Raw genomic sequence first — 69926 nt, 5'->3', positions numbered from 1 at the left:
ACAGCACAGACTGGTTACTACATTTACAGGTGGTGGGGCTTTGGATCACTGTACAGGTTAAGATCAGACAACAAATCAGGCAGACTGTCCACATTTCATCCCACAACAACCACTACATCTTCATGCCCATTCAATATGCACAAGACCTGACACAACCGGATGGCCAAAACAAAGCAGGTACATCACATCTACGGAGGACGGAGCTGCCTAAATGTTTGTGTTGCCATCCTATCCTGTCAGACCCACAGGTGTAATGGATGCAGGTGAAACGCTCCTATTTGTTCTTGCTGCTTTGATGTGGAATGAATGAGATGGTTCGGATGTAGACACTTATTTTGTAGACAGGATAAGAGCCACAATAAGACCATAAAGGCCCAAGACTTCAGCAAAGATTAAGATGAGAATCATGCCAACAAAAAGTCGAGGCTGCTGAGCAGTGCCCCTGACACCAGCGTCACCCACAATGCCGATGGCAAACCCAGCAGCCAGACCACTCAGGCCTACGCTCAGACCGGCCCCCAGGTGCAGGAAGCTCCTGTTTAGAAACACACAAGCACAAGTTAGAGAGCTCAGCCAGTGCAGACACATGACATGTTTGAGCAAAGAAAATCTTACTTGTAGAGGCTGACCCTCTCATTTATGTTGTTTGCTATCAGCACTGCCACCACCAATCCATAGATGGCAATAATACCAGCCATGACCACGGGGATGATGGACTTCATGATGAGCTCTGGCCTCATCACTGACATGGCAGCGATGCCTGTGCCACTCTTTGCTGTGCCATATGCAGCTCCAAGAGCTAGAAGACAAAATGTGTGTTACAAAGTGTGTCTGAGATTACATATCTACTGCATCAATAATGAAAAACAAAAACATTACACAAATATCTGAAGAATACTTTCCCCCCAGTAATATACAATTCAAGAGGAAGTCACTGAGGGCCATATATAATTTAGTTGCGGCAACACTGGGTGTGTTCTACCAGTGATTATTAAGAAAACTTGCAGAAGCAAACACTTAAGACAGTGTTGTGTGATTAATGTGTGTCTAACAATTTGAAGCCAAATGTGAATTGATTTGCACAAAGCCATAAAATTTTACTCACAAAGCAAGACACAAAAACACTAATGGGTTTTGTAAATGACAATATCCAAAAGACAGTTAAATGGCTTTTTCATGATTAGCAGTGTGAGAATATAAAGCAAATAACAAAAAAAAAAAAAATTGTAATCGAACAAATGCCAAGAATTCAATTACATTAGTGTAGCCTTTTTGTAGTCGTCTATTCAATACTGATAAATACTCCAACACCAACAATCATAAATCATGACCAACAATGGTGATAGTCATGATTTAGGATTGGCGTGAGATCATAAATCCACATTATATGATATTTTCTCATCCCGACAGGTTGTCAGTGGCACAAACAGCAGGAGGAGGATGGTCAACATGAGACTTATGTAGTGAGTAGTGACAGTCACTTCTTCCAGAGGCCTGACTTCTCATGGAGCTGTCCAGAGCCACAGCCTAAAGGCCCAGAAGGGACATTTATCACAATCAGCATTATACGTAGCCCTGGATTAGTCGTGATATGACCATCGTTTGCGTGCAATAAGACACATAAACCAGTGATCATCGTCATCATCATCATCATCATCATCATCATTAGCAGCAGCAGCAGCAGCAGGAGCAGGAGCAGGAGGAGCAGATCCCCTCCTCTGCCTCGCATCCTCGCAGGTGTGAAGAGAACCGTGACCACCACGAACACACGCATCCATTCCTCTGCCCAATCCTTACGCAATTAACTTCAAACGTCTACATCTACACTTCCCCGATCACGTTGTATTAGTCGCGGTGCCGGATGCAGAAATAAAAGGTTTAGTTACCACTGAACACCATGGCCGCGGAGGCTCCCATCACAGCGAAGAAAGGCGAGTACTCAGGCACCTCCTCACTCATTTTGGATCTATTTTTGTGTGGAACCTACGCGCCTACTAAAATTGATAATATTCTATTTTTTTAAGGATGCTTCTCGAACCCGGGGTCTGCAGGTGGACGGGTGAAAGCACGGACTAGTGGGGGATAACGTAGCTACCAGTGCGAGCGCCGGTGTAGAAGGGGAAAATGGCGTAACGGAAAAAGTCACGTGAGCGTCCACCCCGGACCGTGCCACTGTCGCGCTCCGCGGGGAGGATCTACATCCGCGGGGAGGATGCTCACGTGGAACCATCCGCTCTACGCAGTCGGTGGAATTGTGACAGTCACGTTTGGAAACAATATTCGTTTTTGTTCATCTTTCTTTTCACTTTTGGCTGTGGTTTAAGCTGAGTGCAATTTGGTCCTTGGTTTATGCAGTTTTGGTACCTTCTGCTGCAAGTGTAGTGACTGCGGTTGAAACGCTAGTGGGCGGTATTGAGGTGACTGTGAAATGTACTCTTCAATTATCAATATCGAATCTAAAGATGAATTGTGAAAACAGTGAATCATAAAAATATAAATTAAAAGATAAAACGCTAAAATGAGTTTACGCTTTTTGGGCTTTCTTTGCAAACAGACCGACACTGTCCTTTATTAAAGGTGCACTATGTAACTTCATTTTTTCTACTTGTCTCTATGGACATGTTCTTCCTTTGCCGGGAATGTTCCAGAGTATGGCATTAAACGTACCGTATCTCCATGGAGTTAGACACCACCAGGTCAAATCTGTGGACAGGTGACTCTACTTACAGGGTTATGTAGGTTTTTCAATGCATTTTCTTTACATTAAAAACTGAAACATGTACTAATTTAATGTATATTAAATGTATATTTAATGTATATTAAATTAGTCTATTGTGGAATATTTCAGGCAAAGCAATGATATCCCCATGGAGACAACCAGAAAATAAATGTTACAGTACCTTTAATAGAGGACCGTTAAGTTTGTGTTAGTCTAACCTTAAGACTGTCAAATGCACACCATTATTTCTGATGATTTCTGTGTCTAAAATGTACGACAATTCAGTTTAAAATTTAAGTGGTCTTATTTTACAACATCTACTTCACTGTGAATATAGGCTCAGGCTGTAACACACATGACGGTCAGCAGCCCATCCACCACATCCTTTAAGAGTGCTGTGCTCTGATCATGTGACCAGTCTTGCTAAAATTAGAGAAAAACAGATTGCAAAATCACACGTGTTAAAACAATACACTTTAATGTAAGAAGCAGACATTAAAATCACCATAAATATGCTACATAATATTAAGCCCGATCTGCTCTAACAAGGATACATCTGAAAGGACAGCACAGTGGTACACAAATATAGAGAATAGATCTTTTCAGCATTTAATGACCCACCTATTCAGAAGAAATGATAGATGTGAATCCAGACTCCTCTAAACATTCACACACCTCACTTCAAAACCAAAAACAGACTCACTCGTACATAAAAAGCTCCACTTTAGACTGTTGGGTTTAGTGTTCAACCCAGATCACCTTTGACAATTAATAATTTGCCCAAAATGATCATTATATTTGGTGAATTTCCTTCAGACATCATTTACATCAAAGGCAATATAAGAATGTATACACAAGCCTACATTACCCAATATGGACCTGCCAAGTTTACTCTGAGTAAATGTTCAGAAACCACAACCAAGAAGTACAGATATTGCAGTTGTAAGCATTGTCCCTTGTAACCTCATCAACTGTTGAGGCTTCTGATAAAGAGTTTTGTGGTTAAAACCAAACATGCACACATGCCAGTGTGATTACATGTCCTATTTACTCATCAGACACAAACCCTACACACATTCACTCCATGACCCAGGCCTCACAAGCAACTGGGATATCAACAAAGCGAGTGCCGCCGCAGTTGAAGAAACGTGAAGAACAGAAAAAGATAAGGCATCACATGCTATTCTTGGCGAAACTGCACAAAGTGAAAGTGTGGCACAGCAATGGCTCATATGTGAGATGAGGAGGAAACATTGGAACCCTTATAGTTGAAGGGACACAACTTCTACCAGTCATAGGGTCCTACTCAATCCCAGCCATTGTCTTTGATCATGTGGGACAGCTCAATGATGTACTTCCCTTCCTTGTATTTCTGACTTAATTCAAAAGCTTGTTCCTGCAGAAACGGGACAAATAAAGGACAGTCATTATAATCACTGCACTTTTGTCGTAAATATAATATCCATCAGTAGTACAATGCTTACATATTTCCAGCCGAGAGTGGTGTGGCAGTTTTCACAGTAGATGTCAGCTACAGCGTGAAGTCCTGTGAGCAGCAGCCTCTCTTCTGCAGGACCACAGCCAACATTTACTCTGGAAGTCAAAACACAGCTTTAGAACAGGTTATAAACACTCAAACATGGGAATGTTGTTTAAGCTCCAGGCACTTTCCAGTTGGAAAAAAAAGGTATAACAGCCCACGGTCAGATATAGACACACACTACTGACCTCGCATAGAAAACCATGACTAATGTGAACTATCTAAACGTCAAGAACTAGAACTGGAACAAATCAACAGTTTGTGTGACGTGTGAACCCATCTGGGAACTTGTCTTCAGCCAACTGTAACTATATTTAGGATAATGTAACACATTTTCTGTTATATAAATGTGAGAAAAAGCACTATGTAACAGTCGTCTAAGCTCAGTCGTCATTTATTTCACAAATACAAAACAAAATAGACCATCATCTTCACATGATTAGGGACAGTCCATTATGGATTTTTGAGACAATGAATTCTGATATTTTCCAGTGATAAGATTTTTAAATTTATAATAAGGATCACAAATTTAGGTTATACCGGCATTCACAAATTCACTTTTGTAAAAATTATAACAATGTATTGATCGGGCATATAAAACTATTTACTGCATAAAGACATATTTTTAGTCCAATTAATCTTCTATTTTATTTTTTACTTATTAGAAGACAAACTTGACATCTGGGGTATTACACAAAAATGTCAATATTAAACCAATAATGACATCTGGGGAAACCCTTCCAATATGACAGATGTGGAACAGTTATATCACTACACATAGACAAAATACAACACTTACACAGAGTTGAAGAGGTAGGCCCGGCCTTGACTGCCTTGAAAAGACTGTTGTAAGAAAAAACAGTAAGTCTGGGTTTTTAATTTTTTTAATTATTATGATTATTGAGTGCCAACCTTAGAAATAAGATCGTCATGGTTGGCCAGATGGGCGCGGCAGTGCACACAGCTGTAGCGGCGGTGGCATGAGTCCAGGTAGGCCTGGAAAGTCTTGGCCTTTGTTAGTTTCACCATATCTGAAAGGAAAACAGGAAGTGAAATAGAATACAAGCTTCCAGAGCATTTCTCACAGTTTATTTGCCAAAACTTATTTTATTATCAATTCTTAATGTCAACAAATTAAATGTAGTGTCATAGAGAGAAAGTACGTAAATTCTGATTTTATCTTCACATTTGATATATATTTTTATGTGGCAAATGTGATAATGGTCAACATCAGCTTATATATAGTATAGATGTAATATAGTGTTACAACTGAAAACATTTATATTGTTGGTTAATATTAATTATTATAATCCCATTTCAATAGAGAACCAACGACAATTCAAAATGGACTTTGCATACACCTTTGCAAGATCAAACCCGTCATCTCATAATAGGATTATTGAGTCTTAAAGTGGTAAATAATTCAGTCTAATTAAGCCAAAGATGTACGGCGGAAAGAAGAAGAAGAGTCAGCTCTGGAATATAGTCTAAAGAATAAACTCTGGCGGTAATGTAACACTTGGATACCAACAGCCATAAAACACCAAAGAAGAAAAAGAAGAAGAAGAAAAAGAAGAAGTCTAAAGTGGTGGTGGTGTGATCTAGGTCAGTATGATGAACATGTGAGGACATGCAAAAGTCTGGGGCAAACACGTGCAGTGTGACCTGCGGGGTTCACAACAATAACACAACTCTAAAAGGAAGAACAACAACATGACATACACACATGACATACACACATGACATACACACATGACATACACACATGACATACACACATGACATACACACATGACATACACACATGACATACACACATGACATACACATACTCTGTCTCGTGTGCACAGTCCTCGTTACAGGTCCTGTGCTGGCTTTGTCCTAGCTCTAGTGTTAGCCATGTGCTAGTCCAACAACACAAAGCTGCTCACAGCCGTCGCACGGTGCGCACTACAGGAAACAGCACGGTATCCGTGGCCTCACCTTTTCAAAGCGAAGAATCAGCCTCGTTAAAGCTTTTGGAATCACACAAGAGGCTCAAAGCACAAAGCACGGCCTCTTTTCGTGTCAAAGTGCGTCCAGAACAGAGGCGATGCACCACGAGTCAGCGACACAAAGACAACAGAAGCCTCTTGTTGTCCTGGAGCCCGCGCTTCCTTTTGAGACTTGACCTGTATTTGATGATTCTCTGCAATCTTCGGTAAAACATGCACTAAGCTGGAATATAAGGGCCGTGAGTGTCTGCGGCCTCGGGACTAGACTAATGTGGTTTGTTTATGAAAACACAGAGGAGGAAGTGTGAGGCGCACTGAAGAGCGCAAAACAAATGTGCGGGAGCCAATCAGCACATGGCAGTGACGTCAGAAATGTGGGTCACCCAATCAGAGCGCTCGGCACATCAGCCTTTTATGGTTAGTTTGAGTGGAGTTGATAGACTTTACAGACTTTAGTTATAACAACACGACTTTAAGATGAAATGTCGCGTGCTGTGAGACAGTGACATTGAGCACGAGGCCAACTTCAGCCTGAACGTGTCTCATGCAAACAGAGAGAGGCTTTGCCCGAAAACAAAGGATCTCAGCTCATTTCCCTGAAAAGTGGAAAGCTATTTTTAGACCTGGAGTCTGCACTCTGACTTTGCTGCTAGTGACTTCAACCCATGCAAAAGTTACAACTCAAAATTACTTTTCTATTGCTAACCCATCTTTTCTAGTCTACAGTTCTTGATTAAAGCTGTTGCACTGTCCTCTGGGGTCAGATAAAGCAGCATTTGTTGCCACAGTAGACCAGTTGATTATTATCAAACAGCATATGGACTTTGACCTTGACCTGGAAAACAAGGCTACAGATGATGGCCACTTCACTCCACATGATATTTATTTTGATTAGGCTTACATGTGTATCCATTAAAAGAATGTAATACATTTAAATTACATAATAGGCTGTAATACTGTAACATGCAGCTTTTCCCAGATGTCCTGTGTAAACGTGTTCCAACTAAAGTCGAATTTGAAACCACTATTAAACGTTTCAAAATCAATTTAAGCAATCAAGATTAATAATAACATGTTTCAATAATCAAACATGCCATTATAAAGGGGCAAAAATAGTAACACAGTCAAAACAAGTCACAATCACTCGCTCTTATCAAGAGAATTTACAGTCACGAGGCACGGCTGGTTCAACAGTCACACAGGAACAGGGAGATTTGTTGCTGGGGAAAATGCCTTAAAAGAATGTAGGTGGAGTTCACAGTAATAATACACATCATACGTCAGATAATCGCTCAGTGAATACAATCGGTTAATTACCCAGACAATGAAGTGGTTTTAATGCTGCCAGACAGGTCAGCATCGAGGCCTATCCATGTTAATGTCAATAAAGCTTTTTCGAGTGGAAATGTTTGTGAACAGTAGATCACTTCAGGTTGTTGTTTTTGAAGAGGTGGCTTGTCAGGAGGGACGGGTAGTCACTCATCACTCCAGTGGCCCCCAGCTCAAGAGCAGCTTTAATGTCCTCATCTCTATTGCAGACAAATAAATGCACCTAAAACAAAAGGTGAATATATTTGAGTAATAAGCTCTTATTTTGACACGCTTTCAAACCACATTTTCTATAAAGACAGATTTTTTTTTGTTCCAAAATGTGGCAGTTGACATTTGTCAATATTTGTAAGATTTTGGCGCCATATTGAAATTTAACATCTCTTTAAAGTTAAATCAATATCACAATTTCAATGGTTGTATTAATGCCAGCAACGCAGATGTGATTCAACGTCAAAATGTCAATGATTGAATTTACATTGGTTCAATGTCATGTCATGAGTAGTTGAATTTGTGTCTGTAAAACAATCATTGAAATATTATTTGTAAATAGACATCAAATCAGTGATTTATCAACCTCAATCAACCAATCCCAAATCCCATTGAACTCTAATTCAACAATATGTCGGTGTAATCCCTCATTCGTCCAGGCGTGTTCCATAGTAGAAAAAGCTTCAGTTGTAGTCATCTGGACTCAGTTTGAAAAAATAGACGTTTCGACTCTCATCCAAGAGTCATTGTCAATAAAGTCAATAACTGAGTCCAGATGACTACAACTGAAGCTTTTTCTACTCTAATTCAACACTGAATTAATGCCCTTTTTCTACCTGGGTTACTATGTACCCATATGAAAAATACACCGCTAAATAATAAATGAAATACTATTTAATACCGACCAACTGACGCCCTGAGTTGTATAACTGTTAAGAAAATAAAGATCAGTATGGAGCACTTTCGTTGGATGTTGCATCTGTCGCCCTCTGCTGGCAACAGTGAAGAAGCATTTTACACTGTAGACTCAGAAGTTGATTAGATTAGTTTACGACTTAAAACAATGCATCTTTTCCTGATATTGTTGTGTGACTGACTCAGAACAGCAGTCAGCACCACACAGCACATTGTCACTCACTGTTTTAATTCTATTTAAACTATTTGGTGGAACTCTCAAGGCTTGGAATCTGGTGAGCTCATCCAACATATCTTAAATAACAGCATGGACAAGGCAGCATTTGTGTTGGATATCAAATTGTATTGTTGATTTATTCATAATTACAAACACATTTTGCATTAAAGTGGTTTGTTTTGTTTTGGATCCTCTGTTATTCAATCAGAAAGCAGAATGAGCTCCAAACTTTGAGTTGCCAGATCTTACAAATAATTTTGAATTAAATCCAAAAAGCCTCTCAGACTTAAAGGACAATATATTAATGGCTAACTAATTGTAAAATGCATTCCAATTGCTTAATTTGATGTTTGTTCATGTTTTTCAGTAACACCATTAATAAGCATTAGCTATGGATGCAATTGTACATAGATTATTAATAAGTGCTTTATGAATACTAACTAAAAGCATATAACTACTTACTTGCATACCAATATTAACTTAGTTAGATATCAATATGTGGTATCCCTTGTAACTGAGCTCAGTAAATGACATGGCATCTCATGTTCACTTGTGATTGTATCGTTTTTAAACCTGGAGAAGTGCCCACTAAAGCTATAACCTTTAACTTCAGGCTGATAGTTGTACTCATACCAGCCTTAATGTTACTAGAAGAAGCACCGTAGACCATAAACAAAACAAAAAAAGCTACAAGTGTGCATGCCGACCTGAATTCCTCGAGCTGCGAGATGTTTAAACAGACTTTTCCTCATCGTCACCCTGGAAAGGCAGAGTTACTGTATTTACTTTTTGATTACACTTCCTTGATCACAGTTGTTTTATTACGTTTCCAAAAATAGCCTACTTTTCTAATATATGGACAACCAGTTTGTTCCTCAAGATGCGCTGTTCAGGAATGAATGTCCTAAAATATAAAACACAAACATAGCAAAGTTAAAAGAGTCACTGCGTATTGTTTCTGAGAGTCCACCACCTGCTTGTCTCCAGGGAGTTGTTATTGCGTTGCCTACAATGTTCCACAGTGTGGCATTAAACTTATCTGTCCCCACACAAGGAGGGCCAGCTGGGAGACAAGCTGCCAGAGATAAGAAGAGTGCAACACACCGCTTCTGTGAGACAAAGTGACCAAAGAAACTGATAATGTTGGAGAAGGACACATTCTGTAACATGACGCTGCTGGTCATAGATAGAGCTAACCACAAAGTAATGTCAACAGTGGTCACGGTTACATTGAGTTATAAGATCATTGAAAATTAAATGTGAGCAGCAAAAACCTCTTCTTTCTGATCATAATCCCTCTGATTGTTCACTACAGATTACATGTCATTTATCAGATTTCGATGTGCATTTGAATATAGTAATAAAGCTGTTTGTTTGTTTTATTTCAGCATTAAAAATACCTGCAAATGAAAAAAACTTCTCCATGGAGACAAGAAGAAAATAATGAACCTTTAGATAATGTTATGCATATGTACAGTAGTTTGTATTTGCGCAATATCAAGAATTATGTGGTAGGATTTGCCGTTAAACTGTCAGATTGCTGATTTGTTGACCTGGTTTATTGGTATTAATAGATTCAAGTGGTGCCATTATTCAACACCAAAGATGGGATTTTTGTCAGTTGAAGGGACTTTAAACCAAAAGATTATAATGACAAATTTGTACTTATTTTATTAGTAAATTCTTAAATCGTACATGCCTTATTTGACTTTATAAACGTTGCTATTGTTATTATTTTATTGTTTTATGTTGCACCTTAACGCCGAAAGTTCCTATGTTAGCGAAATGTGTTCAATGACAATGGCAATAAACCTTTTCTGATTCTGATTCTGATTCTGATAATGATATGGTTCTATTAAGAGTGTTTTTTAAACTTCCTATAAGTTATCTGTTCTTTTCCTACTACTACTTCTACCTGCGTTCCAACAATGAAATGTCCCCATGTGTGGACAATAAAGGAATATCTTATCTTAACATTTGTGGAATTCCTGTGTCAAAAACTGTAAATCTCATAGTTATATTGGCTCATGCCCACAGTTTGAAATTAGGACACCATATATTTCTAGAGCGCAAACACGAACTATAGAGTGAGAAATGTAAAGTCTACGTACGTGTTCATAACGCTGGGTAAGTAGAACTGCAGTAAACTCTCATTTAGAGGCACAAAGGGCAAAAGACCAGTGTAAAAGAGAAGCAGTAGCAGCACTCCTCTCTTCATGGAGAAACTACAGGGCATGGAGTCGTTCTACAAACAACAAAAGCAGATGATCCTTCAGCTTGTTCCTGATCAGACGGTGGGACTGCAGTGATGCGTACCGTTTTGAGACATTTCTTCATGATGCTGGAGCTCAAAGAGGCCCACACCGTGACGCCCTCGCGGCTGTAGCGTTTAACCAGAGCCGACACCTGAGACACACAAACGCACACTGGTTATGTTCTCTCAAAACTCTGATTATTGTCCGATTTCTGCTGTTATCAGATTATTGAAACGTCGTGTCAACAGTGACTGCTCACACGTGCGCACTTAACATCTGACTCCAATGAGATTTTGGAGTTTGGAGCTAAATCATCTCATTTCTAGGCCCTTAGGATAACCATAGCAAGTGACATCTGATATCTTTATGATTGTTCATGTTCATCTGTGCAGGTTTTGACAAGGAAAATTACACAAAAAGGGCAAACGTACAAAGACAAAAATGAAAGACACATTTTAAAGATTGAGAGAGTTACTTTAAAATGTATTGTACTTTGTCTCTCAAAATTCAACTGTTACTCTAAAAATCCAGGTGTTTTTGGTGATCAGATTTCTCCTGTGCTGCAAACACACACACACACACGCATGCACACACGCACACACGCACACACGCACACACACACACACGCATGCACACACGCACGCACACACGCACGCACACACGCACACACGCATACACGCACACACGCACACACGCACACACGCACACACACACGCACACACGCACACACGCACACACGCACACACGCACACACGCACACACGCACACACGCACACACACACACACACATACCCTTCTGGTGTATGTGTGTAGTCCGTATGTCGCACCGTCTGAATGAGCTGGTCATTATCCTCTTTGATCTCAATGCTGATGGGCATCGTAGGAAACTTCCTGAACACATCCTCCAGCAGAGCAAACTGCCTGTCGGTGCCACTGCTGTAGTGCCCTGCAGGGAGAGAGCGTGTAATTATCAAGAGTCTGTAGGGACTTTCTTTTAAATGACAGACAGTAATGATAGAGGAATAGACTAATCATATAAACAAAGGACATTTAGTTGTAAAGCCAACAATACAGGATCATTTAAACATGCAGGAATCAATCAAAATACAACTTTGAGTAAGATAATGATGAGGAAACGTTGTTGTAACAAGGTTAAAAGGTCAAAAAGTAAGTAAGTAGATGCAGATTTTGCATAATATGTCCTCTTTAAAAGCAAAGCATGTACCTATGTTGAACGTCACCTCCAGTTTCTCTTTATATAAAGGCAAATCCTAAAGAGCACAAAATATACAAAAGTTAAATACATGGTGAGGCATTTTCGTTTGAGATAGAATAGCTTTGAAATAGTTGATTAAGATAGTTCAATTCTACTCATAGTCCAGTGCGTTTTGAAAATGCAATCGAATGTATAAAGAAGGCAGTTCAAAATATTTTTTTAGAAGTTGTACCAAATGCTTCCTCAAGCTTTGGCCTTTGCTGACACTTCTTTATCAAGTGATCAAGTTTAAGAGGGACCAATGGCCTCCTTGTCCTACTCGACTTTGACCTTTCACTTTATCAGACCATTTGAATTGCATCGCTCAGTATATCTATGATCAAAATATACACAATATATTTGGCCACACCTTTCAAAAACCATAAAAACCCATACTGAGCAGTTCAGATTCCTGGATTATCACAAATTAAGAGATTTTTGTGCCAAATCCAGTACAGTTTTATCAGCCTAATTAAAAAAAAAACAATATTAAAACTGGAGTTACTAATCTGAAATAGTGACTACTGCAAACTTCATCTTGAGGTTGAGTCCACGTTCCTGATTCTGATGTTGTAATTTTAAATGGAAAGCTTGGGTCTATATGGAAGACGTTTTTTAAATAATTATCCAAACTTCATTCACAAACATTTGAACCTTTATCATTATTTGTTAAGGGTTGGGGCCACAAATTTACCTCATGAATCTAGTAACTAATACCTGATTTCGGTTGCATAACTAACACCTTTATTTTGTTAAATGCCGCTTATTTATTGCAATTTTCAAATTTTCTTCACAAACTCTCACTTGACGGTTGTAAAATTAGAATTCACCACAGTCATATGCACTTTAAAGCCCTTTCACCAGACAACAATCCTGTCTTTGGAGTTGAATATTGGCACCACTTTCTGAAGCTATTTCATTTTATTTCATATATGCTGACTAACTTTGTGCCAGTTTTCGTTTCATGAGGATAGACCTAGTAATTACAGAGATATGAATCATAAAACAGTTCAACAAAGCACAAACAGCATATTCTGTCATGGAATTCTGACCTGTTTCCAGCTCAGTTTTAAACCACAGACCCTTTCAAATTCTTGATGAACTTAAGATCAAAATGCTAATGGTTTTAAGTCTTTACAACACAAACATTTCAACCAGTTTCATTTTACTGGGTAAGAAGTGTCAGTTCATTGGCTTTTCTATTTACAAAGGATGGAAAAAAATGTTTATTTTCTAGCTTTAAATTTGTGTTTGAGTTTCACATCTGTACAGTAGGTACATTTTTAAAAGTCAATATTTGTCCAGTGTCTTGCAAAGTGTCTATTATAATCTTAATTTAACAAACCCATGTCTGATATCATTCACACATGTATCAGAAGGATTTTATTTGGCTAAAACCACCATATTTTGCAATATTCTGAGGTTAATCCAAGTTTCTCCATTGAATCACATAATATTCCACTTCACTTTCACCTTAATGTTGGAGTTTTTAAAGAGTCTATGGGGATTCTGGATCGTGCGCTGTTTTTTTTTACACTTACACACTGCTCTCCTGTCATGCACGTGTGTCTGCACCTGAAGGTCCAGAGAGGAGATGGTGACGTCACGGCCCGTCTGCCTCAGGAGGTTCTCATCATGTGACACCACCACATGTCCGTCCTGCGTCAGGTGACAGTCCAGCTCTAGCATCTGAGTGCCTTGCTCCGCAGCACTAAGGCAGAAACCGTGACAACAAATATGAGGACGTTTGAGTGAACATCAAAGAAAGAATTAATGTATCTATCATTTTGACGCATCATCTGAATGGGCCATTTTGAGCATCAGGAAGTGAGCTTACTTTCTCCAACAGCTTTAATAAGTTAGTTAAAAGCAATTACATTAAAAAAGAAAAAAAGCAATAGGGCAAAGTCATAAAAATTAGTACTTCTAAAATAAACAATTCAAAATGGAATGTGAAGATGGAAACACTTATTCAACCCCTTTTTATTACACCTTTATACACTACTCTGATTTACTGATACATTCCTTTGCAGAACATTTTTATAGTTGTTCATGGTCATTGTCCCCTTCATTTAAAACAATATTTTCCCTTTCAATATTGAAGGTTTTAGGTAGCTGTTTTATTATTTGCCTTTTACATGATTTATGCAAAGTGAATCATATCCATAGGTTTATAACAATAATGTGCAGCTTATTCATATTGCTCTCTTTTGATTAAGGATTCTATGATTGTTTTATAATCATTTACACAGATCTAAATAATACAAAAATAGTGAAAAATAAAGCGTTATCATCAAAAAACACTTAACCATACCTAGTACTGCAATAGACACACAATAAGAGAATAATGGATGATTTTTCTGTGTAAATAAAACTGAAAGTAAATCTGGAAACACCTTCTAAACTGAGGGTCAGGACAGGTTAATCCTGAGGTACTGAACCGTTTGAGCTGATCATTTTCAGTAGCACGTTTGCAACTGTTTTAAGAGAAGACAGCGCTTTATATAACAGATAAAACACACATTAGTAAAAATCCTGTGTAATCTTATTTGCAAATACACATCCTGAACATTACGAGCTCTTGCATCAAGCCAGTAGAGAATAAGGTCAAGATCACATGGTTTTCTGTCCGACACAGACAAAACACTTTTAAATGTTTTGTTTTTTGGTCAGTTTTCTCTCTCAACATGTAGACTATTACAAGGAACAACATTGTCTAATCTGCACCGGAAGACGTGTTATTATTTCATTTAATCAACTTCCATCCATAGAGCTATAAGGCAACTTTGTAACATTTTTTCTTTTTTTTTTAAAATAGCACCACACACACCAAACTTGTACTTAACACATTTTTTTATAGATTGTACATTTTTATAGATTGTACCTGATTTTAACTGCAACAAATTGAGCAAAATTTGAATATTTGCACCAATTTTCAGTCAAATCAGTCAATTTTCAGTCAATTTTCAGTCAATTCAGTCAGATTTCCAAAGTCTTCCTGTCAAAATGAAGCAAGACATTTAAACCTAATGTCCTAAATCTATGCAACAAATATACACTTTTAAAAAAAAACATGATGAAAAACAGTGAATTATGGGCAAAGTTTCAAACCATGGAATTTTTAGATGATGAAGGGATCATTTTTGAATCAAATTGACATCAAGAAAAGCATCGACAGAAAATGATCAGACTTAAAGTTAAACACAGGGCACTGTACTCACTTTGTAAACGCCTCCATGGTACTTTCTATCCTCTCCCCACATCCTGCAGACCCAAAGCACAAGTCAGAGCTTTCAAACAACAGACCCTTCCCCAAACCCACGAGGTAATAAACACTGGTGCAAAGCCTCACCTCCTCTGTGAGAGATGTGCCTGGCGAAGAAGGCGGTTCGTTTCTTTTTGTGGAGCACATGGGGGTTCTTCAGCAGGTACAGGGAGGTGAGCGTGTATCCTCCCAGCGCCGGCAAGATGAAGTACAGAAAACTCATCCTCTGCTCACAAGCGCACACGCCTCAGACAGATCGAATCCTCAAGACCTGTCCTTGTCCTGTCAACTGGAAGAAGAAGGGGGAAAAAAAAAGGGGAATACTCAGCAAAACTAGTTACACTGCATTTCCAAAGAACCCCAGCACCTTTACATGGAAAACAAAACTTGACAAACAGGTAGTACGGACAAAGTACTAATGTTTTCTTGGCTGCAGATCCTGCCTTTGAAAATGGAATCAAGATGTCTGTGCACCTGAATCCTGTGCAGTTGTAAAAGTTAATAAAATACTAGCCAGCAAAAAGCCTGCGCTCCCAACTGTGGCCTCTCCCCCGCCCGTGGCAACGCTGTCACTGCGCTCTGGTGCAGCAGAGCGCTTCTGTGGGGGGGCCGCTCGCTTTGTGCACGCATGAGTAGAAAGGTCATTTGTGTCCCAGGATGTACAGATGGAATTGTAGATGAAAGTCTTGGGAAAAACCTGTGCGAATGAATGAAACATTAAAAGTGAAAAATGAATCACAAAAATGACATGGATGAATAAATGTCAAGTAAAACGTAAACGTTCAATAGCGCTGGAAGAAGTACTCCCTTTGGTTATTGAAGTAATAGATAGCAGAAACTATTGAAGTACCCAATTAGAATACATTTGGAGTAAAAAGGTAAAAGTAATGAACATAATACTTGGAGAACTAATGTGTCAGCTGATTTGTGTTCATTTTTGGATTAAAAGAAGAGGCGGAATTGATTTAGTTCATTTTTCAAGTATTTTAATCCAAATGTTTTGAGTTTACTAAAAGCTGGGGCGTTAAGTCCATGTGGAAAGTACCTTTTACCTTTCAGTCCTTTTAAAAAACGTAGTGGAGTACAGAAAGTACAGACACCTGCTCTGTATGTACTAAATGCAGCAAAGTAAGTAAAAGTATCCTCTGTAAAATGTACCTTATCTCTTATCTCATAAACTGGTCCAAACACACTCAACACCATGAAGTGTTTGACAAAGGCAGTGGTGAAGAAGTATGTGAACACAACCTGCCCAACACAAACAGAACGTTCAGTGGTAAATTGCTGTCAGCTCATACAAAACATCACACAACAAAGTGTCAAAGTGTCAAAGTGTCAAAGTGTTACTAGACTGTTCCAAAGAGACAAAAGTGGGACAACTGACAATGACACAAAAGGATCATGGACGATTCACACTACACAACGCTTTTGGGAACAACTTTGTAATAATTAGCCTTAATAAAGCGTGAACAAAAATGTAATTCATAATTTTATCAAGAAATATTCAGACTTATTAACGACTTCATCATGGATTATGTAGTTATTAAGTTACTAAGCCTGAATCATTCTTACAGAACTTTTGATTAATTCTGGACATGTAGGTCTTTGTCAATTTCCGCTCACTAAAGCGCAGTATTTTAGCTGTTTACTGTTGAGAGTCATTTTAACATGTCTTTTTCTGTGTTGTGCATGTGTGACTCTAAGTAAGTTTACTTTGAGAGCTACAAAGAGAAGCTCCCAGCAAAGAATGCAAGGTGAATGTGAAAAACCGTGTCGAGACGTGTTTTAAAGCTGTTACCCGCCGTAGCTGGAGGACAGTCTCACAGTTTTGTGTGTGTTTGTCTCATAAGCCTTGAAGCACTTACAAGCAGCAAAACACATGTGACCAGAAAATGAACTTGCCGTCTACTTAAAACACTATTTGTTAATATTTCAGTCCATCAAATGCTCACTAGACAAACTATGAGTATTCTTTGTTGAAATAAGGTATGTTATTAATAAAAAAAACATTGAATATTGTTGTTGTTGTTGTGTTGCTTTTAATGGCAGCTAACTGAGAAGGTGCATTTACCGCCATCTACTGTATTTGTATGTCTTCAAAGTATATGTTTTGCGCTATACTGTAAAAAAAATTTAAAAATGCAAGATAATGCCACGCAGTGTAGTATTCCAAAACAGTTACATCTCCATGGCGACAAGCGAGTGGTGGACCCATTACCCACACCGATGAAAAGAAAAAAATGTAGCAAATAAATGTAAAAAAAAAAGTGAAACATGTATCAAGGCTACTTGAGTTGAAGACTGAATAACTGTTTTGTGTGTCAAGTACACTCTTGGTTGTTGCCGTGGTTACCCAGTGCACAGTTTGGTCTAATTGCAGACCAGGCTGAATCTGCGCTGATTAATGTAGACGCCACAAAAGCGGCAGTAAAGCGTTGCAGAGAGTGGAGTTTGTCCCAGTGTCGTATGTCGGGCAGGTCGAGCCGTGGTTTGAACACGCAGCGAGGAGCAAAGTCATTGTTATTACAGATTCTTGGAAAGAAAAGAAGAGAAGGGAAAGTGCTATAAAGTGGGTTGGGCTGTGGGAAGCTGAGGTCACACAGTTTCTGCTGAGGAGGTTTGTCATTACAACTGATATTACTGAGAAACACATAGTAGATTCAATCATATATCTATAAAGCAGATTTCATGGGTTAAAAGTAACAATACAAATACTCACGTTACTGGCATGGAGTAGATTTTTTGGTGTAATTGTATTGTTAAACCAGCACAAAACAATAATAGTACTTTCTTTAATTAAACATTGTGGTCTTATTATAATTTCTCGAGAGCTCACATTTTGATGATTATTTTGTACTTGTTGGAATTAGTATCTAGTTTCGATATCTGTGATTTGTAATACTTTTGACAACGCTATAATTGCAGATCATTCTAGTTCTAGCATCATTAGTCATAGTATTTGTATGTAATTAGTTACATTGAAATATAGTCCAAATGAACTGTTGTCTCATATTGCACATTTTTCTACATGAAACATTAATCAAAATGTGACATAAAAAGGGGAAAATTAGTAACTAGTAAATTGTTATTCTTGTGTTTTTTTTTCAAGTGTACATTTTTGGCAGCAGTACTTGTAAGTGAAGAGTATTTTTAAATATTTTTTACTGTACTCTTTCCACATTTTGAACAACTCTAAGAATGAAACCTTTCCACATTATTATTGTGGCTGCACCGTATAAGACTGGGCTCAGCAGATAGTACCAGACAATACGTGCTCACCATTTGTTGAACTATTTGACAAGTATGAGCTCAGCCAGCGCAGGCCCTGAACAACAGCACGAGGCAATGCACAAGGCACTTCAGCATGTGCAGGAGTCACAAGAAGTACTTCAGTATTTCAGGGTCGCTCAGGCCGTCAATGCAATGCAAACTATAATTTGGTCACTAATGAATCATTTTGAATTAAACACTCTTGAACACAGCTGCTAAAACATTAACAAGGACAAAGTAAAGATGTGAGAAATATAAGATGGAACTTACATATTGTGCTTTTTTTCTTAAGGCAGTTAAAGTAGATCATCATTTTACAATTACTTCTTCTAAACCGCAATATTTATCTAAAATGATGTTGCAATAGAAATGGTCCATTGACTTCCTGTGCACAGCTGCAGAACAGAGAAGCCCTGCCTCTTCTTTCTGACATTTCACTGTAATAAACAGTGAATTGTCATTTACGTATCTGCCTAAAAGAGACTTCATGATATTTTAGACACCCACATGTATTATCCATAGTCAATTTTTTTTTTAAATCATCGCAACTAAGTCCGGGGATGTGGCTGGGCATAGGGGGTAGGTGAAAATAGGAATTTTCTGAGCGCCTGAGCCTCATGCAGGAACCATTTAAAATACATCTTGATGAGGAAACACTATTTAATGCTCATTAAATTCAATTTTGCAGTCCCCTTTAAGACACCTTTTTAAAAAACAAATATTATAACTACCATGTATGTTTTTTTCTCCAGTTTGGTAATTTTGTGACGTTTATAATGTCCCTTCCTGATTTGACATGGCCAGCATTATGACATAGGTAGAGGTAATTCCATAACTGTTTCTTAGCAACCAGATTGTAAACAAGGGCCAAAGTTAGATCATACAATAATTATGATTTGACAAGTAATTACACCCGACAACGGTTTATTTTGTTAAATGATTGTTTAAACTGTCATACAAAGGTGTGAGTTGTGAACACATTTTCTCTGCATTTTTGATTCTGTTGTAGAACTCAGCACAACTTCCTGTAAATTTCAACTTGTATTTGTCAAATATTCTTCACAAACTGCAACTTGATGAAAAATATGATAATTGTTTACCACAGGGACAATCTCAGCAAACAATATTTAGGAAAACACGAGAACCTGTCATGGGCTTTAAGAATCTTTTGATACATTGTACTTCTAATATTAAGTGTTATATTTTTACTCCTACTTGATAAATATATTTTACAGTTAAAGCAGCAGTACTTCTACTTCAGAAAACATTTTCATTTCTTTCCCCAGAGTCAGTGAATCAATAATAATAACCTTAAAGTTGAAGGCCGGTGCAGCGACAGGCAGTAGATTCAGGGCATGGGACCAAACTGTCATGCCAACTGAGTGTCCTCGTAACCATGGAAACAAGAGGTGAGCTTCCTGGGACAGTGCTGGACTATTTCCCCATAATCAGCTCATTTTGATTATTATTTTTGGTGCCACCTTATAATAACTGCACCTTAATTTGCCTTAACAAAGCAAGAACAAAGACATGGGCATGAATCAGTCTTAATAATTACTTAAGTCTAACCCTGACTCTTAACCCTAACCTTACTAAGTAATTACTAAGTCTGAATCATTCTTAATAAACTGTTTGTACACTATGACTTGTTCATACTTTACTCAGTGTTTTTTTTTTCTCTTATACTGTACACATTGACATTGTGAAGTTGCATTAAGGTTAAGTTAATGTAGTAGGATAGTCAGTGATTACTTTTTTCAATTATTCAAGTCTTTTTATTTCTGGTGCACATTAATATTTTTTTACCCAGATGAAAGGTTTAAATATGGTGACTGAGGGCTTCAAGAAAGAGAATGTTTATGAATTAAGTGTATCATTTTATCCTTTTTTTTCTTCTCAAAAAAATGAATAATGCCATTTTCTTTGTAATTATAAAAAAAATACTTCATTTAAAAAAGAAAGTCTACTGGTCATGATTTGTATATTCATTGTTGCAAACGAAACCATCAATTATTGAGTATTGATACATAGGATGCAACTAAAATTGATTTTTCTCATTAAGTTGGCAAATACACTTTTGATTAGTTGTTTAGATTGTGAAATGCCCGTAGATTTGAGTTTTTTTTTAATGTATCCTAAACTATATCAATTGAGGACTTCCTGATAAGAGTACAATTACAGCCAAAACAGTTTTTTCCAAATATTTATTGTACATTGTTCCTGTGATTCTGATGTTTTACTTTAACTGAATCATAAAACCTCTTCTCTCAGCACACGTCATTTTAGAGTCTGTGTATTCCAGTTAACGATTAGTCGACGGCCATCTTAATAATCGACTCATCGCAATTAATCAAAAAAGGCCAAAGTTGAGTAGTTTTAAAGTGGTCTTGCTCTACAACAGAACTAGTATAAGACCACATAGAAATATCAAAGAAACTATTATTGTTTTGTGTTGAAAATGACCGTGTAATGCTTAAACAAAGTGTTTTTTATCATTGCAGTGTCAAATATCGGCCATTTCTTTAGCATTGAAATAAGGGAGCCAGTACTAACTCAGTACTAAGTTTAAAATCCAAATGCGTTACCGGTACTTATTTAATAAAAAGAGGATTCATGCAGAGACTGCGAACACGACACGATATTTCGACCAAGTGCGGGAATAAAGGTGAAACAGGCAATTCTCATACTTTTTATTATAATTTTAATAAGCCTCAAAGCAGGTACACCAATCATTTGTAAACAAGAAATTAACAGATTTGACCAGTATCAGGAAATTTTTTATTAAATATTTATATATAACTGTATTTGTTAATCGTTCAATTCATAAGATCAATAGAATATACAGACTATAACCCTCAATAACTCATATTTCGTCCACAATCTACAGATACCGTCTTAAAATAAATCATAAGAAAAAAAAATAAAAGATTGATTTTGAAAACACAGCATAATAAAGAACAAATCAAATAAAAATTCCTGACAATAAAACAAAAAACAATTAACTCCCTTTTATGTAAAAAGAAAAAGAAATAATAATACAACAGTTCACCATTTTAACAACAATAGCAATAATAATAACAGCCATTTTAAAAGAAACCGGCCTTTAGACTTGAAGATACTGAATGAACAAAATGTGGTGCGCGTTAAGTGCAAGTTCTCGCTCCGTCCGTTGCCGTGGTTACCCAGTATGATGTTCGGTTTAAAGTGGCAGATTAGAAATGAAGCGAGCGGGGGCCTGGTTGAAATAAGCCAGCTTTAACTTGGCCCAATAAAAAAAAAAAAAAAAAAAAGAACGATATGTAAAAAGCGAACGACGAAAAAAGGAAACATAAATAAAAAGAGTCACTCACGTTTCCAAAAAACACACGTATAGAAAGAATCTTGGCGTCTTGTTTCTGTCATTCGCAGATTTTACGAAATACTTGTACACAAACATGGTTACTGCAGACAGACCGGAAAAAAGCCCGCGCGCACACACACGCACGCACGCACGCACGCACGCACGCACACACACACGCACACACACACGCACACACACACACACACACACACACACACACAAAAAGCAGGGGGAAACTTAAAGCAGAACGACAGAGGGAGGAGGTTAAAAACGATCTCCGTAAAAGAGGGATATACAGAAGAGAGCGTGGCTGGAGAGACAAAGTGCAGGCGTGCCGATTGAGTTGTTGATTGGTGCAAGTTCACTGGCCGCTGCTGCTTTGCCGTTTCTCACGTTGAGGGTTTGAAGCAGCAGCAAGAGTCGAAAACACACAAAAAAACACGGAGAGGTACGACGGACGTGGCGGGGGGGGGGGAGAGAAGAGCGGGGAGCAGCCCTTTTGAGTAAAGCGAGAAGTTAGGAGGATGGAAATGTGTTCAGCGAAACAATATGGCTTTGGGAGAGGGGTTTGGGGGTGTGGGGTGTGGGGGGGGTGGGGGGGGGGGGGGGGAGGAAAGGAGTACTGCGTGCTGCATGGTGAGTCCAGGAGTTTGTTCCGGCGCGACGTGTAGTGCAGAGGCCGAGCTGCCGTCTGGACAGAGCAGCCCAGAGGTACAGTCGCTCATCAGATCCTTGGACAGAGAAGGGGGACGGGAAAGGGAGACTTACAGTACAGTACGTGCATGCAAATCACCGACGACAATATCCAACCAACACAAAAAGGAAGCAGCGCACAGGCAACGAGGGGGGGGGGGGGGGGGCTGCCTGCGTGTCGGCCTCCGTAAAAGGCTCGGCCGACCGACCCGGGGCAAACGGCAGCAGAGGAAACACAGTGCAACGACAGGCGTGTTTGAGGAATGTGGACTGGGAATGCGTCGCTTGACAAAGCCGAGCCCGAAAACGAAGGACGAGACAATAGAAGCGCAAAACTGAAACGGTCATGTCGGATTCCACTGGTTTCGCGGCGATGTTCGGATGCCAAGTATTTACAGACTAGCTCATGGGAATTTGTTTTAAATTGAACTAAAAAGCTCTTAAAATGGAGTCAATTAAAGCACACGTAGCTCCTCCCATGCCGGGTTCCTCGCTTCCTATGCCACTTTGGTACGTTTCAGGAATGCATGCGTTCACATGAGCGTCGGACAGGTTAATCATTTGAGGAAAGAAAGATTCAGAACAACAAATACAAATAAACCTCTAAAACCCGTCTACATGCCGGTAAGAACAATAACGGTCCACTTCAAAATCAAGTGTTTTCAATGACTTGCGAATATAAAGCTCAAAAACATACAAAAACACGACTCAAAACTGATTAGAACACCCATTTGATGAATGAACCGAATCTGCAAAAAGCACACACTAAAAAGAGCAGAAGACCCTTTGAATATATGTACATCCCTATTCTGGTAGCCCTCTGGTTTTCTGGTTATGGCGCGGGTAAATAGAGAAGGTTGGACTGGAGGATAACAGGGGGGGAAAGATTACGATTGGATGCAAGAGAAACCGGGTTGTGACAGGGATGTGATAAAACCGTTAGCATGTGAGGGGGGCTCTGTACTCTCCCACCTCAGGCATCCACAGAGGAAAAAGGAAAAAAAGCGCTCCTGCAGTCGGAATGGAAAGATTAAGCACTTAAATGTTCATATGTCTGGTTTGTTTTGGGTTTCTTGATGCGTCGTTCTTTTGTTGTAGCGTGTGGGGCGGGGTCATCTTGTTCCAGGACTCTTGGTGTCTCATGTTCGGAGCTGGAGGAAAAGAACACAAGCAATTCAAGCGTTAAAAGAATATTTGGATGATCCATTACCGCATGTTAGAAGGTGCACTCGGTAAGGTTCAAAAATAAAATAAAATATACAGTTTTTGTGTCCGTTTGTCTGGCCATTTATAAAGATTCTGATTCGGACTGTGTAACTTTTCTGATTGAGGGGCCAAATTTTGCTCGTCTCCATGGAGATGTTATTGTCATGGCCAGAATATTCCACAGTACGCAATTAAACTTGTTTATCTCCATGGAGACGAGTAGGTGATGCTGCCAGGCCGAGTTACAGGACAGATCTGGAGGGACGACCCGGTTCAGAGTAAGAATGCATGTTTTTCTAGCTACTTTAAATAAAAAAAAACATTATACTTTAACAACAAAATGTTAAAGTATAATGAAAACATTCCAGGCAAAGCAATAACATCTCAACAGAGTCGAGCGGATGGCTTCCACCAGAAGAGTTACAGAGTGCACCTTTAGAGAAGGTAGTTTGAAGTTTTGTAAAGTTGTTCAAAGATTGTGTGCAAAATGTGTTGGAGGTTCAATAAGTACGAATTTAAAAAATGACAGCATTTACATAGAAAGTTAATGAGGTAAATGATGAACTAAACTAGCACACAGCTTAGATCCTTGTTAAATGTTACTCAACGTTTTGTTATCTTGATTATGACAGTGGCCCAATGTTGTAGTAAAAGATTACCCAGATATGCCGTTAGCACAGATGAGACTTGAACAGAGCAGACACGCCTTTGTCTAAGGCAGACTGACATCTAGTGGTCTTCTTTCAAACCAGTGCAGCTGCTGTGACTTAATCATCTACCAGCAGTATTTTCTTTGTGTACCTGGGAACCTCAGGATCCTTGGTAGGTCTCCTGGAAACGAGCCGTTTCTTCATAGATCAGCTCCTTCAGCCTCTCCTTGGGAAGGTCATCCAGTTCCATGGAGAAAGTGAAGGGCTCCTCTGCCACCGGCTGTAAGATGATACATTGTTGTCAGAGTGATCATGTAATAAATATTAATAGAATAATTCATTTTAGCAGCGTCATCACATTTCCTCAACACAACTATGATCAAACAATGACACAACATCAGAGTCATCCCTTCTGTTCCCTTTCCTCTAAACTCCATTACCTCATCTGTTGGATCGTAGTACTGCTCCAGGTAAGGATGTGCCAGTGCCTCCTCAACAGTGATGCGCTTGTTGGGGTTAAAGGTCAACATGCGGCCAAGAAGGTCCAAAGCTGTACAAGTTACAGAAACATGTGTGTTAGGCTCGCAGTGGAATCAAGTTATGAAAAGCCATGTCAAACGGCCTGTACCTTTAGGGTCTGCCTTGTAGAAGAGCTTCTCCCAGGGGATCTTGGGTTTTTCGGGCAGGGACTGAAGGTAGCTCCGAGCCTTCATGTTGATGATGCAGTTCAAATCTTCTTGGGAAGGTGATCCAAGAACACCTGTAACAACAGATATATGTATATTAGAGCAGTTTACCCATTAGTTCAGCTTGGCCCTACTTGCTACTACAAACATGATACTGCACTTTATTCTACTCTTCTACAGTGGTGGTAAGGGCTGCTGAACACTGAACAACAAGCTCATCACTTGCGGGTGTATTACGCTCGCTATGTGGCATTTCATCACCCAAAAAGGCAATCCACAGGGGGCCGCAAGATGAAAACCGAGGAAAAATACTGCTTTTATGGAGAGTTCATAAACAGAGACAAGGGAAACGAGCAGCTAAAAGCATTTGGAGGCAAGCTAACAGCTACTAATGCTAGCTGTTTAGGGTCTCCTTCTGTGGTCGATACCAATATTTAGGCTTTAAAATCCATAGCAAGGGCCACATATGACATTAGTAAAAATAATAACAGTGTATTTATCTGTGAAATAAAATCATTTGTTACAGGATTGCTCTTCCATTTCTAAGTTTCAGTCATTAGTCTGTAGAAAAAGACCAATCTAATGCACTGAGGACAGACTGGGACCGGCACATGGGCCCGCACAGACTGCAGCGTCACCAAACACATCCAAACAAAGATTTATTTTCACTTTTTTCTCGATATTGTAGATACTAAAACCAATAAACTGTATCGCCCAGGCCTAGTATCACTTTCACATTCATATCTGCAGTTTGTCCTAAGCTGCACATTAAGTAACGAACCCAGTATATGATTGAGCTGGTCCAAGTAGTGTTTCCCCGGGAAGATGGGCTTGTTGGACAACATCTCAGCCAGGATGCAACCCACGGACCAAATGTCAATCGATTTTGAGTAGCCCTGAAACAAACATACGGTTGCCACAACGACGTCTCTTGATAAAGTGATTCTTTTTGTTCTTCTTGTGTCTGAAATTGAATACCTTTGAGTTGAGCATAATCTCCGGAGCTCTGTACCAACGCGTAGCCACATACTCGGTCAGAAAACCTGTGTGGTCATGTTCAGGATCTGCTATCCTGGCCAAGCCGAAGTCACAAATCTGAGGAAGCAAAAAGAGGAGTTTGGTTTTTTTGTGTTTATGCATGTTCTTTGATCAGAACATGCAGGGAACTAGAGGCGAACACAAGTCAATAGTAGTGACACTCGGTTTAAGTCCAGAAGAGTTTGTTTAGTCGCATTTTAGTTCTTCGTTTAGTCGCATTTTAGTTCTTCGTTTAGTCGCATTTTAGTTCTTCGTTTAGTCGCATTTTAGTTCTTCGTTTAGTCGCATTTTAGTTCTGCGTTTAGTCCCAGTTTGATCCCTATTTTGTGTGTGTGTGAGATTGTGTGATAGTGTCTGTGTGTGTGTTTATGTGATTGTGAGTGTGTGTGTGTGAGTGTGTGTGTGTGTGTGTGTGAGTGTGAGTGTGAGTGTGATTGTGATTGTGATTGTGAGTGTGTGTTTGTGATTGTGAGTGTGTGATTGTGTGATTGTGAGTGTGTGTGATTGTGAGTGTGTGTGATTGTGAGTGTGTGTGATTGTGAGTGTGTGTGATTGTGAGTGTGTGTGATTGTGAGTGTGTGTTTTTATGTGATTTTGTGTGTGATTGTGAGATAGTGTGTGTGATAGTGTGATAGTGTCTGTGATTGTGTGTGTTTGTATGATAGTGTCTGTGATAGTGTGTGTGTGATAGTGTGATAGTGTCTGTGATTGTGTGTGTTTGTATGATAGTGTCTGTGATAGTGTGTGTGTGATAGTGTGATGGTGTGTGCGTGTGTGTGTGAGATAGTGTCTGTGATAGTGTGATAGTGTGTTTGTGTGATAGTGTGATAGTGTCTGTGATTGTGTGTGATAGTGTGATAGTGTCTGTGATTGTGTGATAGTGTCTGTGATTGTGTGTGTTTGTGTGATAGTGTCTGTGATTGTGTGTGTTTGTGTGACAGTGTCTGTGATTGTGTGTGTGTGTGATAGTGTGTGTGATAGTGTGATAGTGTGTGTGTGTGATAGTGTGTGTGATAGTGTGTGATAGTGTGATAGTGTGTGATAGTGTCTGTGATATAGTGTGATAGTGTGTGTGTGTGTGTGATAGTGTCTGATATAGTGTGATAGTGTGTTAGTGTGATAGTGTGATAGTGTGATAGTGTGATAGTGTCTGTGATATAGTGTGATAGTGTGTTAGTGTGATAGTGTGTTAGTGTGATAGTGTGATAGTGTGATAGTGTGATAGTGTCTGTGATATAGTGTGATAGTGTGTTAGTGTGATAGTGTGTTAGTGTGATAGTGTGTTAGTGTGATAGTGTGATAGTGTGATAGTGTGATAGTGTGTGTGTGTGATAGTGTGTTAGTGTGATAGTGTGATAGTGTGTGTGTGTGATAGTGTCTGTGATATAGTGTGATAGTGTGATAGTGTGTGTGTGTGTGTGTGTGATAGTGTGTGTGTGTGATAGTGTCTGTGATATAGTGTGATAGTGTGTGTGTGTGTGATAGTGTGTGTGTGTGTGATAGTGTCTGTGATATAGTGTGATAGTGTGTTAGTGTGATAGTGTGTTAGTGTGATAGTGTGATAGTGTGATAGTGTGATAGTGTGATAGTGTGTGTGTGTGATAGTGTCTGTGATATAGTGTGATAGTGTGATAGTGTGTGTGTGTGTGTGTGTGATAGTGTCTGTGATATAGTGTGTGTGTGTGATAGTGTCTGTGATATAGTGTGATAGTGTGTTAGTGTGATAGTGTGTGTGTGTGTGATAGTGTCTGTGATATAGTGTGATAGTGTGTGTGTGTGTGTGTGAGATAGTGTCTGTGATATAGTGTGATAGTGTGTGTGTGTGTGATAGTGTCTGTGATCTAGTGTGATAGTGTGATAGTGTGATAGTGTGATAGTGTGATAGTGTGATAGTGTGATAGTGTGATAGTGTGATAGTGTGATAGTGTGATAGTGTGTGTGGTTCCTGAAAGCAAGTGAAATATTACTATAATATTTACCAAGTAGAACTGTGTAGATACAATTCATGTAAAAGCAATAAAAGCCAAACCAGTCGCAGTCGAACAAAAGCAAGGCACTTTAAGGAATGTGAGCGCGAGCGACTGTAATATGTGCTGGCTTTGTTTCCACATGATCACCTAATCCAGAGACTGTTTACGGACTGACTCCCGCTCACACTAATCAAGTGAAAAAACAATTTAAGTGTGGTCCAGGAACAGCTATATCAGACTTACAGACTTAAATTGTTTGTCTTGGGCAGCAAATGTTCACTTGCATTCGTTTGGCATGCTGTAAATCGCATGTTGGATTTGAGATCGAAGAGTATTCTGGCCCGCAGATTAATCACAATTACAATTTGAATGGATGCAATTAGTAGATCCCTTAGCTGCAATTTTTGAAGCGTCACCATTTCCTTCACGGACAACAAATGATCCTTATTCTGCATTAAAAGCTGCTAACCCTGTAGTTACACCTGCGCAAACAGGTTCTGAAATGCACACGATTCATTTATTAGTTTGTACGTAGGCATTTTCTGTCCATTCTCCTGGACGCGTTCGAAATGAGGACTTTGACCTATTGTTTAAACGTGCAGAATATCGAAAATCCAATCGCAATACTTAAAAACTGCAAATAGATACGTTTCCCAAATTGTGCAACCCAATAACCTCACTTAAAAATATGGGTGGATTTTACAGTGTAATATTGGAAAAAGACAGCTAGATAAGATATGTTTCGTGCCTAGTTAGCATCATTCCAGTAGACAAATATTTATGTAAGCCAGGTTTGTTCTAGGAAAATGCCCTTAAGGTAAAATGTTATGCTCTTATTGAAAGCAACCCACGGAGGAGCCATGTCAATACAGCACGCATATTCAACATTCCTGAGATTTTCACTTTAATGTGTTACAAGAGAACAATATTTTTATGTTTTCATCTGGCTCATCTTTTAAGCCCATCTTAATAGGCTGATGTTTTAAATTTAGATTAGAGGGCAAGCGTCTATTTTGACTCAAAGGTTGATTCTGTTCCCTTTGAAAGAAACAACCCAATAGAAGTGCCACTCCTGCTGAACTTTATATTGTTTTTTTAGATTTGGTCCATAAATTTGCCTTGAAGTCCTTTCTATTGACAACAATCACAATTTTGTTACTGAATAATGCCACCACTTTTTAAAACTAAAGCAATATTTAAATTGAGTTCATTTTTATTGACGGATAAGCAATTTGAATTTGTGCAAGTTTATGATTCATATGGATAGATCTAGTAAGTACAGCAACATTAACTATAAACCAGTGCATAAATATCTGCATTTTGACTTTCGAAACGCAAATTCAGTTCTTGAGCAGCAGGACAGTCCCAATGGTTTGCCTCCTGAAAACCATAATTTCTCCAACATTTAGCATTTCCCTTTGAATAACGAGCATGTTGACGTGGTGTTATGAAGAAACGGGACACATTGTTCCAACAAAATTCTTTCCAGACATGTGACTTTGTGGTCCATTGTGAAGTTCATATAGTTTCCCATTCTCCGTCTGTCAAAACAAAATTCAACTTTCTCTTTCCCATTCATTTTTAAGCATTTATATAATTTAGCTAATATTCCCCTTGGAAGTTCTAATTTATAAGCCTGAAAAAAGATTTCAGTCAGAAGGTTATAATGGTAAATGCAAAATATCTATAAAGATCCTGTTTCTTCAAGCCATATCAAACAACATACCAAAGCTTTTCATTTGATATTCTTAAACAATCTGGTCAATTTTAAAGATCATATTGATTCTGTATTCCGTATTACTTTACCGTTATAGTCACTGTCGAGTTATAAAGCGAAATCGTTCTGTGACGTCATCCAAAAAGCGACATTTAATCAAAATACAGGGACAATTTCGCCACTTCTTAATGACAGTTTGAACAATCATTTAACAAAATTAAAGGCATTAACAGGTATTATTACTTGTCAAACTGTGCTATTTATCTGCACATTAAACTGTGGCCTGTCACATGATCACAACCTACACGTCCAGACATACATTTCCAATTCGAAGCCCTTGTGTTTGAGGGGACGGCTTATTATGTTGCATTATTTCCGTTGCCGTGACAGTGTTCTGCCTTTTGGGCTCACCTTGAGGTCACAGGTGGTGTTGATGAGCAGGTTGGAGGGCTTGAGATCGCGGTGCAGCACGTTAGCAGAGTGGATGTACTTGAGGCCGCGCAGGATCTGGTACAGGAAGTAGCAGACGTGGTCGTTGCTCAGCCTCTGGCTCTTCAGCAGCTTGTACAGGTCGGTCTCCATCAGAGTCTGCACGATGTAGCTGGACAGCGCTTTGGGTCAAGGGCAACAGGTTATGACACAAATATAGTATGGCGGAGCTTTTTGTCGAGCGCTGCAGCCAAAAAGAAAAAAAAAGTGAGTTGCTGTTACCAGAAGAATTGTAAAACACATCTCGTTTTATTTAAAGTTGTCTTAACTAGTTTAGATTTACTTAGAATAGTTGCTCTAGATGTTTGGATTTGTTTTTTATTCATTTTAAATATTTTGTTTTCAAGAAGAAATATCTGTAAATGTTTCACTTTAAAGTCCCACTGTGCCACGTTTTAGCTAAAAAAATAATAATAATAATAATTTTCATTACGGATCTTTTATTGCTCTGAAAAATATACCTTACTATGAGTGGGCTTGCATTTCCACAAACCTGACTCGTACTCGGCCTGGAGGAGCCTCCACCCGCCCCTTTCCGTGGACAGTGTGGCAATAAAAGTCCACACTATGGCATAAAACATGTCCATTTCTATGGAGAATGTTCCGAAGTATGGTTTTAATGTAGCCTTGATGTGCCACCTCCAGAAAGTTACACGGTGTTGCTTAAATGATCAGATTATTAACAGACTGTCAAAAATATTTAACTTAACCAAACATAAAAACAAGAAAACAGAACTACATTGAAGTAGTATACAATCTGATTGATAAAGCCATAAAACCTTCTTGAAGGAGAATTAAAACCCTGCCTTTGACCAAACACTGTCTAAAATAGGATTGGCCAGTTCAAGGGGCAAGCTGTGTCTAAGTCGTACTGATAGTTGCCTGGTAAACCACTAGAACACTGCTGGGTAAATATAGCAAGAAAAAAAAAAAAACAATGGCTAAATTTATTACCACATTTAGGACAGTGAGTCGCTGTCCAAGAAATACTGAATGTGTAATTAGACAAACAATACATCCACTATTAACGGTCTTATCATCCAAACAAAATAATGCAAAATCTAATCTTGCAAATGCAAAATGGGGCTTGTCCTTAAAAGGATACACATCTCTCATGTTGTCGAGTTGCCGTGCCCGGAGGATGTCATTGATGCCGATGATGTTCTCATGGTGGAAACGTAGCAGGATCTTGATCTCTCTCAGGGTGCGCTGGCAGTACGTCTGGTGCTCAAAGGGGCTGATCTTTTTGATGGCTACGCGCTGGCTTGTCAGGTTGTCCATAGCAGAGCTGTGTGGGGTGGAAGAAGACAGAAACAGGGCTCATATTACATGCCGCACTCTTCACTCACTGCTGCTGGTATCAGAAAATGGGCAGACACTGGGATCTCAAAGGGCGTTGCAGATGGTCATTTCTGCCAAGACGCAGTGAAACGTGTTTATGAAGTAGAATGGGTGAGAACATAGGAGACACTAGATTATGTAACATATTGTGTCTTATGTGCATGTCTTACTTCCCCTTTAAGACTGCAGTGCCCATACAAAAAGTACTACAACTTTATGGAAGTATAAGGACTTCAACAGTTATTCCTGACAGGATTACAGGTAGTTGTGGTCTTATGGATAAAGCTTCATGGTGGGAATTACATAGACCTGACGTGCTCTACACAAAGAATAAAGTTTTCCTTTTGAATCATGATGACTTTGCCCTGGTATTAAGAGTGCAATGGCAGAACAGGACGTGTTCACACACGGCCGCAGATACATACACAGATAAGGAGAAAGGCCTCGCTTCATCTGCAGCGGACTTTCCGCAGAATCTACATTTATAACACTACATTCACCAAGACTGGGATTCTTGCACTCTTATTGAACAGCAACAATACTCTCGTGTTATATGAGCCGTGTAGAATAATTAACGGCTTTATGCAACCCCGTGCTTTGCAAACTCCGCTGTGGGGAATAAGCATCGATCTTGTTTCCTGTAAGCCCAAAGCCACGCCTGTAGTCAGCTAACCAGATTTACTCCTCCAGCAGTACTTCTACTGTCAAAGGCCGTCCTCCACACAGTAAACATGAAGTACACTTCTGTGGCGACGACATGACATGTGTTTTTCCTCGAGTGGCCCTGTTACATCTGCTCCTTTAGTATTTGTGTAGTAGACATCTACTACGGCCACAAAACCAACAGCACTCACCACACCATCCCATAGGCGCCTTCTCCGATGTACGACAGGTTCGTGTAGCGGGGGCCAACGTCAAAGATCTGGCCCTTAACAGTCTCGCACACAGGTTTGGTTCCCGCAGCTCCAGGGGCCCCATCCTGCGCCACGGTGCCTGCCTCGGCGGCAGCGTTGTTGGAGCCTGCGGCCCCCACCGCCGCTGTGCTGCTCGGATCCGCCATTCTTCCTCTCGCTATAACCGAGGACCTCTGCCGCTCTTGCCGCTCTTGCCGCGAGTCACCGACCCTGAGGGCGATAGAAGCTGCTGCTGGGCGGAGGAAGGGCTTCGATGGGCCGTTATTTTCCCCGACACACGAATAAAGTGGATTTTCTACCTAAGCGCGGATTTGGTTGCAGCAACGAGCGTAAATGCGCGTGCCACACTACGGTAACTGCGGTGCGTTAGATTTGATCATCAGCGTGACTTGTCAGGGCGGAGTCGCGTCATGAGAGCACGCGGCCGCCTCTTCACTCACTGACAAGAGCAAAACAAGCGCCACCCACACAATAAACATGCAGGGAGCATGAGTGGGCGTGTCAAACGCATTAGATGTTGAGGAAGACTTTAAATGACATGAAAACACGTTTGGACCTCTTATACATGCTCTTATAACTCATGAGACTTCATGACAAATGACAACGGAAGAACTTTTGTTGTTGTTGCCTTTTCAGAGTAGCTTCTCTGTAAAGAAAAGCTTGGCGTGTCATCTGCTTGTCTTAATGGAGCTAGACACAAGGCAATGCTTGTTTAATTTAATTTCAACACTGTCCAATACAACTGTATCGTTATTAAATTATATTATATTATATTATCTTATATTATATTATACAGGCCTAATATAATTACATTATCCATCCAATTACCCAAGTCAGAATCAGAAAAGGATTGTGCCATTGACAATGAACATAATTCACACACATAGGAACTTGCTTTGGTGATTCGGTGCAAGTGAACATGTGACTAGAATTTAGGCTCACATTTCAAAATCATTGGGGTTTTTTAACCTTTAGACCAGAGGGAGATTGAGAAAATTTGGAGGTCTTTAACTTGGTTATTATTTTGAGTAGACATTTTGTGTTTAATTTTACTTTCTTGTTTAAATGTACCTAGATGATGTAGTATAAGAAGTCTGTGGAGGCCATCCATATTTATGTTATCTTTACTCCCCTCTACAGGCTTCAAGTCTTCACTGCAGTTGCAGTAATTCCCCTGTATCACCCATGGATCTATATTATCACGGTTGGTACTAGGTCATATAGGGAATTGGACAGGAAGTGACGAATTCCAAGATGGCGGCGCTCTCGCGGCCCAAATCACTTGCGGTTCACCATTTTGCTACACCTGGTGGTGAGAGAGAAAACGTCTCGCAACGTCAGGTTGATAGACTTGCTGGCCCGATGGTTAGAGACACGGTACAAAGAGTTTGTGGGTTTGAGTCCTGCACGAAGTAAACCTAAAACTTAGAGTTAAGGGTTAAGGTTAGGGTCAGGGGTTAGGACCCAGAACCATGTGATTTACATGTTCACAATTCTTTGTTTTACATAAGATAAGATAAGATATTCCTTTATTGTCCCACATGGGGAAATTTCATTGGTGCAACGCAGGTAGATACAGAGGTAGATACAGAAGAACAGATCACTTATAGGAAGTCTGAAAAACACTCCCAGCAGAAGATCTCCTATAAATAAACAAAAACTCCCATAGACAAATAAATAAACAAATAAATACATAAATACCATTGCATGTGATCACGACAGTAATTGCACATGAACATGTGTCACGACAGCACATAGATTGCACATGAATTTCACAGTAATTGCACATGAATTACAACAGCAATTGCACATATGACAGAATTGCACATCAGTATTAGGTTAGGTCAGTATTGCGAGTGTTCAGTACTAACAGTTTTTGTTATAAAGTCTGACAGCAGCAGGAAGGAAAGACCTACGGAACCTTTCCTTCACACAGCGAGGGTGGATCAGTCTCTCACTGAAGCTGCTCTCCAGAGCGGACAGAGTGTCCTGCAGGGGGCGACACTCATGGTCCAGCATAGATGTGAATCTAGCCAGGACCCTCCTGTCCCCCACCTCCTGCACCGAGTCCAGAGCACAGCCCAGGACGGAGCTGGACTTCTTGATGACTCTGTCCAGCCTCTTCCTCTCCCTCTCTGTGATGCTGCTGCTCCAGCAGGCCACACCATACAGGAGGGCTGATGCCACCACAGAGTCGTAGAAGGTCTTCAGGAGTGGCCCTGTCACTCCAAAAGACCTGAGTCTCCTCAGGAGGTAGAGCCGACTCTGGCTCTTCCTGTACAGTGCGTCTGTGTTATGAGTCCAGTCCAGTTTGTGGTCCAGATGAACACCCAGGTACTTGTATGAGTCCACTCTCTCAATGTCCCGTCCCTGGATGTTCACTGGCGAGGGGGCAGTGGGGTGGCGTCTGCGGAAATCCACCACCATCTTCTTGGTCTTCCCCGCGTTGATGAGGAGGTGGTTCCGCTGACACCAGTCCACAAAGTCCTGCGCCAGTCCTCTGTACTCCGCGTCATCGTCGTCCCTGATGAGTCCGATGATGGCAGAGTCGTCAGAGAACTTCTGCAGGACACAGCTGTCCGTGTCATGTCTGAAGTCTGCAGTGTAAAGGGTGAAGAGAAAGGGCGCGAGGACAGTGCCCTGGGGCGCCCCCACACTGCAGGTCCGAGTGTCAGACACACAGTTCCGGGCTCTCACAAACTGGGGTCGGTCTGTGAGGTAGTCCAGGATCCACTCTGCCAGGTCATACTCCACACCAGCCGTCTCCAGCTTGTCCCTCAGGAGCAGCGGCTGGATGGTGTTGAAGGCGCTGGAAAGATCGAAGAACAGGATCCTCACAGAGCTGCCAGGCTTTTCCAGGTGAGAGAGAGAGCGGTGCAGCAGGGAGATGACAGCGTCCTCCACTCCGATGCCAGACCGATATGCAAACTGCAGCGGGTCCATGGCTGAGCTCACGGTGGAGCGGAGGTGGTCCAGGACCAGCCGCTCCAGTGTCTTCATCAGGTGGGACGTGAGAGCCACTGAAGCTGTTGAGGTCTTTGGGGCGCGGTGTCTTAAGCACAGGTACCAGACAGGAGGTCTTCCAGACCTGTGGTACCACCCTCAGCTTCAGGCTCATGTTGAAGACATGCTCCACAACTCCACACAGTTCATCTGCGCAGGACTTAAGGAGCCTGGGGCTGATGCCATCAGGTCCTGCTGCCTTCCTCACTTTAATCCTCTTCAGCTCACTCCTCACCTGTGCTGCTGTGACAGTCAGTGGTTGGCAGGGGGACTGTGTGCTGGGGGGATGGGTGAGTCCAGGCGAAGTGGGGAGCTGATGGTCCGGGGCAGATAAGCGAAGAGGAACAGATGCAGGGCATTGTCCAGCTGTGGAAGAGGGAGCATGCAGCTGTGCAGGGGGAGTGGCGGGTGACCGATCAAACCTCAAGAAGTGAGCATTTAAATCATTCACCCACTGTAGATCCCCCTCTGTCTGGGCAGGGGGGATTTTGAAGCCCGAGATGGTTTTCAGGCTCCTCCACACTCCCTGAATGTTCTTTTGCTGCAGCTGCTCCTCCAATCCTCCTCTTGTAGCCGGCTTCAGCCTGCCTGATCTTCCTCCTCAGCTCCTTCTGCACAGTCCTCAGCTCCTCCTTGTTCCCTGACCTGAAGGCTCTCTTCTTCTCCTTCAGCAGAGCCTTCAGTTCACGGTTAATCCATGGCTTGTTGTTTGGAAAACACTGCACCGTCCGGGAGGGAACAATGTTCTCAAAACAGAAGTTGATGTAGTCCGTGATGCACTCTGTGATGGTGTTGATGTCCTCCCCATGTGGGTCATAAAGCTCAGTCCAGACAGTGGTGCTGAAGCAGTCCCTCAGAGCCTCCTCGCTCTCAGCAGACCACATCCTCACCTCACGGGACACCACAGGCTGCCTGCGCACGATGGGTTCATACACAGGCCTCAGATGTACAAGGTTGTGGTCCGAGCTGCCCAGGGGAGGGAGGGGGGAAGAGGAATAAGCCTCCTTGGTGTTGGCAAAAAAATAAGTCCAAGGTTCTATTCTCTCTGGTGGGGCAGGTAACATACTGGGTGTATGTTGGTAGAACAGAAGAGGGAGAAGCGTGGTTAAAGTCACCAGAGATGAGGAAGAGAGCCTGTGGATGCTGTGTTTGCAGCCTACAAGTGCAGGAGAGCAGTGCAATTCCCATTTAAATTGTTTCTCAGCAAGACAACACCGCCAGGAACTCATTGTTTGGTCCTTGTACACATCAAATGCATCGTAAACTTCAGGTTTGGACCCAAGAGTGAAAATTATTGATGGATCAGCAGAATTAGCGGGACCGTTCGCCATGTTTACTACGGTCGACCACCTGTTTACTTCCGCCCGGCTCCCGCCATGTCGTCCTCGCCATGTCGTCACGGGCCTTGTCGTCACTTCGTCCAGTCCAATTCCCTATATGACGTAGTGCCAACCGCGCAGAGTGCGATGTCGCTGAGTCAACTCATTTACAGCTAAACTGTGTCCAAACAACAGGTAAGAGCAACTTTAATCTACACTTTCACACGCAAAAATCATGTGCACATTTTAAACAATTACTATGTCTCAGTTTTTTACGTCGTAGAGATCATGTTACAGAAGGAAAGACTGCGCTAAGACTGTGGAGATCTTCTTTCTTTCTTGTATGAAATGTCACTTTAAGCAGCGTTGTTTTTAGTTTGTTTGTGACATGCTTCAATATATACTTTATATATATATTTTTTTTTTTTTGTGTCTGTGGGGTTTTTGATTTATTTTTAATTTGCTGAATTATAATGCATTCACTGTTTTCCAAAACCCTCCTATATATTTCACATTTGAGCATGATGGTGCTGAAGGAGGCACGTTTTTTTCCCTCATACTCTGGAGACATTTTGGAGACTCTTTCCAAATGCAGTGATTGTTTTGATCCTTTTCGTGTCACATATGATAATACTACTGTTTTACCTTGATCTGGGCTGTTTGTGGCACGTTTGAGCTCAAGCGTTATAACCTTTAGCTCAATGTGTCATTTTAGATCGCGAAAAATACTGACGTCACGTTGACCGAGTTTAATCCAACTATTTTATTATATAGTTTAGTCATTTTTATAACAGTAAATATGTTTTAGGCTTTAATACAATAGAATATATAGACATTAGGGCTACAACAATTAATCTTGAATAACTGAAACTATTCAACTGCAAAATCATCGTTGACCATTTCGATAATCGTTAATCGGTGTCTGGAGCATAAACCGATACGCGACATTTGCCGTCAGAACTGGTTTTATCACAAAGATGGCTTCAATATTCAACCAAATTTGATGGAAAGGATATATTTTTTTTAAATAATTATTGATGAAAAATACATTTTATAACAAAAACGTTTAATTTAAAAATCCAAACTTAGAAATAACTGTTTGACTGGTCGACAAATAAAAATAATGAATCGCTGACTAGTCATTTAATTAATCAGTAATCAGAGTAAACAATGACACTTTTTATATACATTATTACACAAAATAAAAGTTGAAATACTGTGACTGAATGCTTCTGGATAAAGAATATTCACAAATTAAGTGCATTATTAATAAAAAATGCTAAAAGTGTGTTCTTTTTTAATATTTTGATTGAATAATGCCTCCATCTTTGTTCTAAAATGTGTTTTTTCATGTGTTTTAGAGTCTGTACAGTCCAGATAACAGTCACAGTTAGTGTATTAATCATTGCAGCTCTTCTATAACGACAAGTTTTGGATATTTTGAGCGATAACCTAATCCGTCCTTCTCTCCAGGCTGCGATGTGGTGGTTGCTGTGGCTGCTCGGGGCCCTGCTGGCTCTCTTCTCCTCCCTGGACTTGTGGTACTTCCTGCGCACCGCCGCCGTCATTCTCAAAGCCTGGTTCCAGCCGCCGGTGTACGACATCACGGCGGAGCAGGTCGTCTCGGGCCGCGTCACCTTCAACGACATCGACATGTGCCACATGAACAACGCCCGCTACCTCCGGGAGTGCGACTTCGCCCGGGTCTCGCTGTACACGCGCAACGGCGTGTTCAAGGCCGTGTGGGCTCTGAGGGGCAACATGTTGGTGGTGGGCGCCAACACCATTCGCTACAGGAGGGCCCTGTTTGTCAGGGAAGGGTACGAGCTGAGGAGCCGCGTCGTGACGTGGGACGAGAAGGCCTTCTACCTGGAGCAGAGATTCGTGTTGACCAAAGACGGAGTGTTGTGCGCCATCATGTACTGCAAACAGTCCACCATACGCACCACACCCATCATGCAACACCTGTGCAAGAGGAAGGTGAGACCAGACGACGAATCTTTATTTTAAAAGTTGACTCATTGTAGTCATTTAGTCGACTGGTCAAACGATGATTTCTATTGTACATAAATGAGACTTAAAATCCATAAGCAAACAAATAAAGGCTGAAATCTGGTGAGTGAAAGCTTCTAGAGAGAAAATTCAAATCAGAAATATTTTTTTTGACATTTTGATTGAATAATTCCACAGTGTTTGTTATGAAAAGGTCTTGTCATTTGTATATTAGAGTCTTTATAATGTCCTGATAACAATTACAAATTAAAATATGACTAGAGAGACTACCTCAGCCTCCACCAAAGGATTCATCAGCAGCTGCTCCACCACCACCAGCAAAGGATTCAGCTCCAGCCGCTCCACATTCACCTCCACCGCCTCCAGCAAAGGAACAATCTTCAAAGGCCTTGGACCCATCTGTGACAAGCCCAACAACATCCCTGTCATCGCCCCTGCCTTCACACCAGCCCTGGGTTCCCCCTGCAACATCTACTCCCACTAAAGATTCATCATTCTCCTTCTCATCTCCACTCTCACCCATGGGCCTTCCCAGCCATTTTGAAAGTCTGATCAAATCAGGCATTAAGATGGCTCCACTCACGCCCAATATAGCAAGGGCTATGTCAGTACCGACTACACCAACAAAAGCCCCACCACCCATCCCCCCTCGCCTCTCACCTGGTCCCAAACTCTCCTTGGCTACAAAAGCCCCACCACCCATCCAACCTCGCCTTTCACCTGGTATCTCCCATAGCTAGGATGCACTGGGTCTCAGCGTTGCCGGGACTTATTGTCACATTAAAAATCAAACCAACCCGGGGCCCTATGTAAAAAGAGCCCCCCCTAGTGCTATTTCTGTAGTCACATCATCACACAGATGGAAAAACAAAATGCGAGTCAGGCCCAATCTGAGAAATGTGATTCATATTCCCTGTGAAAAGATAAAGCCCAGTCTCACTGAAACTAGTCTGAAACTTGCTGTGCTAAATGTCAGATCCTTATGTAACAAATCTGTCTTAATTAATAATTTTATTTCTTCTTATAATCTTGATTTTATGTTTTTAACTGAAACATGGCTTGACAAAAACACAGGAAATGTAGTTCTGATAGAATCTGCTCCACCCAACTTTAAGTTTGAATCTGAAACACGAGAAAACAAAAAAGGGGGTGGAGTCTGTGCTGTCTTTAGAGATGAAATAATTACCTGCAGGTTGTCTTTTGGGGTGTTTTCATCATTTGAGTATGTATCCTTTAAAATGGAGCTAAAACGGTCTCCATCCATTCTCTTCATTGTTTTATACAAGCCTCCCCAGCACTGCCAAAGTTTTATTGATGATTTCACTGAGATGCTTTCAGTTGTATGCACAGACTTTGATGGTTTGGTCATTACAGGTGATTTCAATGTGCATGTTGATAATATTTGTGACAGAAACGCTAAAGAGCTTGATGCTGTCCTTGAAAACTCACTTTGCACCAGTAACTGACAAAACTGTCCATGAGATCATCACCAGTCTGAGTTCATCTACATGGTGCCTTGATTTGTTACCCACCAGATTTCTAAAGTCTGTGCTGAACAGTTTGTTAGCACCATTCACTCACATAGTTAACATGTCGCTTCAATCTGGAACATTCCCAATGTCTTTGAAAACTGCGGTCATAAAGCCTCTCCTAAAGAAGAGCAGTCTTGATGCCGCAGTACTGAGTCATTACTGGACCATCTCTAATCTGCCATTTTGGGGCAAAGTCCTTGAAAAGGTTGTTTACCAACAGCTCACAGATTTCCTCTTAATAAACAACTCATTTGATGTTTTTCAGTCAGGTTTTAGACCTCATCACAGCACTGAGACTGCTCTTGTCAAGGTGACAAATGATATCCGCCTGAACACTGACACGGGCAAAGCCTCAGTCTTAATTCTGTTAGATCTGAGTGCTGCTTTTGACACTGTCGATCATGGGATCCTCTTACAGAGACTAGAGGACTGGGTGGGCATCACTGGCACTGCCCTAAACTGGTTAAGGTCCTATCTGGAAGACAGGAAGTACTTTGTTGAAATTGGTAGCTGTGTCTCAGACCACATGACCCTGACCTGTGGAGTGCCCCAAGGGTCAGTCCTGGGTCCCCTTCTGTTCAACCTCTACATGCTGCCGTTAGGTCAGTTGATATGCAGTGAAAATGTGTCCTATCACAATTATGCAGACACTCAGATCTATGTTTCACTATCGGCAGGTGAATATGGACCAGTAGATTCACTCTGTCACTGCATCCAACAGATCAGTTTGTGGATGCAAAACAACTTTCTCCAGCTGAACTTAGACAAGACTTAAATAATCGTTATTGGCCCACAGAAACAAAGAGAAAGTGTTAGCGGTCACCTCCAGAGTCTCGCTCTAAAACCTACAAACCAAATTAGAAATCTGGGGGTAATAATGGACTCAGACTTGAACTTTAATAGCCACGTCAAATCAATAACATCAGCAGCTTTTTACCATCTAAAAAACATTGCCAAAATCAAAAATATAGTGTCAAAACCAGATTTAGAGAGACTTATCCATGCGTTTGTGTCCAGTAGATTAGACTACTGTAACGGCCTGCTCACTGGCCTCTCCAAACGAGTTGTAAAACAGCTGCAGTACATCCAGAACGCTGCTGCTCGGGTCCTGACTAGAACCAGGAAGTATGATCACATTAGTCCTGTTCTCAGGTCTCTGCACTGGCTCCTGTGGCTCAGAGAATAGACTTTAAAGCAGCTCTGCTTGTGTACAAGTCTCTCCATGGCCTAGCACCAAAGTACATCTTGGATATGTTAGTGCCATATGAACCATCTCGGACTCTGAGGACCTCAGGGACCGGCCTCCTGCTGGTGCCCAGAGTCAGGACAAAACATGGGGAATCTGCGTTTCAGTTTTATGCAGCTAAAATCTGGAACAGTCTTCCTGAAGATGTGAGACAGGCTTCTACTCTGACAATGTTCAAATCTAAGCTAAAAACTGTTTTGTTTAGCAGCGCATATGACTGAAAGGATTTTTAATTTTATTGTATTTCTGTTTCTGTAATTTCTTTGTGATTTGAATGCATTTTTCCTGCTGTGTGAAGCACTTTGAATTGCCTTGTGTATGAAATGTGCTCTACAAATAAACTTGCCTTGCCTTGCCTTGCCTTACTTTTACTGTCGACTGGTCGCGATTAGTTGACTAATTCTAGCTGCCTGAGAGAAGAATAGGGCTGTACCAATTAATTGAAATAATCGTTGACTAATTTAATAGTTGTCAATTTTTATTTAGACTAAGTAATATATTTTTAATCTAAAGACGGTGAAATTGTTAAATAAAAACAGCACAAAAAAATGCAAATTGCAATTTTTATCAATACAATAATAATAAAAAATATTTTCTTGTCTTCAAGCAGCATATTTGACATTAATCTAGTTATAAATGCATGTATAAAACCATGATTTTTTTTTTTTAAATGGCTGAATAGTTTACTGCTAGAATAAGTTAGCTGCCGCCCTGTAGAGGAAATAATATCGGTATAATTATTAAGATAAGATAAGATAATCCTTTATTTATTGTCCCACATGGGGAAATTTCATTGATGCAACGCAGGTAGATACAGAAGAAAAGAACAGATCACTTATAGGAAGTCTGAAAAACACTTTCAGTAGAAGATCTCTTATAAACAAAAACTCCTATTAACCAATACTCCCAACAATTAAACTCATTACTGTGACTCTTCTTTCTGTATCTGCACTGCAACTATAAATGATAAACTATTACTTGAATTGAAGATTGTCTAGTTGAGGTCAAAAATACAAACAGAAACTTCGAACATGCTTTATACACGAGGCGCTCGCTCTCACTCTCTTACACTCATTATGTGTGTTACTGCACCATAAACGTCATTTCGGTGGTTTCCTCAAGGATCCTCCAGCTCTAATTTCAATCTCTTTTACCGACGTGTCTGCTGTGCCATTTTGTACGTTCCAAACCTTCGTTTATCTTGCTTTTCAGAGCAAAAATTTACTAACTATATCCCAAAAATGACTTTAAAACTGTGAAAAAGCGGCCAATAGGACTATTTATTTTGACTGAGAGCAAACACAACTACTTAACACCGCTGCTTTTAAAATGTCTATTTGTCCATAAGCTTATTTTTAAAGTCCTTTCCTTCTCGTTGAGTCACAAGTACGTGTTCTTCTCCACAGGTCGAGTGCCCTGAGTTTCCAGAGGATCTCCAGCACTGGGTGAGCTTCATCTCAGCGAGCAGCCAGGCCCTCAGAGCCGAGAGCGGACTCCACGACAAGAACAAATGAACACGCTTTATCTTCCATTCACCAAAGTCCTCCGGGTCTAAGGAGGCCGAGACTGTCATTAAGCGCACTCCTATAACACTAAATAACCTTTAATACAATATATACAGCAAGTGTGATGTTAGGGCAAGAAGAAAGAGGAAAAACATGTCCGAAATGCCCTCTCAGCCTGTGGTTACCCCGCTTGGGCCCTCAACAGAGTGAAGAGAACCAAGAAGCAGGACAAAAGGGAAACTGAACAGAGAAGGAAGGGTGTTTCTATCCCTTATGTGTCTGGCCTGTCGGAAAAACTGCAGAGAATTTTTAGACAACACGAAGTCCCTGTTTATTTTAAACCAGGAAACACTTTAAGACAAAAACTGGTTCACCCTAAGGACAAGTTGCCGACTCAAAAACAGAGCAATGTAGTTTATTCGATCCAATGCAGTGAAGAAAGCTGTAAAGAACGGTACATAGGTGAGACAAAACAGCCTCTACACAAGAGGCTTTATCAGCACAGAAGAAATACAAGTTCAGGACCTCAGAGTGCCGTGCATCTCCATCTTGAAGCCTCTAATCACTCGTTTGAAGACGGTGAGGTGAAGGTTTTAAGCAGGGAGAAAAGATGGTTTGAAAGAGGAGTCAAGGAAGCTATTTTTGTTAAAAAAGAAAGACCTTCTTTAAACAGAAATGGAGGGCTAAGGTTTAATCTTCCTGTTATTTATAATGGGTTACTGAACCCCTGGAAAGGTAGAGGACCAGGACATTTAGATGCTAATCAGGTACTCAGGGTGGTTGTGCCAGGGTCTCACAAAGACAAAGAGGTTTCTAATAGCCCATTAAGATTCTGAATAGGCTAGCTCGGTAGATACAAGGGGGGAGTTTCTGTTGAAACAAACAACTCTTTCTACTTCAGGAAGGCTCCTCCCAATGGGCGGGTCTTACCACAGAACAGTATTAATATCGGAGTTCTCGATCTAAATTCTTTTATTGACAATGACTCTTGGATGAGAGTCGAAACGTCTATTTTTTCAAACTGAGTCCAGATGACTACAACTGAAGCTTTTTCTACTATGGAACACGCCTGGACGAATGAGGGATTACACCGACAATTCTGGAAAACCACAAAATGTATTTTTCTACTTCCATAATGTAAAAGCCATGTGTTTTTGATAGGTACTGAATATTTGTCTTACTACAATACTACTGCAGCGTAGGAAATATACGTAATGCACCAAAACCCTGGGAAGTTTGGTTGAATTTGTGTTAAAACCTGTAGATGTGTGTAACGATTAAAGAGATACTGGCAAAAATGAATATCTCAGTATTTATGACACGATAACGATATTTTGACTATATTTTGCCAATGCATCAGGAATTTGCTAAAATGTGCCTGTAAATGTCTTGTGTATTGCACAAAAACGTGTATGAACTATAAAAACAAGAACAAATTGGCGGATTACACTAGATTTAATAGTCAAATTTTGCATATCTCCAAAAACGGAAATTGCAATAATGTCCATATTTCAATATCTCTCTCACCTCTAGTAATTAGTGTACCTTATTTAGAAATGTAAAGAAAAGCCTACTTGTGCCTTGCTGCTGTTGTAAATTAAATTAAATGCAGTAAATGATGAATTATACAAAAACTCTAATGCTTGATATATTATTAAAAGAAAGGTGCCAAAAACAGAAGGGTCAATTGTGTTTATTCTACATCTGCTTTGTATTTGCTCTCTGTATTTGCTTTGGAGAAAAGTAACTGTCAAGTAGAGGTCAATATGCAATATTTAGAGCTCATAAAAAGGAAAACTGTAAAAAATAAGGAATAATCAGATAACCTAATAATATTAATATGATATTATATTGGATTTGATTTTTGGTGTGTTTATATGCAAAATGGATCATAAAGAAACACCTGGTAACAAGTGTCAGTTAATCCAGAGCTTCTCTGAGGGGCGCGCCCGTTTGGGGGGCGGAGCCTTGCCAAGGGGGTGCGAGACATTTGGAGAAATGAGCCAATTTTACACATGTGTGACGTGTTTGGAGCAACAGAAAAACACCCAGTGCAAACACAGGCTCCTCTGTCCCTCCTCTGTCTCTCCTCTGTCTTTACTCTGTGTCCCCTCTGTCCCTCCTCTGTCTCTCTCCCCTGTGCCGCCTCTGTCCCTCCTCTGTCTCTCCTCTCTCTCCTCTGTCCCTCTTCTGTCCCTCTTCTGTCCTTCCTCTGTCTCTCCTCTCTCCTCTGTCCTTCCTCTGTCCCTCTTCTGTCTTTGCTCTGTGTCTCCTCTGTCCCTACTTTGTCCCTTCTCTGTCTCTCCTCTGTCTTTACTCTGTGTCTCCTCTGTCCCTCCTCTGTCTCTCCTCTGTCTTTACTCTGTCCCTCCTCTGTGGGCCTCTGTCCTTCCTCTGTCTCTCCTCTCTCCTCTGTCCTTCCTCTGTCCCTCTTCTGTCTTTGCTCTGTGTCTCCTCTGTCCCTACTTTGTCCCTTCTCTGTCTCTCCTCTGTCTTTACTCTGTGTCTCCTCTGTCCCTCCTCTGTCTCTCCTCTGTCTTTACTCTGTGTCTCCTCTGTCCCTCCTCTGTCTCTCTCCTCTGTGGGCCTCTGTCCCTCCTCTGTCTCTCCTCTGTCCCTCCTCTGTCTCTCCTCTGTCCCTCCTCTGTCTCTCCTCTCTCTCCTCTGTCCCTCTTCTGTCCTTCCTCTGTCTCTCCTCTGTCCTTCCTCTGTCCCTCTTCTGTCTTTGCTCTGTGTCTCCTCTGTCCCTACTTTGTCCCTTCTCTGTCTCTCCTCTGTCCCGCCTCTGTCTCACCTCTGTCCCTCCTGTCTCTCCGCTGTCTCTCCTGTCTCACCTCTGTCTCACCTCTGTCCCTCCTCTCTCTCCTCTGTCCTTCCTCTGTCTCTCCTCTGTCCTTCCTCTGTCCCTCCTCTGTCCTTCCTCTGTGTCTCCTTTGTCCCTACTTTGTCCCTCCTCTGTCTCTCCTCTGTCCCTCATCTGTCTCTCCTCTGTCTCTCCTCTGTCCCTCCTCTCTCTCCTCTGCACTTCCTTTATCTCTCTTCTGTCCCTCCTCTGTCTGGAGAATAAAGTCTGGAGAATAAAGTCTAAAGAATAAAGTCTGGCGGTAATGTAACACTTGGATACCAGCCGCCATAAAACACCAAAGAAGAAGAAGAAGCAGTCAAAAAACGCCGAAAGCTGTCGAAAAACGCCTGTTTCAAAGCTTCTTTCATTGCACAGCGTCTAGTTTCCCTTAGTATCATGTCGTGTTCTGCCTTTATCTTGCCCTCTCTCACAACAACAACAACCAACACCAAACAACAGAAAGCACTCTGTGTGTGACTGTCGTGGACCTGCAGTGTTAAAAGTGAACCACAGTGACAACCGCCTAAAAAAGCCAAAGAAGAAGAAGAAGAGAAGTAATGTGAGGGTTGGCACTACGTCATATAGGGAATTGGACTGGACGAAGTGACGACAAGGCCCGTGACGACATGGCGAGGACGACATGGCGGGAGCCGGGCGGAAGTAAACAGGGGGTCGACCGTAGTAAACATGGCGAACGGTCCCGCTAATTCTGCTGATCCATCAATAATTTTCACTCTTGGGTCCAAACCTGAAGTTTACGATGCATTTGATGTGTACAAGGACCAAACAATGAGTTCCTGGCGGTGTTGTCTTGCTGAGAAACAATTTAAATGGGCGTGCATTGAATGTAAAACAAAGAATTGTGAAAATGTAAATCACATGGGTCTGGGTCCTAACCCCTGACCCTAACCTTAACCCTAACCCTAACCCTTAACCCTAACACCTCGTTTTAGATTTACTTCGTTTGGTTAAAATCGAACCCACGAACAATTTGTACCAAGCCGTGTCTCTAACCATCGGGCCAGCAAGTCTATCAACCTGACGTTGCGAGACAGTAACTTTATCTCTCTCACCACCAGGTGTAGCAAAATGGTGAACCACAAGTGATTTGGGCCGCAAGAGCGCCGCCATCTTGGAATTCGTCACTTCCTGTCCAATTCCTTATATGACCTAGTGCCAACCATATTATCACCATGTGTTCCATCATTGCATATTTTTACACCGAAGAATCGAACTTCTAACATATGAGATCCATCAGCCATCAGAGTGAGAAGGGACATAGTGAGAGAGGGGCTTAAAAAGTAGCATGTTTAAGCCGATACAACCTTGATGAGTGTTCTCTGGTGAAATAAGATAAGATAAGATATGCCTTTATTTGTCTACACATAGGGAAATTTCGGTGCTGCAACACAAGTAGATACAGAAGAAAGGAACAGATAAACACTCTTAAGAAAAAAACTCTTATAAACAAAACTCCTATGTACAGAACCTCTCATATTCTTAATAGGGAATGGAGAGAAGAATTTTTTTTTAAAAATTAAAAATAAAAATAAACGAAATAAAAAGATAAAAACAGGTACGTTCCAGTAATTTGTTTAGATTTTTATTTATTCTTATGTATTTTGTTGAATACAAAACACATAAGATTAAAAAACATAAGCAGAATATATAGATACAATGGCAATAAAGCACTCAATTAGACAAATTCATAAAATCACACACAATGTGGAATATATATATATATATATATATATATATATATATATATATATATATATATATATATATATATATATATATATATATATATGGATATTTTTTTTTACATCCATCTAGAAAAATAATTACTGAATGTTCAGATGTATCCAGTTTTATACATAAGATCAAAATTCATTTGTTTGAAAATTACTATAAACTATGGGAAAAAAACAACAACGTGCAACTGACCACGCCCACGCAGCTGTCGTCATCACGCTGGGACCTGTGCACTTCCTGGTTACGATGCAGTTTGCTCTGCTCATGTGGGCTGGGCTGATTATTGATTGATTTGTAACTATAAGAGGAATGGTATTCTTTTCACTGCGGCAGTACTGGATTGGCCACATTCGTCTAGCACTTGCTGTCCTTGGATTGCCTCGTCACATTTACGCTGGGGGAGTTAGGTAGGTTTTAAATGTATCTTATAGATTAGACATTTAAGGCTGTTTAGTTTGTACTGGCCAGGCTTCTCCGAAGTGGGTCTTTAGTCTTGTTGTTGAGGACATTTATTCCCGTGCCACTCGGGTTGTATTTCCTTAATTAGCTAGTTAGTTAATTAGTTAATGCAATCGTTATTACAACATCACAATAAAATCGCAATGTTGTGCATGAAACACATGTTACTCACACATGTATGAATCAATCTAAATGCAACTCTGAGTAAGATAATAGCATGGTTTTGAAGCCCATATAGGTTGATTTAGCATTATATGTCCCCATTAAGTGTATTTTCCATGGAGACTGCCCTGCAAAACACAACATTTTGTACTTTTTACCTTTGGTTGTTCTGTTGCCAGGGGCGAAAATTATATGAATGTATACTTAATTTCACTGGTGTCTGTGTGGCTGAACTCTTTTATGCCATGTTCAGTACAGAAACAGGCATTTTTTCATATGTATTGGGGGTCCACCAAGATGGTTTGTACCCAGGACCCAGAACTTTGCACTAAACCCCTGCTTTATTGTTATTGATTTATTTATTTTTGCAGACCGCCGGCCATCTCCTGCTCACTTGACAATCATTTCAGAGATTGTCAATTATCTTCTTCCACAAGATATCACTATTACAGCACAAGACATCAAATCATGACATCTTCAGATGTGCTCCATGTCAAATCCAGATGCCCCCAGTATCCAGGGTCCAACGTGAAGCGATATCCCGTCTCGGATGACAAGGTGACATGGAGTAAGAGTTGGCCAGAGTATAGTCCTGTTAGTCACATCAATCCTGCTGTAGCCAAAAAGCCGTGCTGGGCAGACCCTGAAATTGGGTAAGACCATATCACCATATCTTGTATAATCTGTGGTTTCCTTCGCTCAATTGTACTGTGTTTACTCATTTGCAGTACATTTTCACCAAAGTTCAATGCCTTGGATGGTAATATCGACCGCAGAAGTTTTGAAGGCATCTACAGAGTGGAAGGGGGAAAGCCTCTGTGAGTACACTTACCTACTGTTTGTACTATTTTAAGTTAAAGTGTATGACATATGCAAATTGGTATTTACTCAACTACGTACAATAAAGTAATTCTACACACCTTCTACACACCAAGTGAAGTACTACAAAATCCAGTCTACAGTTAATATCTTAGGGTTAATAGAAAAGCATTAATGTAGACCTCAATAGTAGAAAAAGCTTTAGTTGTAGTCATCTGGACTCAGTTTGAAAAAATAGACGTTTCGACTCTCATCCAAGAGTCATTGTCAATAAAAGAATTTAGGTCGAGAACTCCGATATTAATACTGTTCTGTGGTAAGACCCGCCCATTGGGAGGAGCCTTCCTGAAGTAGAAAGAGTTGTTTGTTTCAACAGAAACTTCCCCCTTGTATCTACCGAGCTAGCCTATTCAGAATCCTAATGGGCTATTAGAATCCTCTTTGTCTTTGTGAGACCCTGGCTCAACCACCCTGAGTACCTGATTAGCATCTGAATGTCCTGGTCCTGGTCCTTTACCTTTCCAGGGGTTCAGTAACCCATTATAAATAACAGGAAGATTAAACCTTAGCCCTCCATTTCTGTTTAAAGAAGGTCTTTCTTTTTTAACAAAAATAGCTTCCTTGACTCCTCTTTCAACTGTTCTGTGGTAAGACCCAATGGGTGGGTCTTACCACAGAACAGTATTAATATCGGAGTTCTCGATCTAAATTCTGTTATTGACAATGACTCTTGGATGAGAGTCGAAAGGTCTATTTTTCAAACTGAGTCCAGATGACTACAACTGAAGCTTTTTCTACTATGGAACACGCCTGGACGAATGAGGGATTACACCGACGTAGACCTCAATACTTCAGGTGTCATGTTTGTAAAGAGAAGAAGAAGCAGATTAGGCTACATCGATGGGGGGGTTTGCACATAAGAATTATTCTGCAGTGTAGCAACCACAGTCCCTCTTCAAAGTTAGACAATTTTAATCAAATCTTAGCTTTTATCATTCTTCCCAGTGCCTAGTTAATGGACAACATTAGGTACCAGATTGGTGTCTTCTATATAAAAAAAAATAATAATAACAGACGTTTGACAGCTTTTTTAAAAATGAACGAATCCAAAGATTCTTTCCCATTAAAGATCCAAAAGTCCAATCACTACAGCAAACTGAATATATTGTGTTTCTACATTTCTTTTGATTAATTCATTATTTAGCTGGTAGCCCCTATATTCTTTGATTAAAAAAAAAAAAAAAAAAAGTTACTCATTAGCTCAAACGTAATAGGCGCAATGGACGATTTTTCGGCGATTTGAGAACGTAGGCGGAAGTGCGCATGCGCACTCCCCCGTGCGGACTAATACAACACACACGTGCGTTTGTTTATTAGCACAACGGAGCGCATCGCATCTCTCGTCTCCCGTAGATTTCTGTCCACTTCTGCGTCAGCTCGAACTGTCTTTCTCCGTCTTCATTTTGCCCCGTACACTGAGGGAACTATATTATGATAGATCCATACGCTTAGGCACGCGGAAACGTGGGGACGAGCCTGACGCGGCTGCAGGTGAGCGGTAGGTGCGTTTTATGATTGATACGTGGCAGGACAAATGATTTATCCACGCCACGAGGAAATATGATAAAAAATTTGCTGAAAAAAATCTTCCATTCCACCTTTAATGTTTACGCCGTAAATATTGAGACCAAGATATAAAACGGATAAAATAAATATTGTTAGCGAGTGCGTTTTGTTGAACTGTCTTATTTTTGTTCAGAAACCCTCGAGGGCGCACAGGGGTGACAGGCAGGGGTCTGCTCGGGCGCTGGGGGCCAAATCATGCCGCTGATCCCATCGTCACAAGGTAACCCGCTCAACAGTTCCTTTTGTATATTTTACGCTTTTTAAATATATGTCTGACTCTAACTGTTTGTAGATGGAAAGTGGGTGCAAAAGGAGCTAAGATGCAACATGCCGTCTCCAAACGTCCCATTCTGCAATTTGTGTCAATCAAGAGGAAGGACTGTGGAGAGTGGGCCATTCCCGGGGTTTGTGATTTCACTTCAGTAGACACTTTAAATTTAACAGTTAGTTATTAGTTTAATCAAATAATATTTTTTTTTTAGTTGAGGAGGACAGTAATCATTTGTGGTTCAAGTCAGCCATAAACAGAAATGGTTGAACTGGTTGAAATTATTTAACCTAGATTGTTGTACTTTCTTTTTTCATTTTACTTTTATTCAGTATTTCACACTAGATAATCTACAAGTGACATATTTTAAAACTGTTATTCAAGTTCAAATTTATTTATCTGAGAATAAGAAATAAATATTCTAACAATCTTAACAATCACTATGAACGATCTAGCCCAGTGTTTTTAAACTGTGTTACGTTTACAAGAGCCATTAGGATTCCTCATCTATTCAATTATTTTCAGAATTTTGAGTCAATTGAATCTACATTTTGTCAATGTTTGGGTTAGTTGTATTTTTTACTTTGTTTAGCCCTTTGTCACTGGTTCTGTTCATAGTTTTTATGGACAGAATTTCTAGGCGCAGTCAGGGGTCGGAGGGTGTCCGGTTTGGGGACCACAGGATTCCATCTCTGCTGTTTGCAGACGATTTTGTCCTGATGGCTCCATCAAACCTGGACCTGCAGCTGCACTGAGGCGGTTTGCAGCAGAGTGTGCAGCACCTCCAAATCCCCCCCAAAAAAGGTGGCTTGCCCTCTCCAGGTGGGTGGGGAGTCCTTTCCCCAAAGTGGAGGAGTTCAAGTATCTCAGGGTCTTGTTCACGAGTGAGGGAAGGATGGAGCATGAGATTGACAGGTGGATCAATGCTGCGTCAAAGACAAAGTTCTCGATTTACCGGTCAATCTACATTCCTACCCTCACCAATGGTCATGAGTTTTGGGTAATGACCAAAAGATCGCGGGTACGAGATGACGAAATGAGTTTTCTGCACAGGGTGGCTGGGCGCTCCCTTAGAGATAAGGTGAGTCACACGGGAGGAGCTCGGAGTAGAGCCCCTCAATGTCAAGCCATCTGAGGTGGCTCGGGCATCTAAGGCATCTGGGGATGTCCCACCAGGAAGAGGCCCCGGGGAAGACCCAGAACACGCTGGAGGGACTATGTCTCTCAGCTGGCCTGGGAACACCTCAGGACCCCCCCGGAGGAGCTGGAGGAAGTCTGGCGGGAGCCCCTGCGACCCGGCCCCGGATAAGCGGAAGAAGATGGATGGAGATAGATGGATTGCCCTAGTTTTCATCTGGTTTTAAACGTTTGAGAACAGTGACTTTGCCCTAATAGGTCCATAACTAAAGCAAGTTCTGTCAGGTTTGTGATTGTAAAGTTTGCAAATGTGTTGTTTCGACAGGGTATGGTCGATCCAGGGGAACAGATTTCCCTCACACTGCAGCGAGAATTCTCAGAAGAAGCTTTAAATTCCCTGACAATGTCATCATCAGACAAGACCAAACTGCATGAGCGTATCACCAAGCTCTTTAGCTCACAGGGGTTTGAGGTGAGCTAACTCTTCATAACAAAATCTAACTACTGCGGCCTAATCCTGTTTTTAAAAATGTATTAAATTGTTCTGGTCTTTCAGGTTTACAAAGGGTATGTAGATGATCCAAGAAACACTGACAACGCTTGGATGGAAACGGTAGCTGTGAACTTCCATGATGAGTCAGGTAAAAAGAAGATTGGCTGGTTCTGGAAGCCTGAAACGTCTGGATTAATGTCCGTCCTAATTACATATGTCTGTGGGACACTTGAGTTAACACTGAGTTTCCATTTGAAATAAACTAACAAGTTAATAACTGCTTGAAATAAGTAGTCTTTATCTTGCTTTTGATATATTTTGACCGACCAAAAAATATCTTGTTTTACTTACAATGAGAAAAAGACCTGTATTTTCTCATTTGAAAAAATAAAATGCTACTGCACTTGAATTAAGAACAAAACTCACTTGATCTATTGGCAAAGCTTATTTTACAACAGTCAAAATATAATCCAGTCAAGACATAGACTACTTAATTCAATCACTTTAAATGATTATCTTATTTAAGTTGGTAAGTTGAAGTGGAGTGGTGTCATACAGCCCATTCAAGTTGTTCTATGAAACTTAAGAATCTTGCATTTATTAATGTAGGTGTTTTTGCTACACCAAAATCACCTTGACAACATGCATCCACAGCTCTGACCTGTAACTTGGCCATAACTTGCTTGTCTCCACAGTGATAGATAACTTTCACCCCAGTACATCCCAGACAAAGCAATAACATCTCCATAGAGACAAGCAAGTGGAAGACACAACACTGGAAACGTTCCATAGTGTGCCTTTAAGTACAACGGGTGCATTAAAGTACAATTCTACTTGAATAACTCTTCATTTATGTGCTGTAGGCGACAGTGTGAGTGAGCTGCCACTACAGGCTGGGGACGATGCCGGACAAGTTCAGTGGGTGGATGTTGACTCGTCCTTTCCTCTCTACGCAAGCCATTCATCTTTCCTGGAGCGAGTTGCCAAAGAGAGGAAGGCTCACTGGTAGCTTATTTAGTTGAAGGATGATCCAGATTTAAGCAAAAATAATGTGCCGGAACTCATGTTAGTGTTCAAATCTGAACAAAGTATCTTTTATTTTCAATTACCTCACCGTAAAGTAATTCATTTGCACTGACTCGACTGGCTGCTAAATCAATGTCTAGCATAGAAGAACTGCTCACATTTTTATACCATTTTCAGCATGCATGCAGTTTATTTTATAATTTATTTAATTGGGATCATTCTTTTACCAGTGAAGACTTGTTAAGTGTATCAGTTACATAGTTTAAGATTTTGAGATGATTGTGACTGTCCATGGTCACAATCATAAGTCACATTGCAAGTATGTCTCTATTATGCATGCCACAAATCCAGCCAGACATTATCTTCACAAAATGTTAAGCCTAATCATCTTGTTTCATGTCTGTAATTATAAAATAAATCTTAAATGTCTTAATGGCGGAAAACATTTTATTTCTTTTCAGCTGTTTAAGTGTCTGCTTGAGTGAAATTGCTGTGGTTTTACTATTCACAGGGAATTGTCTGGCTGTTCATGAACATTAGACTGATATTATCAACATTAACATTCCTTAACACTCCAGACTTAAAAATTGTGTATCTGGGACGTGAGGAAAAAACTTGTGCAATGGAAACAATAGATGTATACTTTTACATAGATGTCACAGAATGGTCAAGGACTTGCTCAAATTTCAATGGAAATTTATAACATGGAAAACAGCACTTAATCAGTTAACTTGAAAATTTGAAAACTAGAAAACATCTTTACATTGTTTTGAATGAGACAAATATGCCAAACAATATATGCCAAACTTGATCTCGATCAGGGGGGCACAAAAAGGGGCCGGCGGGCTAAACCTGGCCCCCATTGTGGATTAATTCGACCTGCTGCAAGGGGTTACTTTTAAGAAGTCACAAGAATGAGGAGAGTTAGTCCAAGTTAATTTATTTTATGTCTTTACAGAAGAACATTCCTATATGCATATCACCCTCAACTCGCTAAGTTTGGCTCACAGATGAAAAAAGTTTGCGTTCCCCTGTTCTTCTCACTGGCCAGAAGGGTCGCAGTGCACTGAGCTGGGGGTCGCGAGAGGATTTAAATATATTCTTTCAAAATTATGACACTGACTCTAGGCTATGTGTCAGTGATAATAAACAACATTAAACTTGATTCAACAGGCTTTGACACCTCTTTCAATGTTTTTTCCACAGTGGGGGTCTAGGCCTGAACAGTCATGTTATTTTATGTTGTTTTCCATTTAAATAAAAATAATTGTAAATAAACAGATACATACATAAATAGATAAACTAAACTAGTGATTTCTTGTCGCGTTTCACTAGACAAACTACATTACCCACAATCCTCTTCCGCCGCCAAACCGCTTTCCGGCTGACGACGTGGCTGTGTGCGCTGCGTCATTATTAGCGGACCGGGGCGATTCAAACCAGGCACACCGGGATTTCTGGACTTGGCCCGTTTGGTTTGGACGCAGAAACCTTTTGCACCGCTGCGATTACCGATCATGTCTGGCAAAATCAAAAGCCGGAATGCCGCAAACGCCGACACGATCACCGGCGGCGTGTCCTGCGACGAGCGGATCTTACGGGATTGTCACCAGCTGTACGCGGACCCTGAGAGCGGTGAGGGAGTTGATTACCGCGTTTCGAAGCCGTATCAACAATCAGAATGACTTGTCTCACTGAAGTATTAACTTGCTAATGCATTTCGAGCTAACGGCTAACAGAAGTCCATTCACAAAGCGTTAGATTAGATGCTCTGCTAAAGGCTAACTACAACTACTAGCTTGCTAATCAGAACAATCCTAATCTTTGCCAACTAAGCAGGCTTTCATAACCGTGCATGAAAGATTAAACTGTGAACGCAATCTGAAGTGACGTTTGGCTCACAATATTTAACCTAGCTGCATCTACACATCGTAAAAATGTATTCATTATTTCTTTAGTCCACAGCACTTAAAAAACATGTAAAAAATGTTTTATCAAATATATAAATAAACCAGTAGTAGTTACTCATTATTTATAACCCAATGTGAAAAAATACACGGCAAAGCCTTCTTAAAGCTATTCAAATTAGCAAAAATGTCCTTTTAAGTTAATACATTTTGATTAGATTTGATTTTATGACAGAGGCTAAAACTTTTAATAACAGAAATTGTGGCATCATTAAATAAATGTCAAAGAATAAACCGTTCATCAATAAATGCACTATTTGTAAATATCCTCTCTAGACTCATTCAGTCAGCATATTTCTATATTTTTTGGTTGATTTGAAACGTATCATTGTAGAATAGAATTACTACTCTGAAAAAAAATATTGCTGACTAGTCTAGTTAGTTAAAACCTAAAAATCAAGTTAGAAATCTGGAGGTAATAATGGACTCAGACTTGAACTTTAACAGCCACGTCTAATCAATAACAACAGAAGCTTTTTACCATCTAAAAACATAGCCAAAGTGAAAATATTGTGTCTAAACCAGTCTTATCCATGCGTTTGTCTCCAGTAGATTAGACCACTGTAACAGCCTGCTCACTGGCCTCTCCAAACGAGCTGTAAAACAGCTGCAGTACATCCAGAACGGCCTCCTGCTGGTGCCAGAGTTAGTACTAAACATGGCCCTGCCTCTTGCCCAGAGTCAGGACTTGACAGCTAAAATCTGGAACAGTCTTCCTGAAGATGTGAGATGGGCTTCTACTCTGACAATGTTCAAATCTAAGCTAAAAACAGTCATGTTTAGCTGTGCATGTGACTGAAATGATCTTCTTTCTCTTTAATGTCTTAAACTGTTTTGTGATTTTGTGATTTCTGTCATGTCTTTGTGATTTTAATGCATTTTTTCCTGTTGTGTGAAGCACTTTGAACTGCCTTGTGTACGAATTGTGTTCTACAAATAAACTTGCCTTGCCTAGTTGTAGCCCTACCTATGACTTAACTAAATATAATTAAGTTAACATGTCTGTGTATTGTTTTCAGGTCTGATCTCAGTAGCAGAATCGGTTGGTTTGACGCTGTTGGCGCCCAGAAAAAAGATCACTGTGATGCTGATGGGAAACCACTCTGCCGGGAAAAGCTCCTTTATCAACTGGTAAAACTAAACAAACGTGTCTGTGGGTTGTTTTGTTGATTTTTCTTTGTTAGGAAAGTCAATCTTTGAACAGAACTGGAGGCCAAAGATACAACAACACCCATATACAACTCTTTATCAGAACCAAACCAAAACAATAAAACTCCAAGGCCACTCGGACAATGTCCATACACTTGATTGCTTATGTCGGAGAAATGGGAATATTTGAAGCAGAACATTTTGATCCAAGTCGTGACGTCGGGAGCATTTGTTTGGAGTCAAAAGAGCGTTCGCAAAGAGATTGCACAATATTTTTTTATTATTTTGCAAACTCCGGGAAAAGCAGGGTCGCTACAGACCGATTCTCCCCGCCATCGTCACGGGAAACGTGAGGTCTCTGTAGAATAAGACGACTGAGCTAGCGAGCCTCACACGTTTTCAGAGGATGTACAGAGAATGCAGCGTCATGCTTTTCACAGAGGCGTGGTTAACCCCAGAAATGCCGGACTCCATCATTGCTTTTGACAACTTTCATCCGCTGCGGGTGGACAGAACGAGAGAGTGCGGTAAGAAAAGAGGAGGCGGCCTGGCTGTGTTTGTGAATGAGAACTGATGCATATCGGAAGCCAGCTACAAGAGGAGGATGGAGGATCAGCTGCAGCAGAAGAACATTCAGGGAGTGTGGAGGAGCCTGAAAACCATCTCAGGCTTTAAAGTCCCCCTGTCCAGACGGAGGGGACCTACAGTGGGAGAATTAACTGAATTCTCACTTCCTGAGATTTGATCCATCACCTCTCCCTGCACAGCTGCAGAGAGATGAAGAGGATTAAAGTGAGGAAGGCAGCAGGACCTGACGGCATCAGCCTCAGGCTCCTTAAGTCCTGCGCAGATAAACTGTGTGGAGTTATGGAGCATGTCTTCAACATGAGCCTGAAGCTGAGGGTGGTACCACAGGTCTGGAAGACCTCCTGTCTGGTACCTGTGCCCAAGACACCGCGCGCCAAAGACCTCATCAGCTTCAGGCCGGTGGCTCTCACGTCCCACCTGATGAAGACACTGGAGCGGCTGGTCCTGGACCACCTCCGCTCCACCGTGAGCTCAGCCATGGACCCGCTGCAGTTTGCATATCGGTCTGGCATCGGAGTGGAGGACGCCGTCATCTCCCTGCTGCACCGCTCTCTCTCTCACCTGGAAAAGCCTGGCAGCTCTGTGAGGATCCTGTTCTTCGATCTTTCCAGCGCCTTCAACACCATCCAGCCGCTGCTCCTGAGGGACAAGCTGGAGACGGCTGGTGTGGTGTATGACCTGGCAGAGTGGATCCTGGACTACCTCACAGACCGACCCCAGTTTGTGAGAGCCTGGGACTGTGGGTCTGACACTCGGACCTGCAGTGTGGGGGCGCCCCAGGGCACTGTCCTCGCACCCTTTCTCTTCACCCTCTACACTGCAGACTTCAGACACGACACGGACAGCTGTGTCCTGCAGGAGTTCTCTGACGACTCTGCCATCATCGGACTCATCACGGACGACGATGATGCGGAGTACAGAGGACTGGCGCAGGACTTTGTGGACTGGTGTCAGCAGAACCACCTCCTCATCAACGCGGGGAAGACCAAGGAGATGGTGGTGAACTTCCGCAGACGCCACCCCACTGCCCCCTCACCAGTGAACATCCAGGGACGGGACATTGAGAGAGTGACTCATACAAGTACTTGGGTGTTCGTCTGAACCACAAACTGGACTGGACTCACAACACAGACGCACTGTACAGGAAGAGCCAGAGTCGGCTCTACCTCCTGAGGAGACTCAGGTCTTTTGGAGTGACAGGGCCACTCCTGAAGACTTTCTACGACTCTGTGGTGGCATCAGCTCCTGTAGGTGTGGCCTGCTGGAGCAGCAGCATCACAGAGAGGGAGAGGAGGAAGCTGGACAAAGTCATCAAGAAGTCCAGCTCCGTCCTGGGCTGCGCTCTGGACTCGGTGCAGGAGGTGGGGGACAGAAGGGTCCTGGCTAATTTCACATCTATGCTGGACCATGAGCGTCGCCCCCTGCAGGACACTCTGTCCGCTCTGGAGAGCAGCTTCAGTGAGAGACTGATCCACCCTCGCTGTGTGAAGGAAAGGTTTCACAGGTCTTTCCTTCCTGCTGGTGTCAGACTTTATAACAAACACTGTTAGCCCTGAACATGTGTATACTGTCATACCCATGTGCAATACTGACTTAATCATGTGCAATACTGACTTAATCATGTGCAATACTGACTTAATCATGTGCAATACTGACTTAATCATGTGCAATACTGACTTAATCATGTGCAATACTGACTTAATCATGTGCAATACTGACTTAATCATGTGCAATACTGACTTAATCATGTGCAATACTGACTTAATCATGTGCAATACTGACTTAATCATGTGTAATGTCTTAATCATACGCAATAATGTCATTCATGTGCATTTAACTGCTGTAAACAAGAGTGTTAACTTCTGTCACTTATTTTTTCTTTCTATTCCTTATTAAAGGTGGTATGGACGATTTTTTTTCAGCAAATTTTTTATCATATTTCCTCGTGGCGTGGATAAATCATTTGTCCTGCCACCTATCAATCATAAAACGCACCTACCGCTCACCTGCAGCCGCGTCAGGCTCGTCCCCACGTTTCCGCGTGCCTAAGCGCATGGATCTATCATAATATAGTTCCCTTAGTGTACGGGGCAAAATGAAGACGGAGAAAGACAGTTCAAGCTGACGCAGAAGTGGACAGAAATCTTCGGGAGACGAGAGATGCGATGCGCTCCAATGCGCTAATAAACAAACGCACGTGTGTGTTGTATCAGTCCATACCGCCTTTAAGATAAGATAAGAAGATACGTTTTTTTTTTTAAGTTTTCAATAAGTTATCTGTTCTTTTACTTCTGTACCTACTTGCGTTGCAACACCGAAATTTACCCATTGTGAGTACAAATAAAGGCTTATCTTATCTTAAGTGAATATTAGGTTTAGGAGAGCTACTGGAATAAATCTGGGTAATTGATTAAATGTTAAGCTAGATCAAGATCATTTTTAATCGTCAATAATATGCTTTGAATATGGTTAAGTTTTTTGTATTGTTATCAGGAAATCGATACTAAAAGCAATTTTTGTTTTGTGAAAAGAAATGGAATTAAAAATCAAGATTGATCAAATGCAACAGTTTCTGCTCAAAATATGGACGGATGTAGAGTGTGCTCAGCATCCAACCAAAGATATAGATGTACGGTATACAGATATCGAGGGATAAATGTATAGTTTGAAATGGAGATGTAAAACAGGAAGCTTTAATAAAAAAATTTGCTCAAACTTGTTTCTCTTTCTAACATTCACTCCCTGAAAAGGTCAAATTCTGTTATAACTACATTTAAACTGAGCACTATTTTAGACCACAGCAGACAGAACACGGAATAAACAAGTTTTTAGGAATGATTAGAGTTGAATTAAATCATTTTAGGCTTTTAATGAGTTTAAAACGCTGGTCAAGGACTACCCTCGGTGCCAATGCACTTGTTTTACTTAATTGTATCTCGGATTGTCTGTTTAAATGTGTTTTTATGTATTGATTTTGATTGCTTTATTTGTGTTTTAGTATCCTATGTTTGTTTATTTTGTGTTGTGTTTTAACTCATGAAAAATAACTTTTCTCATTGGGTTTTCCATGTGTATATATAAATAAATAAATAAATAAATGAAAATTAAATGAATGAAGGATGTGCCAAATTGGACTGCGTTTTAAATGTGACAATGACAGTGGGGAAACAAATTCACAGTAAAAACCTTGTTCACAGAATTTGCCACAGATCTAGTACATTTGAGAGTACCATTCCTAACATACTGTATACATATAAAACACTGCTATGCTTGACCTTTACATAGATAATCGAATGCATGTGTCTTGCATACCTCATTCAGTCAACCATGGCAGCGTAAAAACACAATTTTTACTACCACGAACTCAAGAAATGGCCACTGTAAATGTACATTTCTAAATTCAGATTCCTCGCCTCTGCCTTTGCAAACAGGTACGTGGAGGAGCACATACAGCGCACTGGAGTGGCCATTGAGACCCAAGGATTCAGTTTCGTAACAAGTGGCCGAAAGCGAGAATCCCTCACGGTTTGTATCCAGCGTTTACTACTTCACTGCTCACTAAAGTGCCTGAAAACTCAAAAGTGTTTTCGCTTTAGGGGAACGCTACACTCCACCTATACCCACATTTCAAGCCTCTGCAGCAGTTTAGAGGTACTACAAACTAGACGCATTTCAACTTTTTTTTTAAAATAATTTTTTAAATTTTTTTTTTTTTTTATCTTTACCATTTCTGTCCAGGCGTTTCCGAGTACTTGAGCACAGAGATATGTACATCACGGCAGAAACGCTTCAGCCTGGTGACGTTTGTGGACTCCCCCGGGCTTGTGGACGGAGACATGAAGTATCCGTTCGATGTGGATGAGGTTATCCTTTGGCTCGGTTCGTTAGTTATACTTTTTTTTTTAACACTTTTAGGCCTTTGCAGTCAATTTTGTGTGAGAATGTTGAGGCTGTTTGACCTTTCTCTTCTGTGTTCGGACATCCAGGAAATTAGGTTTTGATTAGGCTTCTGACAAATTAGATTAGATTGTTTCCCTACAGTATTTCCTGCTTCTTATTCTTCTTTATTTTTGCAGTGATCTTTCCTCTTTGAATTTTCCTGTCGAATTTGAGGGCCTGAAAATGTTTGCATGAATATTTAAACCGAGAAAAATGCATTGAAATTGTAAGTGACTGAAATTCAGAGTAAAAACTATAAAATCTAAGGCTCCAAGTATTTATTCGATGGAGTTTTAGTCGACCCACATTGTTATTAATTTATTCATATGGATCACAGCAGAAGGGAGAACGCTTGGAGTGAGTTGGTTTGAGGTTTGGGAGTGAATTGTGGGTTTAATCTTCCCATTTACAACCAAATACGTGGTTTACCAGTAGTTTCCTGTGTACATTTGTGTCAGCGCAGTTTGAGTCGGATACATAATCACGCCAGTCGATCACTAGTGCTAAATGATCTTGCATATTTTGTATTTCAAATGGAAGTACGTCATTGCGTGTTCTCCTTCGGTTCCAGGCGATCTCTGTGACCTCATGCTCGTGTTCTTCGACCCCATGGGACAGGCCCTCTGCAAAAGGACCCTCAATATCGTGGAGAGCTTGAACGAGAAACACGGCGATCGACTGCGTTTCTACCTGAGCAAGGCCGATGAAGCCGGAGGAGAATCGGACAGGCAGGTGGGCAAAAAGCTTGTATTGAGGTGGGCACATTGTCAAAGGAGCTGATTAAACATGGAAATGGGGAAAAAACTATGATGTAAACGTCCAAATAAAGGGTTTAAAGTGATATTTCTGAGCGTTTACTGTCATTTCGCATTCAACAAAATTCTGTTGGATTGTCTGAATATTGTTATCAGCATACTGCCAAAAAAAGTTTAAATTATATATGAAATTGTTGAATGTTCCAAATATTTTCAGTCTGATTCTACTTCTGTTTCTTGGCAGCGTGTAATGATGCAGATCGTTCAGGAACTTTGCAAGCGTCCAGGACTCAATAAATGTGGTTTTGACATGCCCACAATCTACATTCCAAGTTCCAGCAAGGTAAGAACAGTAAATCAATGTATTTAATTTGACTCTTGTTTGACCACGACACATTTGAACTCCTTTTACAGCCAAGTCGCTGTGTGAACCAGATTGAGGAAGTGTGTCGCGCTATTGAGAAAACCATCAACCAGACTGTGCAGAACACCCTCAATTCTCTGGAGAAAGACTGTGAACTTATCAGCGACGCCATCATCGACACACTAGCAAACGACAGGTATGACGCGCACTTAGAGAAGTAAAGAGTGGCTTAGTGCGATAACTGTAATGTAGCAAATCATGGATCTTATTTAGTCCATCGCTAAAATAAAAGTTGATGGTAAAGGTGGGCAATGTATAGGCAAATTTAGATAATGTCTTGTGTTGCTTTGAAGCAGGTTTTTGTAGACGTACAAAATCATGTCATTATATATTTCCTGCACATGTGATGGTACATGCAGTGCGTCTGGAGCTATTTAAAGGCACAAAGTGAATCACTCTCGCTATTCAAGTTCTGTTGACATTCTATGCAAAAAAAATAAACTAAAGACAGAATTTTCAGTTAATGTAACCTGCTTTGAAGAACTACAAAATAAGATAAAAAAAAGTAAAAATAAAAAGTCATGATTTTATGTTATGTTGTTGTTTGTTGTTATGTTTCTGCACTTATCTGATTCATTGCACATAAATTTCACATTTAAACCTCAACTAATGAGTTTAAAGACATGTTTTACCATATTCATATTTGATTGACATATAATCGGAATGGTTATCGGGATATTCCAAAAGGTACATATTTGTGTTTTTTACTGTTTTGGACTTTTCTGTGCCAAATCTGACTTCCAAATCTGTAATTTTAAAATAATATATTATTCCAGACAGATCATCTCTGAGAATCGGCGTGCCCGCTGTAAGAGCTGCTTCCTCACGTTGCTGGGCTTTAGCGTGCCGATGGCTCTGATGGTCTTACTGGTGCTGGGCGCTCTGTCTAAGGAACTGTTGGAAGTGACGTTGGGTCCTGAGGGAACCGAGTCTCTGTCTCTGTACCTGGTGAGTGCTTTCTATTAAAACCCCTGACAAATTCTATGTTTATCTAATGAACTTTTTGAAGACTTTCTGACCCCAAGAACCATTTTACTTGTGCAGTGACTTGTCGAGGTTTTGGTGCACTATATTTTTTTTGACCTTTCAATGCATAGAACAAACATGAAGAAACTTTAGAGCATCTTTTTAGAACTTGTCCTGCGTCTTAAAACATGTTGTCTCTCATCCCTGATTTAAATTTGACTCATATTTTATATTTTGTGAATAATCTGGTTATAAAGACATCTGACACTGTGTTTGTTTTCCTTCATGCTGTGGAGAGAGAGACTCTAGACCCTGCTTTAGACATTTTATAAATTACTTCAAAATATGAAAGTGCTTAAGTCTGCCAAAAAATATTACGGTACTTTCAATGTCCCAACTCCCTCGTTTTTTAATTTGTGTCCTGTGCTCTCTTATGCACTATAAACCTTAAACCCCCTTGTTAGTTTATGCTTTATTTCATATCTTGTTATTGTAAGACATTTCAATGAAGGTATTTCATAAAAAAATAGAGCAATAATTCTAATTTTACATACATTGGAATTACTGGATTGTATTTATGACAATTTTATCAAACTTAACTATTATATGCTGATTTTTTTTTTCAACTATGTTAGTTTTTTGTCATGTTTTGTTTCGAGAATGTGAAATTCATTGTCCCAGGTGCCAACATTGGTTTAGCACCAGTTTTGAGACATTCTTTTACAGTAACAGCCTGTGTTTTTTGTCTGCTCGTTTAGTCCCCCGTCGTCCGCCTCTTCGACTCTCTGAATGGAGAACAGCAGGTGTATCTCTGCGCTGGCCTCATCATGCTCTCCTTCCTGTTTCTCATCATTTCACGTTACTGCTTCAAGTAAGACTTCGATACACCTGCTTTTCCTTTTGTTTTTGTACATGTTTATTTAGACTTTATTTTTAAATGTTCTTTACTTCCTTCAGGACCCGTCAAACTATGTCAGGCAAACAGAGACGACAACTGCAGGAGAAGTTCGAGTACATTCAGGAGGTGGTAAAGAACAAAAAGGTAATTGTTGACCAATAATATGTAGTTATTTTCTTCACAATACAATGTTATCAATAGAGAAATTCATACATCACTAACTTCTTCATAGCTTCACTTTAACATCTGAAAAAGCTAGGAACTAGTTTGATTTAAATACATCCCCATTTTGCTGTTTAAAAAAGGTCCAGTCACAAATATAAATACAGGTAATCTAGATGACCATTTGTGGATTTTTCTTTTGAATATTTATTGTTAAGACTGTTTAATTGAGAGATTGTTTGTTTTGGCCCAATAATAAACCTATAGAGATTTAAAGATAAGCTAAGTACTTTAAATAAAATAAAAACAAGATCTTCTACTGTGATAAATGTATTTACCAGTAGTGACCCAGCTGATAGAGTTGTTCCATTTATTCTTTTGGCAAGTGCATCTCTGGACAGTTTTTATGCTTTTTTCAAACATGGCGGACGAAAGGATTTCTTTTACGTTCAATTTCATATATATTCAACTCTCCCCTTCAAAGTATGACACCTTCTCATTCTTGAATCTGTGTTGATGTAATCTGATACAGAACTGTAAAAGAATCCACCTGTGACCCTTTTGCATTGCGGAAATGACTTTGCGATTCAGTGTTTTTTCTCTCTAACATGTATAATTTCTCTGTTTTTATTTTAGAAAAAGCTCTATGAAGAATACCTGCGCCAGAGTGTCAGTGATCAGGATATGGACATGTGAATGATAGATTATGCAAACTACAAAGTACTCTCTGGTTTAATGGACTCGACCCTAGACTTGGACCCTAGAGGTTTAAATGTTGTTATTGTAAGAACCGTCTCTGCCACAGATACTGTTACACGCACACTGCTGCTCAGAACTTTATTATGTCTACATTTGTACCTATTTTCTGTGTCTACATTTTCCAAATAAAACCACTTATCTTTTAACTATTTATATTTATAAGATGTGAGAAATGGCACTTGAGTTAAAGTTGAAAATGGTTTACATGTCACTTTGAACTGTCGATCACCAGCTTTTATACAGAATGTCGATGTACTTGATTCAGACACCTTTTCATAAATACAAAGTAGTGTATTTTGTACTATGTTTTTTCAAATGCATTTCCTTTTATAACGGAACAGCCAGTAGCACGTGTAAAGGTAGTCTTGGCAAACATTTATATTGCATGTGTGATGTGACCATGTTAACAAAAAATGAGATCAAGTGTTAACAATAATAAATTTAATTTCTTTGAATATCAGATCTTGTTGGAGTTTATTTTAAAAAAAACTTTCTCTTACACTGTATACAAATCTCATCTGAGGATGTTTGTTAGGCAAATACTGACTTGTTCTTCTCCAAACATCAAGTTAGAAAGGGAGTGTTGTTGTTCGGCTCTGGTAAGAAGAATAAATCCGATCCAGCGTTGCTGGAATTACTGGATATAGTTCAGTGTGTGTGATTTAAAGTGCATATAATTCAGTGTGTGTGATTTAAAGTGCATATAGTTCAGTGTGTGTGTGATTTAAAGTGCATATAGTTCAGTGTGTGTGTGTGATTTAAAGTGCATATAGTTCAGTGTGTGTGATTTAAAGTGCATATAGTTCAGTGTGTGTGTGTGATTTAAAGTGCATATAGTTCCGTGTGTGTGATTTAAAGTGCATATAGTTCAGTGTGTGATTTAAAGTGCATATAGTTCAGTGTGTGTGATTTAAAGTGCATATAGTTCAGTGTGTGTGATTTAAAGTGCAGATAGTTCAGTGTGTGTGATTTAAAGTGCATATAGTTCAGTGTGTGTGTGATTTAAAGTGCATATAGTTCAGTGTGAGTGATTTAAAGTGCATATAGTTCAGTGTGTGTGATTTAAAGTGCATATAGTTCAGTGTGTGTGATTTAAAGTGCATATAATTCAGTGTGTGTGTGATTTAAAGTGCATATAGTTCAGTGTGTGTGTGATTTAAAGTGCATATAGTTCAGTGTGTGTGTGATTTAAAGTGCATATAGTTCAGTGTGTGTGATTTAAAGTGCATATAGTTCAGTGTGTGTGTGTGATTTAAAGTGCATATAGTTCAGTGTGTGATTTAAAGTGCATATAGTTCAGTGTGTGTGATTTAAAGTGCATATAGTTCAGTGTGTGTAATTTAAAGTGCATATAGTTCAGTGTGTGTGATTTAAAGTGCATATAGTTCAGTGTGTGTGATTTAAAGTGCATATAGTTCAGTATGTGTGTGATTTAAAGTGCATATAGTTCAGTGTGTGTGATTTAAAGTGCATAAAGTTCAGTGTGTGTGATTTAAAGTGCATATAGTTCAGTGTGTGTGATTTAAAGTGCATATAGTTCAGTGTGTGTGATTTAAAGTGCATATAGTTCAGTGTGTGTGTGTGATTTAAAGTGCATATAGTTCAGTGTGTGTGTGATTTAAAGTGCATATAGTTCAGTGTGTGTGATTCAAAGTGCATATAGTCCAGTGTGTGTGTGTGATTTAAAGTGCATTTAGTTCAGTGTGTGTGTGTGATTTAAAATGCATATAGTTCAGTGTGTGTGATTTAAAGTGCATATAGTTCAGTGTGTGTGTGTGATTTAAAGTGCATTTAGTTCAGTGTGTGTGTGTGATTTAAAGTGCATATAGTTCAGTGTGTGTGATTTAAAGTGCATATAGTTCAGTGTGTGTGATTTAAAGTGCATATAGTTCAGTGTGTCATTTAAAGTGCATATAGTTCAGTGTGTGTCATTTTAAGTACCGGTAAGTAGAAATCAAGACGGTGCTCCGCACATCAGGTTCTGTGCCAGGTGCTTAGGATAAGGGCGTACGTGACGATAAACTGTAATGGGGAAAGAAATCCTGCTCACTGTCAAACTTGCAAAATAAAAGTTTAATGGTGAAGAGGCAACGTTTCAGCGTCTAGGCCTTCAACAGTCAAAACGAAGGCCTAGACGCCAAAACGTTGCCTCTTCACCATTAAACTTTTATTTTGCAAGTTTGACAGTGAGCAGGATTTCTTTCCCCATTAAAGTACCGGTAAGTACATTTTATTTGTATAGCACCTTTCACAGACAGAAGTCACTAAGTGCTTCACAAAACACAGAATAAAACGATAAAAACAGTTTACAGTGAGCAATACATATACAACAATATACAGTAAAATCAGCCGCTAAAACAAATGCAATTAAAAGGCTTGACTAAATAAAACGGTTTTAAGCTGACCCTTAAAAGCAAAGTGCATATAGTTCAGTGTGTGTGATTTAAAGTGCATATAGTTCAGTGTGTGTGATTTAAAGTGCATATAGTTCAGTGTGTGTGATTTAAAGTGCATATAGTTCAGTGTGTGTGATTTAAAGTGCATATAGTTCAGTGTGTGTGATTTAAAGTGCATATAGTTCAGTGTGTGATTTAAATTGCATATAGTTCAGTGTGTGTGTGATTTAAAGTGCATATAGTTCAGTGTGTGTGATTTAAAGTGCATATAGTTCAGTGTGTGATTTAAAGTGCATATAGTTCAGTGTGTGTGATTTAAAGTGCATATAGTTCAGTGTGTGATTTAAAGTGCATATAGTTCAGTGTGTGTGTGATTTAAAGTGCATATAGTTCAGTGTGTGTGATTTAAAGTGCATATAGTTCAATGTGTGTGATTTAAAGTGCATAGTTCAGTGTGTGTGTGATTTAAAGTGCATATAGTTCAGTGTGTGTGATTTAAAGTGCATATAGTTCAATGTGTGTGATTTAAAGTGCATATAGTTCAGTGTGTGTGATTTAAAGTGCATATAGTTCAATGTGTGTGATTTAAAGTGCATATAGTTCAATGTGTGTGATTTAAAGTGCATATAGTTCAGTGTGTGTGATTTAAAGTGCAGGTTAGATACACGTTACTAAAACCGAGTGAACATGATTATATTTAAGCTTTTGCCAAACATTTTGCTTGTTTGCCAGCAGTTTGACGCTTATAATGAACTTTCTGGTTAGCCCCGGTTACTGTCATTCCACAACTATTACCTATCAACAATACAAGGGCCAAAATCCATATAAATTGCACTTTATATTTTTTTGCGTTCATGTGGCCCTCAAGAACTCGGCCGCAGAAAAATGCACTGGCACAAGTTGGGAAAAGAACGCTATTCAAAAGCTGCTGCCCGACCTCAACACCTGCTGTGGAGACGGAGGAAAACCAGCGGATCATTTATTTATCTGAAGCACAATAGATTTTTGACTAAACGTTACATTTAGGGGTTTACTGTCTGTAGTCAATAGAAAAGAGCAACATAAACAACAAAAAGACCCGACACCCTGTTTAATTTAAGATGTTATGTGGGATGTTTTCCTAAGCTAATAACTAAAAAAGGTTCTATTAAAGCTCTATTGAACGCTATTAAAGAAAAGCACACTGTGATTTTATTACTGCTCACATCAAAATCCCGACTTTCCGAGATAAAAAGCACATGAACGTAAACAAGTCAGAACCTTGACTTCTCATTTCCAAATCCCAAGTTTCCAAGAACCACACAAACCGGTTTTTGAAATGGTTGTTGAAACTGTCAGAAACGGTCAGTTGAATGTCTGCATTTTGGACGGAATGTCACTTATTTATGACATAGACAAAAAGACTGTCAGCTCAATTTCCTGTAATCCTTTTTATTTTTATTTTTTATTCACACTGCAAATTGACTGATGTAAAATGATGATAAATAGTAGCTAAAGTGAATCCCAAACAAGTCATGATTATAAAAAAACACAAGAACCTCACTCACATTGATTCACTAGGAGAAATTTACAGTTGCTAAATGACCTGACACATGTGTTTGGATGATGGGAGGAGCCGGAGAGAACCCAGTGTTATGTTTATGTTATTAGTTCATCCATGTCTGGAACTGTTGAAATGCCAAGATATGTTAAACCACCTAGCACACACTTAGAATTTAAATGTGACAATTTCTGACAAACAACTGTGCGATATAGGCAATTTATAGATATTGTTGGCTGATTTTGCTGTAATTGTAGTAGTCATTTTGGGAACCACAGCTTCTCAAGATGTGGTTCGCAAAGTTAACCCCGTTTTTGTCCAGTCTCAGTCATTTTTATGTCACATGCTTTTTTGGCACAAGACCTTGCATCCTTAAGCCAT

The 69926-nt window shown here is 40.2% G+C and overlaps 7 protein-coding genes across 7 annotated transcripts in view; 3 read left to right on the top strand and 4 right to left on the bottom strand.

Annotated features, from left to right (window-relative positions):
- atp6v0ca (ATPase H+ transporting V0 subunit ca) overlaps positions 1–2161 on the bottom strand; it is a 2735-nt gene extending 574 nt beyond the window's left edge. The window contains exons 1-3 of the mRNA XM_072442552.1: positions 1887–2161; positions 616–799; positions 1–535 (exon numbers count right to left, since the gene is read on the bottom strand). The exon at positions 1–535 is cut by the window's left edge and continues 574 nt beyond it. Of these exons, the coding sequence (XP_072298653.1) occupies positions 331–535; positions 616–799; positions 1887–1959 (462 nt within the window). The 5' untranslated portion in view covers positions 1960–2161 and the 3' untranslated portion in view covers positions 1–330. The remainder of the gene's footprint in view (positions 536–615; positions 800–1886) is intronic.
- A 1019-nt stretch (positions 2162–3180) lies between these two features.
- On the bottom strand, positions 3181–6552 carry ypel3 (yippee-like 3). Its single transcript, XM_072442551.1, has 5 exons — positions 6243–6552; positions 5172–5290; positions 5059–5102; positions 4204–4312; positions 3181–4115 (listed from the first exon to the last, which is right to left on the bottom strand). Exons 2-5 carry the CDS (start codon positions 5286–5288, stop codon positions 4026–4028), a joined length of 360 nt encoding a protein of 119 aa, XP_072298652.1. The 5' UTR covers positions 5289–5290; positions 6243–6552; the 3' UTR covers positions 3181–4025.
- Positions 6553–7208: 656 nt separating this feature from the next.
- gdpd3a (glycerophosphodiester phosphodiesterase domain containing 3a) lies at positions 7209–16018 on the bottom strand. The gene is made up of 11 exons (XM_072442549.1): positions 15955–16018; positions 15568–15769; positions 15437–15479; positions 13791–13926; positions 12186–12231; positions 11788–11906; positions 11022–11111; positions 10817–10950; positions 9550–9609; positions 9413–9464; positions 7209–7805 (listed from the first exon to the last, which is right to left on the bottom strand). Exons 2-11 carry the CDS (start codon positions 15701–15703, stop codon positions 7677–7679), a joined length of 945 nt encoding a protein of 314 aa, XP_072298650.1. The 5' UTR covers positions 15704–15769; positions 15955–16018; the 3' UTR covers positions 7209–7676.
- A 5408-nt stretch (positions 16019–21426) lies between these two features.
- Positions 21427–33161, bottom strand: mapk3 (mitogen-activated protein kinase 3). Its single transcript, XM_072442548.1, has 9 exons — positions 32735–33161; positions 31645–31827; positions 30462–30651; positions 26304–26420; positions 26107–26221; positions 25268–25399; positions 25080–25189; positions 24772–24919; positions 21427–23917 (listed from the first exon to the last, which is right to left on the bottom strand). The coding sequence occupies exons 1-8, from the start codon at positions 32938–32940 to the stop codon at positions 24800–24802; spliced, it is 1173 nt and encodes a 390-aa protein (XP_072298649.1). The 5' UTR covers positions 32941–33161; the 3' UTR covers positions 21427–23917; positions 24772–24799.
- A 4092-nt stretch (positions 33162–37253) lies between these two features.
- Positions 37254–43471, top strand: LOC140357593 (protein THEM6-like). Its single transcript, XM_072442109.1, has 3 exons — positions 37254–37311; positions 38590–39096; positions 43314–43471. The coding sequence occupies exons 2-3, from the start codon at positions 38596–38598 to the stop codon at positions 43419–43421; spliced, it is 609 nt and encodes a 202-aa protein (XP_072298210.1). The 5' UTR covers positions 37254–37311; positions 38590–38595; the 3' UTR covers positions 43422–43471.
- Positions 43472–48231: 4760 nt separating this feature from the next.
- On the top strand, positions 48232–54213 carry nudt9 (nudix (nucleoside diphosphate linked moiety X)-type motif 9). The gene is made up of 8 exons (XM_072442546.1): positions 48232–48419; positions 49005–49286; positions 49362–49451; positions 51212–51298; positions 51371–51482; positions 52809–52955; positions 53040–53124; positions 53840–54213. The coding sequence occupies exons 1-8, from the start codon at positions 48322–48324 to the stop codon at positions 53983–53985; spliced, it is 1047 nt and encodes a 348-aa protein (XP_072298647.1). The 5' UTR covers positions 48232–48321; the 3' UTR covers positions 53986–54213.
- Positions 54214–55375: 1162 nt separating this feature from the next.
- Positions 55376–65755, top strand: LOC140357952 (uncharacterized). Its single transcript, XM_072442543.1, has 12 exons — positions 55376–55637; positions 56989–57100; positions 61138–61231; positions 61303–61357; positions 61445–61585; positions 62217–62377; positions 62645–62743; positions 62815–62960; positions 63601–63772; positions 64549–64661; positions 64748–64832; positions 65487–65755. Exons 1-12 carry the CDS (start codon positions 55520–55522, stop codon positions 65544–65546), a joined length of 1356 nt encoding a protein of 451 aa, XP_072298644.1. The 5' UTR covers positions 55376–55519; the 3' UTR covers positions 65547–65755.
- The last annotated feature ends 4171 nt before the right edge of the window (positions 65756–69926 follow it).

This window comes from Eucyclogobius newberryi, unplaced genomic scaffold (genome assembly GCF_026437365.1).
Source record: "Eucyclogobius newberryi isolate DKJ021-1_F unplaced genomic scaffold, fEucNew1.0.hap1 SCAF_13, whole genome shotgun sequence".
In the NCBI taxonomy this organism is placed as follows: domain Eukaryota; kingdom Metazoa; phylum Chordata; class Actinopteri; order Gobiiformes; family Gobiidae; genus Eucyclogobius; species Eucyclogobius newberryi.
This window is presented reverse-complemented; position numbering and strand designations above follow the sequence as displayed.

Coding starts and splice junctions, on each gene's coding strand:
- ypel3 (XM_072442551.1), bottom strand. CDS start 5,288: ATGGTGAAACTAACAAAGGCCAAGACTTTCCAGGCCTACCTGGACTCA. Junction 5,103..5,171: donor ATGACGATCTTATTTCTAAG/GTTGGCACTCAA, acceptor TTCTTACAACAG/TCTTTTCAAGGCAGTCAAGG. Junction 4,313..5,058: donor GCCTACCTCTTCAACTCTGT/GTAAGTGTTGTA, acceptor TTTGACTTCCAG/AGTAAATGTTGGCTGTGGTC.
- mapk3 (XM_072442548.1), bottom strand. CDS start 32,940: ATGGCGGATCCGAGCAGCACAGCGGCGGTGGGGGCCGCAGGCTCCAAC. Junction 26,222..26,303: donor AGATTATGCTCAACTCAAAG/GTATTCAATTTC, acceptor TGTTTGTTTCAG/GGCTACTCAAAATCGATTGA. Junction 24,920..25,079: donor ACTACGATCCAACAGATGAG/GTAATGGAGTTT, acceptor ATCATCTTACAG/CCGGTGGCAGAGGAGCCCTT.
- LOC140357593 (XM_072442109.1), top strand. CDS start 38,596: ATGTGGTGGTTGCTGTGGCTGCTCGGGGCCCTGCTGGCTCTCTTCTCC. Junction 39,097..43,313: donor AACACCTGTGCAAGAGGAAG/GTGAGACCAGAC, acceptor TCTTCTCCACAG/GTCGAGTGCCCTGAGTTTCC.
- LOC140357952 (XM_072442543.1), top strand. CDS start 55,520: ATGTCTGGCAAAATCAAAAGCCGGAATGCCGCAAACGCCGACACGATC. Junction 55,638..56,988: donor GTACGCGGACCCTGAGAGCG/GTGAGGGAGTTG, acceptor TATTGTTTTCAG/GTCTGATCTCAGTAGCAGAA. Junction 62,961..63,600: donor GACACACTAGCAAACGACAG/GTATGACGCGCA, acceptor ATATTATTCCAG/ACAGATCATCTCTGAGAATC.
- nudt9 (XM_072442546.1), top strand. CDS start 48,322: ATGGTATTCTTTTCACTGCGGCAGTACTGGATTGGCCACATTCGTCTA. Junction 51,299..51,370: donor GCTGATCCCATCGTCACAAG/GTAACCCGCTCA, acceptor AACTGTTTGTAG/ATGGAAAGTGGGTGCAAAAG. Junction 51,483..52,808: donor GAGAGTGGGCCATTCCCGGG/GTTTGTGATTTC, acceptor TTGTTTCGACAG/GGTATGGTCGATCCAGGGGA.
- gdpd3a (XM_072442549.1), bottom strand. CDS start 15,703: ATGAGTTTTCTGTACTTCATCTTGCCGGCGCTGGGAGGATACACGCTC. Junction 11,907..12,185: donor GGAGGTGACGTTCAACATAG/GTACATGCTTTG, acceptor CTCTCCCTGCAG/GGCACTACAGCAGTGGCACC. Junction 11,112..11,787: donor ATGACCAGCTCATTCAGACG/GTGCGACATACG, acceptor TGTGTGTCTCAG/GTGTCGGCTCTGGTTAAACG.